The sequence below is a fragment of the Monodon monoceros genome, unplaced genomic scaffold (assembly GCF_005190385.1).
Source record: "Monodon monoceros isolate NGI ecotype Baffin Bay Population unplaced genomic scaffold, NGI_Narwhal_1 Super_Scaffold_9, whole genome shotgun sequence".
NCBI classification, from domain to species: domain Eukaryota; kingdom Metazoa; phylum Chordata; class Mammalia; order Artiodactyla; family Monodontidae; genus Monodon; species Monodon monoceros.
Genome location: NW_021703786.1, coordinates 6,183,490 through 6,254,713, shown reverse-complemented (window position 1 = coordinate 6,254,713; position 71,224 = coordinate 6,183,490). Strand labels below are relative to the sequence as shown.

Sequence of the window (71,224 nt, the reverse complement as noted above, 5' to 3'; positions counted from 1 at the left end):
ATCCCTTGGGGAAAAAAAAATCCAGCACGCTTTCATGATAAATACAATCAACAAACTAGGCATAGAAGGGAACATTCCTCAACCTTTATAAAGAGTTCACACACACCAAAGCAAAACAAACTATTAAAGCCAATAAACAAGTTTAGCAACGTTGCAGGATCAATATACACAAATCACTTGTATTTCTATATACTAGCAGTGAGCAATCCAAAAATGAAATTAAGACAATTCCTTTCACAATAGCATCAAAGAGAATAAAATATTTAGGAGTAAATCTAACCAAAGAAGTGCGAGACTTGTACTCTGAAAACTACAAAATGTTGTGCTGTTGGTGTTATATTTAAGAAACTGTTGCCTAATCCAAGGTCACAAAGATTTATGTTTTCTTCTAAGAGTTCAATAGTTTTAACTCTTATGTTTACATCTTGGATTGATTTTGAGTTAATTGAAAAAATTAAATAAAGCAAATAAATGGAAAGACGTCATGTGTTCACGGATTGGAAGACTTAATACTGTTAAGATGGAAAATTCTCCAAAATGATCTACAGCTTCAATTCAATCTATATCAAAAATCTAACTGCTTTCTTTGCAGAAATGGACAAGTTTATCCTTAAATTCATATGAAATTGCAGGGGACCCCAAATAGCTTAAGCAATCTTGAAAAAGAAGAACAAAAGTGGGGACCTTGTACTTTCCAATGTCAACACTTACTACAAAGCTACAGTAATCCAAACATTGTGATACTCATTAGGATAAGATATATAGATCCATGGAATAAAGTTGAGGATCCAGAAATAAACCCATACATCTCTGTGTGATCAATTGTTTGTGACAGGATGCCAAGACCATTCAATGGCAAAAGAATAGTCTTATCAACAAATGTTGCTGGGAATTGGATATCCACACGCAAAAGAATGATGCTGGATCCCTATCTCACACCATAAACAGAAATTAATTCAAAATCAATCCAAGACCTAAATGTAAGAGTTAAAACTACTGAACTCTTAGAAGAAAACATAAATGTAAATCTTTGTGACCTTGGATTAGGCAACAGTTTCTTAAATATAACACCAACAGCACAAGCCAATAAAAGAAAACACAAATTAAACTTCATCAAAATTAAAAACTTTTCAAGAAAGACAGACACCATATGATTTCACTTATGTGTGAAATCTAAAAAACAAAATGAACAAACATAAAGCAGAAACATACTCAAAGATACAGAGAACAAACTGGTGGTTACCAGAGGGGAAGGGATTGGGCGGATAAGTGAAAATAGATGAGGGAGATTAAGAGGTGCAAAATTCCTGTTATAAAATAAATAAGTCACTGCAATGTAATGTGCAACATAGGGAATATAGTCAATAATATTGTAATAACTTTGTATGATGACAGATGGTAACTAGACTTATCATAGTGATCATTTTTGTAATGTATAAAAATACTGAATCACTATGTTGTATACCTGAAAATAATATAATACTGGAAGTCAATTATACTTCAATAAAAATTTTACACTCGTGTATCAAAGGACATTATTGAGAAAGTAAAAAGACAACACAAAAAATGGGAGAAAATACTCGGGACTTCCCTGGTGGTCCAGTGGTTAGGACTCTGTGCTTCCACTGCAGCGGGCACAGGTTCCATCCCTGGTCAGGCAACTAAGAGCCCGCATGGCTCACGGCCAAAAAATAAAAAATAAATAAAGCTAAATTTTTTTTTTAAATGGGAGAAAATACTTGTAAATCATACATCTGATAAAAGTCTAGTATCTAGAATATATTCATAACTCTTACAACTCAGCAACAAAAAGACAAACAACCCAATTTTTAAGTGAACAAAGGACTTGAATAGCTATTTCTCCAAAGAGCATATACAAATGGCCAATAAACCCATGAAAAGATGCTCAACATCATTAGTCATTAGGGAAATGCAAATCAAAACTAGGGAAATGCAAATCAAAACTACAGTGAGATATCACTTCACACACACTAGAATGGCTATAATCAAAAAGGCAAACAGTAACAAGTGTTGATGAGGATGTGAAGAAATTGGAACCCTCATAATTTGCTTGTGGGAATATAAGATGATGCAACAACTGTGGAAAACTATTTGGCTTTTCCTCAAAAAGTTAAACATAGGGGGCTTCCCTGGTGGTGCAGTGGTTGAGAGTCCGCCTGCCAATGCAGGGGACACGGGTTTGTGCCCCGGTCCGGGAAGATCCCACGTGCCGCAGAGCGGCTGGGCCCGTGAGCCATGGCCGCTGAGCCTGCGCGTCCGGAGCCTGTGCTCTGCAATGGGAGAGGCCACAACAGTGAGAGGCCCGCGTACAGCAAAGAAAAAAAAGAAAACAACAACAACAACAACAAAAAAGTTAAACATAGAATTTCCATATGTCGCAGCAATTCCACTCTTCGGTATATACCCCAAAGAACTGAGAACAGATGTTCAAACAAAAATTTGTACGCAAATGTTCATAGCAGTGCTATTCACAATAGCCAAAATGTGGAAACAAGCCATATGTCCATCACTGATGAATGGATAGTCAAAATGTGATGTATCTATACAGTGGAATATTATTCAGCCATAAAAAGCAATAAGTACTGATTCATGCTACAACATGGATGAAACTTGAAAACTGCTGAGTGAAAGAAGCCAGACAAAACAAGCCACATAGTGTGTGATTCCATTTAGATGAAATTCCAGAATAGGAAAACCTATAGAGACAGAAGGCAGATTACTGTTAGCCAAGGGTCGGGAGAAGGTGAAACGGGGGTGACAGTTTGAGTGGGGGGTATCTTTGGCAGGTAATGACTATGTTCTAGAATTAGATAGTGGCGACGGTTGCACAATATTGCTACCAAGAATCACTGAATTGTACACTTGAAAGTGGTTTAAATGGTGACTTTTATGTTACTTTTTAAAAATATTTATTTATTTAACTGCATCAGGTCTTAGTTGCAGCATGCGGGATCTGGTTCCCTGACCAGGGATCGAACCCAGGCCTCCCACATTGAGAGCACAGAGTCTTAGCCACTGGACCTCTAGGGAAGTCCTTAAATGGTGACTTTTAAATATAGTTTAAAAGAAAAAATGTATGGCAAGTCAAGACGTTTGCTGATGGAATCAGTTTCACCAACAATAAAGGGAATCAAACTCTTCAATCCCTGCATGTACAATTTGACGCCCCTCTTTTTAACCCTGTCATGACTTTGATCACACGCAGCTCTCCACAAGATTGTAAGATTTTTGAGGGTAGGGATGGAGTCTGGATCCCATCTCAGTGCCAAGAAAACACTGAAAACAGTGGGACCTCGAAAACTTAGAGATGCCACAGAGACAGCCGATCAATAATTGACCCGGGGAGGAAATAAGACAACTTTTATTCTTTCTTTTTTTTTTTTTTTGCGGTACGCGGGCCTCTCACTGTTGTGGCCTCTCCCGTTGCGGAGCGCAGGCTCTGGACGCGCAGGCTCAGCTCAGCGGCCATGGCTCACAGGCCCAGCCGCTCCGCGGCATGTGGGATCTTCCCAGACCGGGGCACGAACCCATGTCCCCTGCATCGGCAGGCAGACTCTCAACCACTGTGCCACCAGGGAAGCCCCAAAGGACAACCTTTATTCTTGCCCAAATCTAGTGGTCCCTCTTAGAGTGACAGTACGAACAGAAAAAAAGAAACTCCCGTAAAACATGTGATAGCACAGAAGAACAATCTGAATTTCCTCTTCTTCTTCCCTTCCTCCAAATTCTAAGGCCTCAGGGCTGAAAAAGAAAGCATCTCTTGCAATGAATGCTAAGGTTACCGAAGGGAAATCACGTTGATTATTGAAATGTGAAGATCTATCCACTCAAAGCACCAGGAGCTGTTAAAAGCAGAGTGAGCCATCTCCATGGAAGAATCAGGCAGCCTTTCAGGGATTATGATGGCAGGGCTGGAATGCTTGTTTCAGAGCAAGTAGGAAGAAAGTAAAAGCTAAAACTATACTTTATCACCTGACATTTTCACCCTCCTCTCTGGGCATGGCTAAGCCCCACTCTCAGATTCTCAGGCACTTGACTCATCTTTTTCCTGCACCACAGTGAAGGCACATCTTTGGGCCTGGACTAGAGTTTCAGTCACGTCAAAATCTCCCAGTTGCCCGTTCAGGTTCTTACCTGGGTTCAGTCCTACAGCCTCTGCATTTCTCCAACCATACATGTCCCTAGGTCTTGGCTGAAGCTGTCCTCTCTTCTAACACCACCACTCCAAGTGGCTGACCCTTATTCTTCCGTCAAGACTCAGCTGAGATTTCCTCTCCAGAGGGAAGTGCTTCCTGATCACAGGCGGGATGAGACCACCCCGTCTCCATCCTCACAGCCTCCTGGACCATTCCATCAGAGCCCATCCCTGTTTCCTGCCTTTTCCTCATCAGACTGTGAGTGCCTTGAAGGCAAAGAGCTCTGAGTTGACTGCCGTTATTTAAATCGATAACCAAGTAAACCCTCTAGGGCACATTTCCTCCTCTGTGAAATAATGGGGTTGGACAAGATCATTGATGTGGTCTGAATACAGCCCACAGACCTATTTGGCCAACACAGTATTTATGGCATTTAAGCAAGCCTTTTAAAATTGGGAAAGTTTATATTAAGATCTTGATCTCTGCCTTGTCTTGGAAACTCAGTCAATTTGGCAGCATTGGGCCCCCATTCGTGCATGGAACAGTCAGCTGCCTCTTTAGGTGGGGTGCACGCTGGTCCCTCACCCCTTTAGGCTTCTGAAGGCATTGAGCTTGAGTCCCTGGTCTAGATGCCTTCTGCAGCTCCAAATCTGAGGCTCTACCACTCCCTGATTCCAATTTCTCTTCTTCCTCCTCCATCCAGTCAACATTAGCACTCTTTTTTTTTAATCTTGGTGAGAGCCGATGAATTGAGACATTCAACTTTCCTTGTTTTTTTAAAATAATTAATAATTAATTAATTAATTTTTGGCTGCATTGGGTATTTGTTGCTGCACGAGGGCTTTTCTCTACCTACGGAGGGCGGGGGCTACGCTTTGTTGCGGTGCGCGGGCTTCTCATTGCGGTGGCTTCTCTTGTGGTGGAGCATGGGCTCTAGGCGCGTGGGCTTCAGTAGTTGTGGCTCGTGGGCTCAGTAGTTATGGCTCGTGGGCTCTAGAGCACAGGCTCAGTAGTTGTGGCGCACGGGCTTAGGTGTTCTGTGGCATGTGGGATCTTCCTGGACCAGGGCTTGAACCCGTGTCCCCTGCATTGGCAGGAGGATTCTTAACCACTGTGCCACCAGGGAAGTCCCCTTGTTTTGTTTGATTGTTTGATTGTTTGTTTACTTTCCTTGTACTTTAACACAGTAGTCACAAGCCTCCCCAGTTATTTCCTAAACATTAATCACCAGATACGAGTTAATCATCCTTGGAAACAATGCCAGCCCTCTAAAAAGCACTGTGGCTTTTAGGTTATACAGAGCACCCTCCTCTTTCCCAGCACTGAACTGGGAATAGCAAACTCCAATTTCCAAAGCACAGTTCAAAGGTAATCCAACTGAATACAGAATTCTTAAAAGTACCTCAAATGCTTGAACAAATCCTACCTATATATAACCATTTAAGCAATTTCAAATACATTTCCGTTGCATAATTATGCAAGGGCTTTGGTCATAAAACATGCTGCTGCTAACTTAAGTGAAATCCCCACAAACGTTATTCATAAGAAAAATGCCCAGTTACAAGGATACCTGTCATCACCTCCTCAGTGGATTTCCATCCTGTCATTTCCCACCAACCGCCGGGTCCCAATCAGTCCACACTCAGGTCGTTGGAAAAGCTGCCCAGAACAAGCACCCAGCCCAAACAGGAAACTCAATTAGCATCTAGCTGGGCCCTGAGCAGATTGGCTTGTAATGCTGGGGATTTTCAGTTTGAAAGCAGAAGTCATTATGTTTCTGTATATTAGTGAAAAGGGACCATTATTTCCTCCAGAAACCCGCTATTTCTCCTGTATTCCCTATCGACAGAGTTTAGAGCAGCGGTTCTCAACCCTGGCTGTACATTAGAAACACCCAGGGGGCTTTTTAAAGAATGCCAGAATTCGGACGCCACTGATGACCAATTCAGCCAGACCTTCAGAGAGGGGAGCCAGCTGGCATCAGAATGTGTAAGTGCTCAGGTGATTCCAAGGCATGGCCTTGTTATTGGGATGCAGTGGTTCCCAACATGTGGTCCTTGGATCAACCGCATCAGCATCACTCAGGAACTCATTAGAAATGCAGATTCTGGGACTTCCCTGGTGGCGCAGTGGTTACGAATCCGCCTGCCAATGCAGGGGGACACGGGTTCGAGCCCTGGTCCGGGAAGACCCCACATGCCGCGAAGCAACTAAGCCCATGCGCCACAACGACTGAGCCTGCGCTCTAGAGCCCGCAAGCCACAACTACTGAGCCCATGTGCCACAACTACCGAAGCCCGAGCGCCTAGAGCCCGTGCTCCGCAACACGAGAAGCCACCACAATGAGAAGCCCGCGCACCGCAGCGAAGAGTAGACCCCGCTTGCCACAACTAGAGAAAGCCCGCGCACAGCAACGAAGAGCCAACACAGCCAAAAATAAATAACTATGTTTTTTTTAAAAAAAGAAATGCAGATTCTCGGGCCTCACCCCAGACCTACTGAACCAGAAACTCTGGTGTAAGTCCCAGTCATCTCTAGTTGAACAAGCATTCCAGGTGATTGTAATACATGCTAAGGTTTGAGGACCACTGGTATCATGGGTTCAGGCAGGCTTTGGTTTCCATCCCAAACCCACCACTTACTAACTTTGTGACCTGAGACAAGTGCTTTCCTAGCTGAGGCTCAGTTTTCACATCTCTCCAACTAGAGAAAGCTCGCGTGCAGCAAGGAAGACCCAACCAGCCCAAAATAAAAATAAATAAATTAAAAAAAAAAAAAAAAAAGGAGGCAGCTATTATTTCTAAATCTGGGAGAACCAAGGAAAGGTTTCTCCAGAACCCTTTTAGCAGAAGCTAGAAGCTTGGAGAAGAAGCCCTGTGGAGTTGGGGAAATTCTAAAATTGCAAAATTAGAAATCTCATATTAGCTAATTTACATACTTTATGGCATATTGATCCAAAGTCATCTGCATCCCTAAGCTTTAAACCGGCCCTGAAATTTTAAGAAAACCCTTAAGACTGCAGAACTGTTGCCCCTGCAGCAGAGTCATTTCCAGAGCTTCCTGTGTTATTTATTGGAGCTCAAGGCATCCTTGAGACCTACTGCTCTGTTCTCAGCAGGTACCCCCCAGGAAGTGGGAAAGCCACGTTGAAGATATTGGCCAAGGGGCCTCAGTTCTAAATGAGGCCCGATCAGTTTACCCACGAAGCCCACTTTCAGGTGGGTCCTCACGCCTTCTCCCTGAACAGCATGACTGCCCATTGAGAGAAACAGCCCCTCCTTTGTCCTTCTTGCGTAATGTTCCCAAACTGTCTCCCCAGGTAACTGTCACGTGGATGGAATAAGCAAGAAAAGGGGATTGGGATCCAGAGCCTTGGTGACACAGGGAATGGGACTTCACCATTGCCGCACTTGTCCTGGCCCCAGTGGCCTCCTTACTGTCCCTCAGGCTCACCAGGCACATTCCCGTCCTCGGGCCTCGGGGCTGGTCCTTGCTTCTTCCTGGCTCTTGCCCCACTCCCCCCGACAAGCCCAGAGAGCACCACCCCATCTCCTTCACACTTGGGTTCAATCATCACCTCTCACCGAGTCCACTGTGACCAACCTATTTACAGCTGCAGACCAACCCCCCCAAAACACCCCCCACACACACACACGCACACACACACACACCACACACACGCACACACACGCTCTCCATCTCCCTCCCACCCTCCCTCCCTCACTGCGCTCTTCTTTTCGTTGTCTGTCATCTACCATCTTTTAGCTCAGAGCATCTCAAACATGAGTTGCATCAGAATCATCTGGAGGGCTTGTTAAAACACAGGCTGCTGGGCCCCACCCCCAGAGGGTCTGATTCTACCAAGTCCTCAAGTGATACTGACGCTGCCCGTCCAGGGACCTGGCTTTGGGAACCACTGTGCTGACATACCACTTACCCTGCCGGGATACAGCCCCGTGACAGGTTGGAGTGTATGGTCTTGGGAGTAGGACGGCCCTGAGTCCAAGTACTAAGTCCATCACTTCCCAGGTGTGACCTTGGGCAGATTATGTATGGGCCTTGGTTTGCTCGTTTGTAAATTGAGTATAATCAGGACTGGTGCCGAATCTGCAGGGCCCAGTGCAACATGGAAACACGGAACCCCTTGCTAAAAAGTTATGAAGAATTTCCAGGTGTTGACAGCAGAGCATTAAACTGAGTGCAGGGCTCCTTCTGAGCCCAGGGCCTTGTGTGACTACACTGCTTGCGTGTGTGCCCAAGCCGCTGGGCCTGGGTGTGATAATAAATAGTATCTGGTCCATTGGGTTGTTGTGAAGACCAAACAGGGTAAGACCTTATACAGTGCCTGGCACATAGTAGCTGCGAAAAGAACACGAATTTCCCTCCTTGCATCTTACCTTCCGCTTCCACCCGTCTGTTACCCCTCAGAATAAGCCTTCTTGCCCCACGGCTCCAGCCCTCACCCTCGAGCTTGGTGCTGCTGGGAACTAACAGCAAAGCCCTCCCCTGCCCAGGACTGGGCCTTGCCCTGCCGTGGCTGCTGGCCGCTAGCTCTGCTGCTCCTGGGAAGTGAGGGAGGGACCCCCTTCCAGGGACCCTTTGTTGCCTGGGTCGTTCGAGGGGCAAGTTCTGGGAGGAGCAGGCTGGGCTGCAGGAGTGAGCAAAGGCCAGCCCACAGCTGTGCAGCTGGCCCCGGAGCCGCTCCCCTGGAGTGAACGAGAGATCACAGGTGGGGAGGGCACCGCTGTGCCCCCTGCGAGGCCGTCAACGTCCCACAGAATGACTGAGCCCCGTACAGGGCTGGCGACTTGCCCGTCCTACCCATCCGAGGGAACAAGCAGAGGGACGGTTATTTCTGCACCTGGAAAGCATCACTTTCTACAGCTTTACTGTGCTAGCTTACCTCACAGACTCCGAAATCATCAGACCTGGCAGAAATGACCAGCCCCTCTGTGGGCGCTGCGCTGCAAGGGTGGTGGGAAGGGGTGGAGAAACAGCAAGAACCTGGCCCTCACGCACCACTCCGAATCCTGCGGGCTGTGGACGCCTCCTACCCGACCAGGCCAAGGCAGAGAGCCAGTCGGGGGCCTTGCCCACTTCAGGCCACTGCAGACCAAGGCAGAACGCCGAGCTTCCTGCAATGTACACGTGATGGCGGCTCATGGGGGGGGGTGGCAGGGGGAGTGGGTCCATGCACCCCTGCTTGAAGCAAGTGTCAATTATAAAAACCCAAGAAAAGACAGGGTCACATTTTCCAATGGCCTCACCCTATGTCTCCTATTAGATCTTTTTTTTTAAAGTCACCTCTCCTGGTAAATAAGGTAATTCAATTCACAAAACATCCCTTTGTGCTTCTTCAGAAAGAGCCGTGCCTGTCACAGGAGGTAGTGTTCACACGTACACTACACTACTGTGTGTACGTGCACACGTGTAATTCCCAGTAACAGGGGCTCTGCTGGCCCAGGAGCCATGTGGCCTCCCCACTGTGCCGGGCGGTCTGGGGCAGGTCCTGTGTTGGTTCCTCCCCACTCTGTGACCCCGCATGAGTTCCTCGTCTCTCTGCTCTGCCTTTTTCTCTTTTGTACGTGGAGCAGTCGTGAAGATGGGTGATAATGAACATTAACGAGGTGCCTGACACAGGGTAATAGCTAATTATGCCAAATTTGCAAGGTTGTTGGAATGGTCACACGAAGTAGCAAATGCACCTGGCATGTGGGAGCTGCTCAAAAAATGTCAGCTGAAAGGGGTCAAGGACCCTGCCTTAGAGTCCACGTGGCTTTGCCTGATCCCACAGTGAGAAATGGCAACTCGGGATCACTTCCTCTCCTTTCGACCTCATTGATTGGGAGGACACTTCCCCCACCGCCATCGCTTGGGTGGCTGGAGGATGAGGAAAGGCTGAAGTACAGCAATGTGATGGTTAATTTTATGGCTCAATTTGCCTGGGCTGAGGGAGGCCCAGGTAACTGGTAAAATATTATGTCTGGGTGTGTCTCTGAGGGCGCCTCTGAAGAAGGTTAGCATTTGAATCAGGAGATGGAGTAAAGAAGATCGCCCTCCCCTATCCAGGTGGGTAGCATCCAATTCATCGAGGGCCCTAGTAGAGCAAAAATGCAGAGAAGGAGTGGACCGCTCTCTTTGCTTGAGCCGGGACATCCATCTTCTCCTGCCCTCAGACATCAGCGCTCTTGGTCTCAGGCCTTCAGAGTCAGACTGAACGACACCACCTGCTTCCCTGGGCCTGTGGGACTTCACATGGGCCAATTCCTGTAACAAATGTCCTCTTATACAGACCAATCGGTCTCTGTTTCTGTTATATATCCTACTGTTTCTGTTTCTCTGGAGAACCCTAATACAGGCAATTCCTAAGAAAAAGCAGTGCCTCTGTGGAGTTTTCTTAAAGATATGAACCCAGTGGGGCACCAGGAGGCTGCCCAGGCCTCAAGGAGGTCCTGTGTAAACTTTGACGTCTCTCCAAAATACTCCATTCACAGCGTGACACTGAAAGGAGTAAGGACATGACGTTTACCCTCCATCTCTAAATGTCTGTTCCGTACTCACGTGCTGCTGTGAGAGCGATAATCGGTACAACCACTTGGGAAAACTCTTCGGCCATATCTTTGAAATCTGAACATACACATACCCTGTCCAAGGGAAACGAGTGAATATGGCCACCAAAAACGCGTGCAAGAACGTCATCTTAATCTGTTCAGGCCGCTCTAACAGAAATGCCACAGACTGGGTGGCTCATAAACAACAGAAATTTATTTCTCACAGTTGTGGAGGCTGGGAAGTCTAAGATCAAGGCCCGGGCAGAGATGGCGTCTGGTGAGGACCTGCCTCCTGGCTCATGGACAGCTGTCTTCTTGCTGTGTCCTCACACGGTGGAAGGGGCAAGGGGCCTCTCTGGGGTCTCTTTTATAAGGTCACTAACCCCACGACCTAATCACCTGCCAAAGGCTCCACCTCTATACACCATGACACTGGGGATTAGCTTTCAACATAGAATCTTGGGGGGAAACAAACATTCGGGTCTATAGTAAGTGCTCATAATAGTTTATTTGTGATAGCTCCAAAATGGAAATAACCCAGATGCCCATCTATAAGAGAATGGGTAAATAAATTGTACATATTCATACAATGGAATGCTACATAGCAATAAAAAGAATAAACCACCGCTAAATGCAAAAGCATGGATGATCTCACATGTTACGTTCAGCGAAAGAAGCCAGGCACAAGAGAATATACATTGTATTACTCAACTTACATGAAATTCAAGAACAGGCAAAATCAACCCATGGTGATAGAAGTCATGATGGTGGTTACCTCTTGGGGGATAGTGACTGCAAAGGGGCGTAAGAGAACCTTCCGGGTGCTGTGAATATCCTGACCTGGGTAGGGTTACAGGGATGCATGTAAGAATGTAAAAACGGGCTTCGCTGGTGGCGCAGTGGTTGAGAGTCCGCCTGCCGATGCAGGGGACACGGGTTCGTGCCCCGGTCCGGGAAGATCCCACATGCCGCAGAGCGGCTGGGCCCTTGAGCCATGGCCACTGAGCCTGCGCGTCCGGAGCCTGTGCTCCGCAACGGGAGAGGCCACAACAGTGAGAGGCCCGCGTACCGCAAAAAAAAAAAAAAAAAAAGAATGTAAAAACCACCAAGTTGTATACCTAGGATTAGAGTACTTGACACATACTTTGCTGTATGTGTTATGTCCCAATAAAAACAAAAGAATACTTATATTCCTTTACCAGATTCTATTGTCTGTGTGAGCTGTGAACAAATAAATCCAGTAACTATCTTGGAAAAAGCACACTTAAATTACTTTATGTTATTTTTTGCACTAATGGCCTTAGTTTTAAACATGTTCACATTTGAAATACACTACAAGGTTTGCAAGCCATTTTGGCATGTCTTCATTGGGTAATAAACCGAAGCTTAAAGAAAGGGCCTCTCTGGCCCTCTCTGAACCTCTGGGAGGCCCCGTCCTGAACGCAGCCACAGGACAGGTGAAGACGGGTGGGATCTGTGGGAGGCGGGAGATGGGACAGGGTCTGAGAAAGTGCCCACACTGGGGGCCCTGATGGGGCAGGAGGGTGGCCTTGGGTGCCCAGTCCAGGCTCTAGTCCCAGCTAGGTCTCTTGCTGGCTGAGACATCTCAGCCGAGCTATAAACCACTGTGTCTCAGCCCTTTGGCTGCAATGTGAGGGTAACAGCAAAACTCCTAGAGAAGGTGTCAGGAGAATTAAATCTGCCTCTGGCACCGGGCCTGGCACATTACAAGTGCTCGATAGAGTTTCGTGATTAGTGTTAAGGTGGTCGAGGGAGGATTATTGCAGCTGTAGTCTTGCCTGGACCTGCCTCAGAAATGCCTCTTCTAACGGCAGGAGCCAAAGAAAGAAGATTTAGGATTAACTCTTCCAAAATAGCAAATGTTTTCTCTTTGGCATTAGGTCTAACACCAGCTGCATTGTTACACCCCAGGAGAAATGTGTCCTCATCAAGACACAAGAGGCTGGTTTCAACCCACAGAGGGAACAACAACACAACAAAAGTAGTCTGAAATCCTGAAAAAGCCAATAGCTTCAGGTACACATTATCCAGTCCATCTTTGATTTGGGGGTTCACTGAAGCATGGCTGACGCGTGGTTATCGTGGGTCCTATGTGTCGCTTCTGTAAATAGACTTTTGTTTAAAAAAAAGTTGACTGACTTGGAAAAACTGAAAGAAATACGAGGAGCAGGGAGAAATACTTTTTCTCTCTATCCCTTCCCAGGAAATTGACAGGTCTGAGGAGCCTGGCTGTTCACACATTAATTAACCTCTAGTAGCCTCTGTTTCTGCCCTTGTACGTGGGATGCACACAGTGGAGACTAGGAATTCTGGAGTCAGACTCCAGGGGGTATCTTCACGCCATCACTTTCCAGTTGCTTGGCCTGGGACCAGTCATGGGGCTCCCTGTGCTTCTGCTTCTTCATCTCTCAATGGAAGAAATAATGATACCTGCCTCCTGGGGGTCTGTGAGGATGACAACACATGTATGGTATTCAGAACGGTGCCTGGCGTAGTAAGTACTCAGTAGATGTTAGCTGCCGGTCACAAGCGTAGTGCGCCCAGACACTGTCGTGCAGAATAATGAGGGAGTAGTAGTAGCAACCATCGTTATTGCTATTTAGACCGCCCTAGGACCTCTGGCCTTGTGGCTGCAGGTCCCTTTTGAGGAAGCCTTCAAGAAGGTCACACCAGTGATGGTTCAAGGCCTGGGAGACAACCTCCACCTACCTGAGATCTTCCCAACCTTCTGAGGGCAGCGACCCTGCAGCTCAAAGGCATTTTAACGTCAGAGTGAAAAAAGCTGGCCTTAGTGGGCAGCGAGTCCACATTCCTCATTTATATGTGAGGAACCAAGGCTCAGAGAAGGCAAGCGACCCACCCAAGGTCACACAGCAGAATATGTGACCTGAGCTGGGAAGACGGCTCAGGGCTCATGACTCGCCACAGCCCCGCCCTGCTCTTTCCCTCCCACAGCTCGTTCTGCCAGAGCTTCTGGCACCTCACACAATCCTCCCACCTCACCATCTCCCGGGTGGGCTCTCTATAAGGTTATGGGCTCATCTAATTCTTGGCCACATCCTGCTGAAGACCCATTTTTCTTACTGAATCAAGCCGCCATTAGGTCCTGAAAGCCCCATAAGTCTTCTATGGATGAGCACATCCTTTAATCTATTATTCCACAGTCCTATTTATATATATTTATCCATATGGCTATATAAATAGGGCTTTGAGACATATAGTGGCAGGTTATTGCTGTAGCATAGCTGTTCTCCACAAGTGGAAAACAAAAATGATGTATGGCTGAGGCTCTTTTCCATGTAGAAAGCTCCCATCTGATTTATTAAGAGTTAGGTGGCAGCCACATGCCCTGGAGGTAGAGAATGTATTGCAAAGTTATCTAAGAACAGGACACTCTCGGCTCCAGACACCAAAAGGCAAGGCTGGGGCGTGGCAGGAGCTCAAGGAGGCTTAGAGTACCTGCTCACAGACACCTGCCATGTCCTGGTCTATTAACTAGGAGCCCTTTGGCTGCAAATTTAAGCAAAAAGGGGGAGTTTGGTATAAAGATACTGGGTGTCTCCGGGAGCCCAGAGGGGAATGTGGCTGGGTATCAGGAATGGCTGAGTTTGGAGAGATGAACACCAGTGTGTCTGTCTGTCTGTCTCTCCCTCTCTCTCCCGCTCACATCTCTGCTTCTCTCCATGCCTTGCTTCCAGTCTCCCTGCTCCCTGCAGAGTGACATTCTCCATATAGAAGAAAACACTCCCAAGTTCTCCTCTTACCGCTTCCACAGGCTGACTTTGCATTTTCTCTGACCCCGAGTACAGAAAACCCATGGACTTGAACTCCTGTCCCCTGCTTGGTCCAAGGGCCATAAGCAGGGTCATGAGAGACCAGAGCAGCTACTTCAGGCAACATATGGGCAGACTGGGTGTGAGAAGAAGCAGTTCCCAGATGAAAGTGAAGGGATCTTGGTGAAGAAGTGCCAGTAGACAAAGCCACCAGGTTGCTTGTTCTGTTCATTTGTTCCTTTCGCTGCATAAACTCAGAAAAGGCACTTTAACTCTCTGTGCTCCAGCATCCTTAAGTGTAAAATTGGAATTGTGGTGTGCTCCATAAAGGCAGACATTTGCAACTGTTGCACCTCCAGTGCCCAATCAGAGCCTGGAACACGGTCATGTTCAATAAATCTCTAAATAAATAAATAATATCTAAACCTCCATTTAAATGAATGGATGATAACTCTCTTGTAGGGTTGTTGGGAGGATTGATTGAGATAAAAATAACTAACATTTAGAGAGCACTGACTTGCCAGGAACTGTTCTAAGCATGTAATTTAGTATGTGAAGTGTGCCTGGTGCACGCACCCACACATAAGAATAAACTAGGGTCCCAGGAAGTTAGGCAATCTGGTGAATGGCAAAAGCAGGATTCAGATCGAGGGCTTTCTGAAGCCACAATGCTACCTTCCCCGTCACCGACATCTCTAGTCCAGTAGTTTCCAACCACGGATGGAGAGGTGGAGTGTGTATAAATGCAGGATGTGGAGCACATGTCCATATGTGTATAAAACATGGTGTTGAAGAAATATGTTGATCACAGATACATTTATGACCATTTCAAAATATATTACATGTCACAGTGTTTAATGAAGTACAAATTCATTGTAAGTCATTCATGAACTCACAGTAGCCTAGGATGGTGTTGTATTTTCTCAATCACAGAATACTGTGAGTACATCTGTTTTTTATGGGGAAGGCGGTGGAATTTTAATTTTGAGTGAAAACACTCAGATTAGGAACCTCTGAGCTAGCGCTACCTCCTCATGTCACAGATGAGAGTCAGGCTGGGGTGGGGGCCCAGGAAGTGACTCACCCAAGGCCACACGGTGAGTTAGGACAGGCTCAGGGCTAGAACCCAGTCCTGGGACAATCAAGGTTTCCGGAGGGCAAGGGTGTCACACACTAGCGGGATGGTGCGGGGCACAGTCCCCTTCCTTTCTGACAATTCCAACACAGGTGATGGGGAGTTACAGGGGGCCGTGCTCTGCTCTGGAGGGGAGTGCAACTCTTATAAGCACTTGGAGATGATTTGGCATTTTCCGGTGAAGTTGAGGGTATATACACCGTGTGATTTAGGATTGTACCCTAGAGAAGCTCTAGACACGTGAATAAGGAAATATGCTCAAGACGGTTCACTGGAGCTTTAAAAAATGGAATAAAGTAAATGACCATCAAGAGGAAGACATAAGTTGAAGCATTTGAAGACTTTCTTTCCAGTGGTTAGAAAGAATAATCCAGTTACATCCATTCACAGGAATAAACCTCATGGCTGGAAACAGGACAACCTAGGCTGACGCTGGACCTGTTGTGAGGCCTTAGTCCCTTCTCCGCCCCAGGCCTCAGTTTCTTCATCTGTAAAATGGGAACGTGTGATTAGCCCAGTGGTTTTCAAACTGTGCTTGGCAAAGCCCTAGAGAGGCTTCACAGGTTCTGCAAATTTAGATGCAAATGTCACCTTTCAAAGAGACTTTAAACTATTTTAAAACTGTAGGAAACAGTATGCACACTCCAACGTGCTTTGTACAAATGTTAACCCTTCGCAGACTGGTGGTGCCAGGGCAGCGGGAAGGCTGCTCCACTCCCATTCTACAGAACCCAGAGTGAGCTCCCCGCCTTCCCCGTTTCATCGGAGCACATCCTGAGACCGCAAGGCAGCAGCTGTTAAAATCTGTTGCCATTTTCAACTGCTCAGCTGAGAAAGTTAAGGTTTTGTTTCAATGTTGTGTAACCAAAGCAAAACATAGCAATAATTTCTGTGTTTTAGAAGATGATAATGGTCATCCATAATTTCAGATTTGTACTTTTTGTTAAATTTTATTTACTAATGCAATAAAATTGTTAAAATAACCTTTTTCTTTCGCTAATTTTATATTCACAGGAGACTTATAGTCCCAAGAGTTCCTGAATACCCTCATACAATTTCAGTTTCTCCTACTCTTTGCTATCATACATTACGGTGGTCTATTTGCCAAAACTAAGAAACAAACCTGGGTATATTACTATTAAGTAAACTCTAGATTTTATTTGGATTTCACTGTGTTTTTTCCCCGCTAATGTCCTTTTTCTGTTCTAAGATCCAATCAGTCCAGGATACCACATTACATTTAGTAAAATTTGTATTTTCCTCAATCTCAATGTCCTCATTTAACAAATAAATGGGCTAAATGTAAGCCCGTAGCTTTATACTAATAAAATTTTATCTGTTTTGTGTAATGAAATTCCAGCAAGACTCTCTGGGGGAAGAGAGCAGGGATATACTGTTTTTTAAACAGTTTGCAAACTCCTGGAGGAGCTGATCCTTGAGGTTGGTGTGATCCCAGCAGCCCGGGGGGCACAGTTCCCGCACTGTTGGGTCTACCAGGACTTGCTAAAGAGAGCTAAGTCCCCAGCTCTCAGTGCGGAAGTTTCATGCCCTCCTTAGGTTGAAATTGTCTCTGGCTGTTCATCCTGGAGGGACTGGGATGCTCTTCTCCAATAGAACGAACATGAACCAGGCATTCATTTATTCATTCGTTCTTTTGACAAATGTTTAAGCACCTGCCATGTGCCAGGCAGTCTAGGAGCTGGGGCTACCGATGGGTCAAGTAGATGAATTACTGCCCTCGCAGAGCTTATATTCTAGTGGAGGAGATAATGATAAATGAGAGAGAAGTAAACTATACGACGTGCTAGATGGTGATGCCTAGAGAAAAAACATAGTGGGAAAGGGACATGAAAGGTTGGTGGGAGGTGAAATTTTAGATAAGGAAGGAGCACACGTCCCGGGGAAGAGCATCCTAGCAGAGGGATTGGCAAGTGCAAAGGCCCTGAGGCAGGAACACACCTGTGTGCTTGAGGAACAGCAAGAGGGCCAGTGAGGCTGTGGGGGAGAGACCAGTTAGGAGGCTGGATGGAACCTGAGGGGCTGCCCAGAGCCTTCCAGAAACTATAGCTGGAGACTTTCGGGCAGCCCTGAGGCTCTAGGTCAGCAGCAGGGGCTGAGCACTCATAGTCTGAGCTTTCATACGAGTGTGACCATGTGTGCATCCCTGGGGCAGCAGGAATACACCCTGACAGACAGTGGAGCATCTCAGATGTGTCCCTACGTGGAGCGAACTGGTAGAGTAGGGCTGGCCTGGGTACCGTGCTAGGGCGGCTGCTGGCACCTCTCCTGACCCAGCTCCCTGAGGAGCCACAGACACAAGGAATGGGTGCTAGCCAGCCTCCCACGGCCAGCCTGCCCTCGGATGGGGCCCGTGGGGGAGGATTGAGGCAGGGCACTGTCCAGGCAGGTCTCCCTGTGCTGGCAGCAGGCCCTGAACTTAACAACCCACGGAGAAATGAACCCTGTAGCTCTTGGGGCTCTTGAGAAATTAGGAGAAACTTGGGAAGAGGAACTTTCTGCAATTCGTGGCATGGGTGGGGGGGTGGTTAGAGATATTTTCATGTGAATATTAAACCGAAATGTCCTTCTACACATGGCTAAATCTACAAAGTGTGGTCCATCCATTCAATGGAACTCAGCAGTAAAAAGGAAAGAGCCATTGATATCGGCACCAACATGGATGTGTCTCCACAAAGGATGCTGAGTGAAAGAAGCCAGCCAGAGGGACTTCCCTGGTGGCGCAGTGGTTAAGAATCTACCTGCCAATGCAGGGGACACGGGTTCGAGCCCTGGTCTGGGAAGATTCTCACATGACATGGAGCATCTAAGCCTGTGCGCCACAACTACTGAGCCTGCGCTCTAGAGCCCGCGAGCCACAACTACTGAAGCCCGCGCACCTAGAGCCCATGCTCTGCAACAAGGAGAAGGCACCGCAATGAGAAGCCCGCGCACCGCAACGAAGAGTAGCCCCCGCTCACCGCAACTAGAGAAAGCCCACACGCAGCAACGAAGACCCAACTCAGCCATTAAAAAAGGAAAAGAAAGAAGCCAGCCAGAAAAGAGCACATACTGTACGATTCCACGTATACAAAGTTCCAGAAAACACAAACTAATCTACAGTGACGTAAAGCAGATTGCTGATTGCCTGGGGATGTGAGGGCAGCAGGGAGGGACAGGAGGGATTTCAAAGGGACTGGAGTAAATTGGGGGGGCGATGAATACGTTCATGATCTTGACTGTGGAAATGGGTTCCCAGTTGTGTACATATGTCCGAATTTATCAAGCTGTATGCTTTAAATATGTGCAACTTATTGTATGCCAATTTATACAGCAATAAATTTGAAAAATGTAAATGGAGTAAACACTCCAAGTAAAAGTTAGAGATAGAACGGGAAAAATAAAAGGTGTGACTTTACTTTCCAAGATTTTACTTATACTTTATGTATATATGTACATTTATATATGTTTAAAACATGATTAAATGTTCTATATTTCATGTATAATTTTATACATGATTATATACTATAATGTATACTTCCATGTATTTTATTTGTATTATATAAATATTTGATTTTTATGTATCTTATGAGTTTACACATTTATAAATATATTTAACATACTGTATACAATTTATACATATTGTGTGCTATATAAAATTTTGCATTTATTCATTTTATATATTATGAACGTATATATTTTTAAAATTTATTTATTTATTTTGGGCTGCGTTGGGTCTTCGTTGCTATGAGTGGGCTTCCTCTAGTCGTGGTGAGCGGGGGCTACTCTTCGTTGCGGTGCACAGGCTTCTCATTGCGGTGGCTTCTCTTGTTGTGGGCTCTAGGCACGCAGGCTTCAGTAGTTGTGGCACGTGGGCTCAGTAGTTGTGTCTCATGGGCTCTAGAGCACAGGCTCAGTAGTTGTGGTGCATGGGCTTAGCTGCTCCGCGGCATGTGGGATCTTCCCGGACCAGGGCTCGAACTCGTGTCCCCCACATTGGCAGGCAGATTCTTAACCCCTGTGCCACCAGGGAAGCCCATGAACATATTCTTGTGTGTTTATGTGTGTTTATAAAGAAAAACCCAGGCTCCCTAAGGGGTGATTGATTCAATCGCCTCATTCCATCAGCCAAAGCTCTCTCCAAGATTTCTTCAAATTCCCAACTGTTCGAAGTTCTAGACTTCCAGCCTCTGTCTCCTGGCTGTGGCTTTATCTGCACCCCGGTATTAGTTTATAAACGAGACACACATCTTCTCCCCACACCCCTGCTACTCCCCAAGTAACCTCGAATACAAAGCTGCTGCCTAAAAACTGAATTTTCCGTGAATGCTAGGGAATCACAGCAGCACCTCACAGCAAGCAACTTAAAAGGCCATCTTATTCCTCGGGCCACCCTGACTGGGGTTTTCTCCTCCGCTCCACCGCCCACCGCTCCTCCCTCCCGGCTCCCACTTTCCTCTATGCCCCGCCCTGCTGGGCCACCTCCGCTTCTTCTCTTCCGAGCAGGGCATTCTGCCTGCCCAGAACCTCCTCCCAGACTCTCCAAATGTTCCACAGAACAAAAGACCAACAGAGAGGTAGTTGACAGCTGCTGTTTTCCAGCCTCCTACACATATACATACAGGTTTGTAACTGCACATGCATACGTATTCATGTGTACACACACACAGGCTTACCCCCCAAACACCTACCGAGATGCTAACCCAAAAAGCAGCTCCCGAGGACTGGCCGGCCACCCCACCCCCTGGGTTCCTTTCCCCTCCCCACGCCCACGTCCCAGGGGCCCTCAGAGCTGCTGCCTCACCCCCTCACTCTCTGAAGTGTCTTTCCTTCCTGTCCTAAAGTGCTACTCCGCGTCCCTGCTCTCTCCCTCCGGGGCTTCGTTTCCTGAGTTAAGTAGCAAGCCCGCCAGTACAAAGGCTGAATAAACAGTCGGTAGAAATTAACTTGAATGTTCAGGGAGAAGAACAAAGACTTTCGATATGAGCCGGGGAGGGAATCATAATTGCCAGAGAGAGAGTAGCCGCGGGCTCCGGGCTGCAGGAGACACAGAAGCAGGGGTGTTGACAGTGGTGGAGACAGGCAGGTGCGATGCTGATTTGATAAGTAGAAGGGCGAGAATTCTATTGTAATGGAGATGCTGATGGAAAGGGGAATTGGGACTGAGAAAGGAGAGGGCTTCTGCAGGCAGCCAGCTGAGGATGTGTGCCCGGATGGGGGGGCGGGAGGGGGTCCCAGCCTCACCACCCAGCCCAGCTGGGAAGGAAAGGGCATCTGGCAGCAGGGGCCTGGGCAGCAGGCGTTTTGATGGTGTCATCCCCCTGGAGCCATAATTATGGACAAGGAGGCAACCCACGGTGGATCAAGGGAACAGAGGAGAGGGGACCAGCAGTTGGGCCCTCAATGTGGAGGAAAGGATCCAGGAAAAGGGGGTAGACCCCACCCTGGAAGAACCCACAGAAGCAGATAAAGATGGTCTATTTGAGAGACTTCTTGAAAGAAGCATTCAGCCAATGTTGCCCTCACACCTACCCCATTCAGCAGCTGAAGGGCATAAATAATAAACAAAATATATAATAAGTGCATCCTAGATGTCAGAAACTTTAGGTTAGAGTTCCACAGTTTGAGACGGCACTATTATTATTGACCCTAGTTCACAGATGAGCAAACTGAGGCCCAGAGAGGTTAAGTAACTTCCCTGAGATCACACAGCTCTTAGCCAGTCGCAGCCAAAAAATAAGGAAATAGTCACGGAATTCCCTTTGCAGCATTTCATCCTCTTTTAACTGAGTTTCTGTAGTATCTGCTTGAAGGCAAATGCACTTAATCGTTTATTCTGTCCACAAAATATTTTTGCGGGCCTATGATGCTCTAGGTCCTGTTTCATACGCTAGTTACAGAAAGAGAAGACATGTCCTGCTCTCAAGAGACTCACAAATGCTAGCAGGCGATGTCTCAGTAGAAGGGGGCTCCACGTGGTGACGGCCCGGGCGGCCATGAGGGATGGGTTGGGGGGTACCGTTTCTCACCTGGTGGGGAGAATTCAGAAGTACTTCCTAGAAGAGAGACCTTCAACGTGTTAGAGGAAGAAGGGACAACCAGAAGCAGAGACAGCTTTAGCAGAGGCAAAGAGCAAGAGAACTCGACTTGCCAAAGTTTGGAATGACTGGAGTTGAAGGTTGAGGGGGATGGTGAGTCCGGAGGCTCTGAAAGCCCACAGCATCCTGGAAGCCTCTCTGGACACACCAGGGGTCTCCCCTGAGGGTGGTGAGAATGGCCGGAGCCCCCATCCTGCCTGGAAATGAGGATAAAGAAATCTTCTGGGAGTGTTTCCCTCCCTGAGAGAAATGGAGGCAGCTCCCTAGGACCTGTGGCTGGTCCACTCAGGTTAGTGGGCGAGGATCCGAACATCAAACCGTGACCTTTCAGAGGTACATCACGCCATGCCACCTCCCCAGACGCCCAGGAAGCTGCAGGAGGGACACACAGTGTCCCTGCTGCTAAATTGCTTCATGTTCTATATGTTCTCAGGTCCGAGGACACACCATAAATATTCATAGCTGGAAATACAAGTGAGGCCCCTCCGTGCTCTGGAAGAAACCACCCAGAACACCTGGCTTTTGTCATCCTGCCTTTAAATGCCAGGTGAGAGCGAAGGAAGAACTATACCCTCTAAAACCCGGCTTCATTCATTTGTTTAACAAAAGACATCTCCATGCTCTGTGGCCTCTTAATTTCCATAGATGTTAAAGTGCAGAGAATTAAAGAATCAATGGGCAATTAAGGAGGCACTGGCAGGTTCTGGCTAAGAGCGTTTTATTTATTTATTCAGCCAGCCACACTGATTTTTAAAACGCTAACTTTCCATTTTGTTTCTGACATCAAAAATAAATCAAACTAAACTGTACACGTCATAGCTGAAAAAAATTATTTGCACTATGCATCGCCCCTTTGAAGGTGGAGCCACCTGCAAAAGGAATTTTTGTCTGTCAAAAAAAAAAAAAGGATATGAATTCATTCTGGCACTGGCCTCCCCTTAGGACACAGATAGGACTGAAAAGATAGAATTACGATTTTTTTTTTTTTTTTTTTTAAAAGTCGTTTGGGGGGCTCTCACTGTTGTGGCCTCTCCCGTTGTGGAGCACAGGCTCCGGACGCGCAGGCTCAGCGGCCGTGGCTCACAGGCCCAGCCACTCCGTGGCATGTGGGATCTTCCCAGACCGGGGCACGAACCCGTGTCCCCTGCGTCAGCAGGCGGACTCTCAACCACTGCGCCACCAGGGAAGCCCTAGAAATACGATTTTAATACACTAGTGATTTTTCCACCTAGTCTCAAGGTTCTTTTTGATTTCTGAGCATTCATCTTCCTGGATCATCTTGGGAGGGTTGCAAGATTTTAGTCCATTAACACAGTGGTTGCTTTGGTGAAATTTCAGAACGGGTAGAAAAAATAGCCATAGTGGGGACATAGGCTGGCCAGCCTCTGTGTTTCTGCTCCTGCTCCAGGACCTTTCATCTAAAGTGGGGGTTCCCTAGTGACCCCCCCTTTTCCCCTCCATCCAGCTGACACCATTTGACACGCCTAACCTAAAAAGAAAATTAAAAAATCGCCACCCAGCCTCTTGTTCCTTAACTGCTCCCCTATTTGGACAAGCCCTGTCCAAATATGGACAACGTGGATGTCCCTGCACCAGCGACCTTCACTGTCCCCCTCCCCAGCCTTCCCCCCCGCCCCCCCCCCCCCCCACCCCCCCGCTCACCCCTCTCCAGCAAGTCCTCTACCCACTTCCACTCACATTTACCCAAGCTACCCCAAGGTAGATTCTAGGACAGTGATTCTCAAACTTAAGCGTGCAGAACCACCTAGATGGCACGTTAAAACAGTTTCTGATTCAGTAGATCTGGGGTAGAGCCTGAGAATTTGCATTTCTAATAAATTCTGAGATTGAGACCTTACTTAAAGAACCACTGTTCGAAGACAAATCGGTTGGTAGAGTCAATACTTCCAGAAACTTGTGCTATGGCGCCACCTAGTGATCTAAGACCACAGTGGCAGCAATCTGTGCTGGGCGAATTGCAGACCCTGAAAATTACCCAAGAAATTCTTGGCTTGCGGGGGAGTGCGTAAACCTTTGTTATCTCTACTTTTTTTTTTTTTAGGTAAGCTTTTTATCAAAGTTAAATGATTTCTCTTCATCCTCTGAGCAACCACAGGCAGAACTGAGACTGGAGGGCAAATCTTTTGAAGCCAGAAATTCAACTGTACAGACTTTGGTGTTTGTCCCCCAGATTCTTCTAACCTAAGGCATGACAACTCTGACACACTGGCAGACAGCAAAACAGCCACCCAGGTTACACGATATTTAATTGCTAATTTAATTTAACCCAAAACAGTCCTCAACACTTCCTGGCATCCAGGTTAAAGAAGGAAATAAGTGTTCCACCTTTTCAGTCTGAAGCGAGGGGGCATAACTGTTAAAGAGGAAATCAAATTGCCCCAAGTTGTAGAAGCAGTAGGTCTCAAATTTAAGAGGGCAGGAGTTTAGCTGGGGGATTTATTGAAAATGCAGATCCCCAGGCCCATTCTTAAGAGTTTCTGGTAGGACCCAGCACTTTGCATTTTTAACAGTCACTCCAGGTAAACTCTGAAGCAGATGGCATGAGCCCCTGATTTGAGAAAGACTGTCTGAAAAAGTAACCTCCTGTTACTTTTGGAGGTCAGGTTACAAGATGTTACAAGATGCTCATGTGCTTCCTGGATGATTCCATTCAGATGACGTTCCAGAACAGGTGAAACTAATCTTGAGGTGATAAAAGAATGATGATTACCTGGGGGAGTATTGACTAGAAAACTCCATGAGAGAAACTCCGGGAAATGTTCCTCTTTATCTTCACCAGAGCATGGTTACCCAAGGTGTAAATGTATGCAAAAATGTGTACAATCTACACTCAAGACCTGTGCACTTTACACACAAATATAGAGTATACATTGTACCTCAAAGGTCATAATATATATACACACCTGTATACATATTTACCTCAATGGCCCAGCCTGCAGCCCAGCTCAGTTAAACCTGCATCTCTGAGAACAGGTCCCAGGCATTGGTAGTTTTAGAAGCAGTTCCAATACGCAGCCAGGGCTGGACACAACCCACCCGCCTGGACCCGTGCTTCTCAAACCCTGATGTGCACACGAATTGCCGGGAGTCTTATTAAGATGAAGATGGGGGTCAGTGGGGGGCCTGAGGGTCTCTCCAGGTGCTGCCAGCGCACTGGGCTTGTGGACCACACCTTGCTGCCCCAGTGAGGGCCTTCCTGGTCCACCCAGGGCTCTGGCCTGGTCACCCAACCAGGAACAAGGCCTTCAGCAGGGGGCAGTCTACAAGACACAGAGCTGCCCCTACAGAGAATCCCAAGGAACCTCAAGATTCTGTAATTCTCAATGTCTGAAGACTTCACGATTGCAAGAGGCAGGACATATTGAGTTGGGTTTTTAAATTGGGGGGACAAGTGCACACGTGTTTACAGTGGGGGGTAGCTCAGCCAACTTTCTCCGTAAAGGACTAGGTATTTGGGGCTGTGCAAGCAGCTTCTTCTATCACAGGTTCTCAACTTCGTGGCTGCAGCACAAACGCAGCCCTAGACAACAGGTAAACAATGGCCATCGCCGTGTGAGAGTAAAACTATTTACAAACACAGGCCTGGCTGTGACCGTGTTTACGTCACACTGTCACGCATGTGGCTGAATAGGAACACGAGAACCTCATAATAGTCTCCCCAGAGAGGAAATGTGTGTCTGGGGGACAGGAAAGGAGGCAGCCTTGCATTGTTATCTTCACGTATCTTTGGAATTGTGTACATTCATCGCCTTTAAAGAAACCAAAAACAGAGACAGAACTCGCCCACAGGACGTATTTGCAGACAGCCTGCTGTGAAGCTGCGTCTGCTCTTCTACCAGCCCGTTGTCCAAGTGCCATGAGCCAGACCCACGGGACAAGCCCCATCTCAGCGGGAGGAGGGCCTTGCTTCTCCTCCCCTCCCCCCACTTTCCCTGGCCTCCCCTTCCTTCAGCGGAGCCTGGTGGAGGCCACCTCCTGCCGGGAGCCCCCCCAGCAGCACAGGAAGGTTGGCCTCACTTGTCCTTGTCCACATGGCTCCTCTGGCTCCATAAAGTGAAGCAGAGGTACTGCATGCAGGGAAAAGCAGGCAAGTCTGGAAGGCTTGGGTGCAAGTCCAGCTCTGCTGATTCTGAGGCCCGGGTGCCCACCTCAACCAGTGGTCGCCAGGATCCCATAGGAAGTGAGGGAAGGCAGCTCCACAGCAAAGCGCCATCTGTGCAGACCTCACGGAGCCCACCTCCCAAACAGAGATGCTTCTTAAAGGGCCAGAGTGCGCCCCATCCTTGCAGCCCTCTAAGCAGGATGCTTGGCATACAGCAGGCACTCAATGGAGAGGAAGAGATCGGTGGAAATAGGTAGAGCTCCTGCCCTTCACCAAGTCAGGGGGGCCGGGAGAGATGAGAAACCCATCCCTGGTCGAGGTAGGAGGTGGTCGCCTTCCCCAGCTTCTCACACGCCGTCTGTCGCCACCAGATGTCAGCTGGGCCTATTGCTAGCAACGAACAGCCAAGATCTCTCCTAGATAATCTGCTTTGTAAAAATACAAAATAAGTCAGCCTCATTAAGAGGAATCTCCAGGAAGGCCCTTACAGATCAGTCTAAAATCAAACCTGGCAAGTACCTCTGTGCTCATCTAATTCGGTTAAGGGGACACAGAGGGCAAGGAACTTGCTCCAAGGCCACGGCCAGAGCTCTGAGTCCTCAGAGGAAAGTCTGGGGCCCAGAACGGTTCTGTTGCTCAGGACAAGCTAGGATAGGCCACATGAGACCCCCAGACCTCGTGACTCACGCCAGACATGCTTCGTACATCACACCCTGTCTTGGGTTGGCTGCAGCTCTGTCCTGCACCATCTTCATGCCGGGACCCAGGCACAGGGACTAGTCTCCATTTGGAACTCGGTGGATGCTGGGCCAGAGGGAGAGGCCCAGTGAGTCACACGCTGGCTCTTGAAGCATCTGCCCTGGGACAAAGGCCACCTCGACCCACCTTTTGCTGAGATGCCCGAGTGCCAAGATGTGCAATCCTACTGTGCGCAGGGGGGAGAGCGGGTGGATTTTTTGGCAATAAGATGTCCACTCCAGCAAAGATGCTCAGCCTGACAAACACTGGTGTGTCAGGACAAAAAGACAGGATTCATACATGCAAGGATTCATACCTGTTCAGAAAACAAAAAAACTCAAAAGAAACAACAGATTAAAGTGAATCAAAATAAAGAACTTGGGAAGAGGTATATAAGAAAGAGGTGAGCAAACAGAGCTCCCAATAGGGAGTTGGACCAAAAACTTTCTTGATAACATGACTGAAGTTCAATATCACCATTAAAAGATTCCTGAGATAGAGGCACATGTGAGAAGTTTGTAATCCTGAATTCTAGATGATTTCAACAAAACCCAGGAGACAGAGAGAGAGAGAGAGACAGAGAGACAGAGAGACAGAGAGAGAGAGACAGAGAGAGAGTGTGTGTGTGTGTGTGTGTGTTGTGTGTGTGTGTGCACGTGCACGCACACTTGTAGGAAAGGCAAAAATCTGACATTCTGCTGACTTTCTTCCTGTTCAGGGAGAAAGTGGCTAACTGAAATCCACTGATGACATAGAATCAAGATGTTGAATGCCAACTTACTACAGGGAAAATTTTTGACCAAACAAATAATGAAGAAAGCAAAAGAAGAGCCAGTTAGAAAACATAATAGGAAAATGAACTAAATGGCAAATAATATTGCAACAGTGATCACAATCAACAAGTTATATTGACTTTCCAGATTTCGCCAAAAAAAAAAATTCTAGCAATGTGCTGTTTACAAACCACCTATCTCCTGTAAAGTGATAAGAGAAAAGATGCTTTTGTTTTGAATATAAGTTCAAAACAAAAAGAACCAAACAGGAAGACATTTTATATTGATGAGAAAATACCATTCACGAGTTTTTTTGTTTTTGTTTTTTTTTGGCCGCACCACGTGGCTTGCAGGATCTCGGTTCCCTGACTAGGGATTAAACCCGGGTTACAGCAGTGAAAGCCCAGAATCCTAACCACTGGACCACCTGGGAATTCCCACGAGCTTTTTAAAACTAAGCTTCAACCAACTTATAAAATGAAGCTGTCGAGGAAAAACAGGAAAACATGATAATACCAATATACAATCCTTTAATGTACTTTTCTTAGAAATAGACATATAGGCAAAAAAAAAAGGGGGGTGGTGGTGGTGGAGGGAGACAGCAAAAAAGAAAAAGATTTAAATAATTTACAAGCTGAATCTGATAGATTACATAACACTTTATACCAAACCAACAATATCCGTTATTTTCAAATGTGGTAGAACGTTTTCCATGATCCCCCCCAAAATCATTCTAAAGTTCATCTAGAGAAATAAATGCACAAAAGAATCTAGAACTTTTTTTTTTTTTTTTGCGGTACACGGGCCTCTCACTGCTGTGGCCTCTCCCGTTGCGGAGCACAGGCTCCGGACGCGCAGGCTCAGCGGCCATGGCTCACGGGCCCAGCCGCTCCGCGGCATGTGGGATCCTCCCGGACCGGGGCACGAACCCGTGTCCCCTGCATCGGCAGGCAGACTCTCAACCACTGCACCACCAGGGAAGCCCGAGAACTTTTTGAGTAAGAACATATCCATGAGGCTGTTAGTACTGGTGTGATGGTGACCAATGGAAGAGTCCAGTCCTGAGCTGTACAGACTGGCAGTCTCCAGCCACCTGTAGCTGTGGAGCACCTGAGCCACTGTGAGTCTGAACCCACAGGCTGGAGTGTAAAATACACACGTGAGATTCCAAACTTAGTATAAAAACACTGTAAAATATCTCAATGTTTCTAATGTCCATTACATGTTGAAAAAATGGGTTAAACTATTATTAATTTCATCTGCTTTTTCCTTTTTACTAAGGCTCCTAGAAAATTTAAACTATGTCTACTGGACGGCACTGGTCCTGAAACGGGCCCGGGTTTTCAACTTTCTGTCCACATCCTTTATGTGGACTTGTTCACGGACTCTTAGTCTTACTTTCTGATCATCATAGAGTTAAAAATGTTCACTCTCTGGCCTAGGTGCTGCCAAGTTTCTCCTGGATTTGTTTACATAAAAATAGGCAAAATGATGGATCTCTCCTGCCAGTGTTTTTCCAATTCTCAGTTCCACAGCTTTCCTGTGGGCTGGTCAATTAGCCACTGCGGTGTGTGTTCGGGGAAACGGCACGAGGCATGATCATCCTCATGTTGTTGCAGAGCAGTCGTGGTTGAGAGCCTGGCTTTGAGTCTCAGCTCCACTCCATCCGCAAACTGGTCTAGTCTCAATCTTCTACCTGTGGCATCAGGCCCTGCCTCGCTGGGTTGTCATGAGGACTAATAAGTATTACCTGTAAAAAAGCACGGCGTCTGACAGGAAGTTCTCCAGCTAAACCTTGTTCGATCTTCAGCTTGCAGTGGTTAGGTGCCACCTCTAAGCTGTACAAGGTGCAGCAGTAACCCCAGAACCCAGCCTCCACACTGACACCCCACGAGGTCTGGTCACTCCTCCCGTACCCAGCAGGGCTCCAAGGACCAGAGAGGGGCTACAGTGCACACAAACACCTGCAACGAGAACAGGCTGGATGCTCTAGCTCCTGTGCTCAGCCATCCACCTCTCCCTTACACCCTTCTCCAGCCCCGGCTTCTCCCAAGAGGTCAAGTTCACACTTCAGCTGGCCCCTGGACGGCCCACAGGTAATTCAAAGAACATATCAAAAATGTACTCGCCCGGAGGGTCACCGTCTGGCCGGGTGGAATAAGCACCTCTGTAAAACCTGAAACCCGCTCCTCTGTAAAAGCAACAAGATTACCGGGGCAAAATGGTCAAACTCAACTTTTTCAGAACTCTGGAAATTAATCAAAGGCCCACAGCAATCTAATAAGTGTTCATCCGAAGAGTACATGCCTTTCAGCAACTTCCAACTCACTTTCCCTCCAATATTCCACCCCTGAAGGTTAAAACCCGAGACACCAAGCACAGCCCACCTCCGCGTCCCCACGGCCTCCCCTCCCCCGTCCTGGGGCCTTATCCAAGGACCCTGACCCCGTCATTTGTCAGACCAAGAGCCACCCCAGAGGAAGCTTGTCTCGGCTGCACCACCCTGGCTTTGGTCTCTGCTCCTTCACCTCGCCCATCCTCCTTCCTGCACCAGAATCACGTGGTTCCCACCTTCAAAACCCCTCCATGGCTCGCAAAGATAGAGACCAAACCCACACACCCAGCTTTGTGAACCCTCCTCAAACTAGCTTGAAGGCTCCCATACACCCTTTCCTGCTCCAGTGATGCAAACTGTAGGGAAAAAGCTTAGACCTGAGTATGATCCACCTTGGCCAAAGTCACACCCAACTGCCGCTGGGACTTAGGGCTGTTGGCAGGTAAGACCACATGAGAGCTGGCAGTGGGCCAAGCTCTGTGCAAGCAGAGATATTGGGTTGGCCAAAAAGTTCATTCGGGTCTTCCCGTAACACCTTACAGAAAAAGACCCAAACGAACTTTTTGGCCAACCCAACACTTCCATTTCATTTCATTGCCTTACGAGGCTGGTACCATTATCTGATCCCACAGATGAGGGAAACTGAGGCTCTTATTTTAACCACTTGGTCCCCACAGCTTGGGAGAGTGGCTGCAGCTCTGCAGGAGGATGCCTTCAGTGTGAAGGACCCCGGGGCTATCTCAGCTCTCCAGAGACCCCTGGAGGGGTGGGCAAGCCCAGAGGCACAGAGGCCTGGACCTACCTTTAAGAGGAGGGGCCCCTGGATCAAGACTTAGCTCTGCTCTCACCATGTAAATGTATTTTTTTTTTAATATCATTCTTAGCACTACAGTACCTTAAATAACTTCACAGATCTATTAGGAATGCACAAAGAATTTGGGAAACCAGTGCTTTAAACTCAAGCCTGGCTATTTGAGACCATCACTGGGGAAGCCAGAGGAAGCTTGGCTGCCACCGTGTGGGGCCAAGGCAGGGAAAATACCAGACGGAGATTTCTGGCTAAACTGTCTTCAAAGGAGCCATGGGTCTCCTGGTTTAGTTGGGACCCTACAGCCCATCACACTTACAACCATCCTTCACTCCCCTTTTTCACCATGGAAAAAAATGGACTCAAAGTTGCAAGGTACACAATTCGAGATTTATATAAGCTTATTTAAACTGCACAGTGCTGAATGCAGTCTAAAAAAGAATCAAACACACACCACTGCAAGGTAATTCAATGAGCTGCTTTTTTTTCTTTTCTTTTTTTTTAAACAAATTTGTACAGAAAAAAAAAACAAAAACAAAAACAAAAATCCCCGGGTCACACCTATACCATACAGTCACCCTGTCAGGTATGCAGGATGCGATGGGAGCTGGGACGGGCAGCGGTAGCCGGCACAAGTAACTTCTGCTCACAGACAACATGGGATGTGGAAAAATCGTGGGTTCCCTTTGTTCTCCAGTGTATCTTGTACAAAATAATTACATTTTTTAAACATATTTACAGAGTTTGCACAGATAGAAAATGGTTACAAATTACAACAGGCTTGGCAAGACAACAGTTCCCCCCTCTCCCACTGACCGAGGCTGGAGGTATGATTGCTTTGTATTTACAGATGCATTAAAAAGTCTGCCTTCTTAGAGACCTAGACGGAATTTATAAAAAACGGTTAAATATCATAAATTCATTTGCAAGCTGTACAAGTGATCGATGCCCATCAGTCAGTTCGTGTCTTGCTCCCTGAAGATAAGACTCTGAAGGTAAAAGAAACCCTTCCCCACAAGCAAGCAACACCTCCCCTGGCCTGTCTGCTACAGGGGTTTGGGTTTGGGTAGCGGAGGAAATAGGAATAATGGAGGAACGGAATGGAGCGGGGGCAGGACAACCTAGTTGAGACAGTTTTCCTTCCACTTTTGTTTTAAATAAACAGCTTGCAACCAGGTTAAGCCGACTGGCTTGTTATGCGCCATCCTATGGCTTTGAAAAGAACCCACAGTTCCTTCCTTGTCTCAGAGATGAAACATCTCAACATGACTACAGTACAGAAAGAAAGGACTTTCGGGGGAGGACAAATGTTTGTAATTCTGATGTAAAGTCTTTGCCTTGGGTACCAAGCCCAACTTCAACAGTGCAAAAAAGACTCCAGAAGCGGCGTGGGGAGGGGGTCAGAGGCTTGAGTAATAGCTGTCCACCCACTGAGCAAGTCCTCGCTCCACCAGCGACCGGTTTATCAACACCACCTAGGAGAGAAAGGTCTCTGGAGAGCATGGCCACGGCACCAGGGACCACTCCCCAAGCCAGCGTGGGTTCCCCCCTCACAGCAGGCACCTGAGTCACGGGGTGGAAATTTGATTCATCTTCTGGGCCAACAGGGGATTCACTTACAGGTTCTGTCGGCATGCAAATAGCCTTTCCAATAGGCTGAGGAAATCTAGGCTTTAGTACCAGGAGATGAAGGAGAAAACCCAAATGGACAAGGTCCAGGAAGGCTCACGGACATTCCGTTGTGGGGACTGTCACGTGCACTGCGGGATGTTTAGCAGCATCTCCGGCCTCTACCCACTATGATGACACTAGCATTACTCCCAACTGTGGCCACCAACAGCGTCTCTGGGCGTTCAAAGGGAAAGAAGGACAGAACTCACTTCATCTCCAATCACACTCCAGAGCTGAATCAGAGGAAGGCCGGTTGGACTATACCTAGTCACCTGAAAAAAAGAAAAACAAAAACAAAACCCTCCACACCATGTTTAAAAGCTACCCCATGCACCTCTCCTTAGAGACTGCTGGCCAAGCCGGGGTGAGGCACAGGAAAGCAGGCACCGAAAAGTCAGTTCCCAAGAAGCCCAGAGAGTTAGGCGAGGCCGGGAGGGACTGCAGATGCCAGGGAGGAGGCTCCTGAGACAGACCCTGTCCGGCCTGCCCCCCCCCCCCCCCCCCCCCCCCCCCAGCCACACACCTGAGCCAGCAGTGCTGCGTTGCCTGTCATCTCGCTCATAGCTGCATCCGCCTCAGGTGAGAAGTGGTCATCATCTTTGGAAGGAAAAGCAGCATTTAGACTCTCACTGAGGCGAGGCACTCGTCACTCACACAGCTTGCAGGTGTTTTCCAAGCAGAAGACTTCGCACACTCCCGTGGACTTAAGAACTCCATGGGGCGTAGCCACACCTACGCCAGGTTCAGAGCCCCAAGCCTCCCCGGGGCTCCAAGTGGGTACACTCGGGGTGCCTGCTGCACGCCAACCGCTGGAGGACGGAGGGCCAAAGGGACAGAAACTCTGCCTTCAGCGGAAATACCACCACCACCACCGCCACTTATTTGGGGGCCATGTGGACTGAGCACGCTGTATGTGTTCTCACACCGAATCAAGAACACGCTTTACAGGCGAGAGCACGGAGACACAGGCCAGTGGCCAAAGGTCAACCAGCTCCCAGAGCGATGTAGGTGGAATTCAGATCGAGGCAGCTGGCCACACAGCCCAATTCAGGCAGTGACTCTAAGTGGACAGGGCACGCAGACCACATTCTTTGTCAGGTTATACAGGTCACGTCCTCGTACAAGGACATACCCAAGGCGAGAAGCAGTGAGGACGGGAGGGGCAGGATTAAGGTCTGGGAACGTCTTATGAGCCCCGTTCTGGTAGGTGCCTCTGTTGGAAGCCGGAAGCCTCTCAAAGCTGGAGGCCTGGGCAGAGTCTAGAACAGTGGACCTGAAAGGGTGATCCATGGACCAGCAGTACTGGCATCGCTGCAGAACTCATTAGGAATGCGAGTTCTCAGACTTCCGCCCAGACCTATTCCATCGGAAGAGTGGCAGCAATCTGTGTTTGCTTAAGCCCTGTAGGTGAGAACGAGGGTCTCAAAGAGAAAGACCTACTTTCAACACCTGCCTGCAGCCCCCCAAGCCAGAGGCCCCACCTGTTACCTGACAGAGGCATCACGCTGTCCAGAAGGACCTCTGCTCCCTGGAACGGCAGGGTCACAAAGTCAGACCTAGAAAGGCAAGAAAGGCACAAGCTGAACACGGACTTCACGGCTGACTCACTCTGGGCTGACGTTCGCCTTCTGCTTAGCGCCGTGACCCCCACAACCCAGGGTGAAGCCACACAGAGGTACACATGACAGACAGCAGGCCACAGCGCCCAGCTCGCCCTGCCACAGGCCTGGGCTCAGAGGCGCTGCCTGCATCCCGCTCCCAAAGACAAGCCGCCTCACTTTTGCCTAATGACACTTGGGGGAATTCTTCTACCAGACGGGCCTTTCTAGCTCCGTCTGGCTGAGGCGAGCATGGAGTTTGTTTATATCATACTCTGCTAAAACAGAGTAGGCAGCAGCAGGGAAGAACCAACCCACGTCCCAGGCTCCAGCTCTGCAGAAACCACACCCGACTCACCGGATTTGCCGGAGCACGTCTACTTTCACTCTCTTGTATCCACCGTAGTCAACGTAGCGAATCTCGACTTCATTGGTCTCCTCGTAGGAGGCCACCACTTGGGCTCGCCACCAGGCACCGTCCACGCCAGGGGCAGCGCAGATGACCGTTACTGCAGGGCAGGACGAGAGCATGTGCAAAGGCCTGGCGCAGGGCAGGGCGACAGCAAGCATCCCCCAAGGGAAGGACTTGGCCCGCCTCACATCTGCGCCACCCAAAAAGCTACCCAGACCAAAAAGTGTTCATCCACATCTGTTTACTCTGAGACTTACTGAAGCCAGAGGTAGACACAGATTAATTGGAATAAACCAAGTAAATTCCAAAATTCAGGGAATGGACCAGCAAATCTGCCTTATACTCTTTAAGGGAATGTCCCAGAAAAAAATCGAGAGCCTCCAAGTGCAGATCTCGATGGCTGGTTGCTAGCACCTGCTCTGGCCCAGGACAACTCAGATGGACGGCTCATCAGAAGGCTCCCAGGCCCAAACCCCACTTCTTCTGGCCTTTGCTTCAGGAAGGTACTGAGAGCACTAATGCCCGGGGCAGCCAACCAGGCCAGAGAGCAAGTGCCCCCAAGTGTCACCAACCACACCCTGGCGTAGCAGGGGTGGGGGTCTGTGACACAGCTGGCCACACTGTGTCCTAACCCTTAAAGGCAGCCCCTGACGTAGTCACCTCCTGGCCTCCAGTTTGGTCTTTACTTCTGGGCTGAAGCAACATCAGAGAATCTGACAAAAGTGAAATCCTTATTCCTCTAAAAGAAAACCCATAAAAAATGCTACCGAAATTTCAAAGGTTTTCCTCACGCCTTAAAGCCCTCTGGGGGCTCCAGGTTAGGAGTCCCTGATGGGGTGGGTTAGAGACACGTTTCAACGTTCGATTCCCTCCCGCTAACGAGGGCAACAAAGGTAACAGCTCCTGCGCAGGGACCACCTGGGCAAGTCACTGACTTTCTCACCTGTCCACTAGAGATGACCCAACCCACCACAGGACTTTGTTGCCTTTGGCGATCTTCTGTGGGGCCTGCATCTGCATCAGGTCCTGTGCATGTTTAACACACACAGTAGCCAACTGCAATTCCCAGATCAAGTGGGCATCAGCCCCACTCAACAGGTTAAGTAGCAGAGCTGGATCCAAACCCAGGTGCCAACACTCTACTCTGACCCCTTTCCTCCATCAGCCGATGGAAACGCCGTATTGAGCTAGCCAGGAAACTCAGCCCAGCACACTCCATGCCAACAGCAAGAACCCAGGGATGCTGCGCCCATGAAGGGTCCAAAACAGCCTCCTCTCGGTCAAGACGAAGGGCAGAACAACAGGAGACCCCCCCAAAGCTTCTCCCCAAGCCTGGCCAGAGCCCAGCTTCCCCTCTGACCCCCGGGACAGCACTTACTTTCCACCGGGGTGGGCAAGGTGGGGATTCCAGGCTGAGAGTAGCAGAGGTACATCTGCTGGTCCAGGCTGCGCAGCGCATGGAAGGTAGGGTGTGTGTGCTGCTGCACAAACAGGTGCCCGGCACTGACCTGGCTGACCACGATCACCTCCACAGTGATGCCATCCGGGAGCATGAGCTGCAGAGGAGAGGGGTGGTGAGCACGGCAGCAACTCTTCTCATGTCTGGGATGAGCACTGAGGCCCCAGGGGAAGTCTCTGAACTGGCACATCTTTGAAAAAGGCATGACTACCCAAAGCAACATGGCACCCAGAGGCTGACAGAGGTTCAAGGAAAACTCTTTTAGCCGTGCAGTGTTTGGCTCCACTGTGGCCCTTGCCCTGCAATACCACAAGTAACCACTAGAGGCGGCCTCAGCTCAGCTGGGCAGAGAGGCTCCCAGGAGCCAGCTGTGGATGCAACGTCCCGCCTCCCACTGGCTTGGGCACAACTTCCCTCCCTCGCCTCTTCAAGAGTCTGTAAGACCCAGGGAAGGCAAACAGGAATGAGGTGGCCACTGAGAACAAGAATAAGAGGTAGACCAGCCCTCGGACCCCTCAGCCAGCTCACTGGGACCTGCAGCTGACCCCAGGAGCTCTGGGTTTGACAGCATCTCTCTGCTCTGCCTTTCTACCAGCAAGCAGAGGCCTGAAGTCAGGTCCACTGTCAAGGTCTGCACAGTCCGAGTCATTTGTTCTTCTCAACTCTCCACAGACATCCTCCCAACTCATTCCCACTCTGGGATTTGGAAAGCAGGTTTGCTCGGTGCGAGGTCCCATGTTAAAGACCCTAGAAGAGGCCAAGACTGGTCTCTCAAAAAAAAACAAACAAACAAAAAAAAACTGTCCTTAAGGCACTAGCTTCCCTGATACTAAGGCAACATCCAGGTGCGCTGGACACAGTAGGGCATCTACTCCACCTCCCAGCCAGGTGGCCACAAAAAGAGCCTCTGGCTGAGAGTTCTGTGCCTCCCCCCACCCCGCTCCCGCCCTCTCAGTGCTGCTGGCTGAGAGGCACCTCTCCAGTCCCACCCAGCCACAGAGCACAAGGGGAGGAAGTCTTACCAACCACTCACTTACTTAAAAAAAGAGTGGGTCTGTGGTCGAACCTGGTGGGAAAAACCCTATGATTCAGAAGTGGAGCATGGAGTGGGGTTCAGCCCACTCTCAAATACCCATGGGAAAGGAAAGGGACATTCACCTCTCCCCGCAAAGCACAAGGGTCTTTGGAGGGAGGAAGATACCCTCCCCTAAACAAAATCCAGGGAGGCCATTTGCTTGGAGCTGCACATTCACTCCACCTGTGAAATGCAGTGTTCTCGGCCTTCAGGACCCTACAGCTCTACTCCCGGTGAGACGGGGCTCAACAGGGCTGGGGGCACACAGCAGGGAAGGATGACAGGCCCCAGAGAGCCTGCAGCCCCAGCACGCAGGCCCCCGATGCACCCGCTACCCCTCTGCCAGGGCTTCCGGGGTGGGGGCGGAGGCAGGGATTCTTCTCCTTTATGACCCAGGAACCTCCCGTGAGGCAGGAAGGCGAAGGGGAGCCTTCGCCAGGGCCACCGCTAGACCTGGCTCAACTAGGAGGAAGGAACAACGACACAGTAAGAGCCCGTTCGAGCCCAAAACGATGGGTCCCAACCAGGTATCAGAGGTGATCCAGGACACAGCACCAGCTTTAAGGAGTCCCGAGCCAGCCTGCACACACCCAGTCTGGACAGACTATAATCCTCTCTAGGCAAATGCCCTGAAAACACGAAGGGTGCCCAGGCGGTAGAGCCAGGGGAGAGCGGTCCTTCCGAGCAGCAGGGACCGAGAGGCCTGTGGCTTCCTACCAGCACTCCGGCCCTCAACCCGATCCAGAGAACACAGGCTAGAAGCAGAACTGACCAGTGGAGGGCAGAGGTGAGAGGGCACAGGCATCAGTGTGCTCCCGGCCTTCCTGGCCCACGGTCTTGGGAGTCTCCTGTTTGGGGTAGGCTGGGGGAAAGGGGCACAGGCAGCCCCGGCCCCCAGAGGCATGCTCACCCAGGAAGTCACTGGAAGAGAAGGCAGTGCCAGCGAAGGCAGTGGGGGAGCGTAGATGTTGGTGAGGTTCAGTTCCTTGAACTTCTTCCCAATCAAGCTCAGTGCCTTGTCCACATGATGCTGAGAGCCTGAGTGGGGTGTGGGAAGCAGGACACAGCCACAGGGGTAAGACAGACAGCAGAAGGGCACTCAGGCACACCCCCCACTGCACGGGACTTTTCCTAGAGTTCGGGTACATCTGTAATGTGCCAAAATGCCAGGCCTCGCCTCAGGATGAAAGGCATCTCAAGAAGCTTGCCGCCTGCTGACCTTTCAAACGAGACCTCTACTGTTGTGACTACACTCACGGTAACAGGAGCCTAGCAGACAGGGAGGCCCAGCCTTCATCGACCGTCAACCCAGGACCCCTGGCCTGCCCCTGAGTGCCCACACCTTTCCTGACCAGAAGACCAGACTCGGGGGGGGGGGGGACCCGAGTCTCTTTCAAGCACCAGAAGTGGAAATGAGGGTAAAGGGAAGCCCCACTCCCTTCACCTAGGGTGAGAAGCAGGGCTTTCCACTCAGAGACTTAAGTCCCAAAAGCGGAGCAACCGGGACTCAAATGCTTCAAGTTACTTACACTTCAGGTAAGAAAACCCAACACAGGGCAGCAGCTGCCACTGACCTTCTATGTGGCAGATCTGGACGTTCTGGGTGTACGGAAGGCTTGAGATATAGATCTTGGCACCAGACGTCTGCTTCAGAAAACTCACATACCGTCCCTGCTTGCCTATCAGCCGGCCAACTAGGTGCTTCCAGAGAGAAAGAAAGACGAGAACTTAACGAGGAGTCAACTCCCGGCATCCCCAAGACCTGCCTCTGTTTTACACCAGGTCAGGCTCGAACATAGTATCTGTTGACACGTCAGCACTCACTTGCCAGGCGCCGTTCTAAGCACTTACGTTTACTCAGAGTAAATGTATGAAACAAACAGCATGTGTTTATCACCATTTTACAGTTGAGGGAACAAACCCAGAGGGGTTAAGTAACTGGCCCAAACTCACACGGCTACTGAGCAGCTGAACTAGGCAGTATGGCTCCAGGCCTGGGCAGTTTCCATTTCATCCCCGACAGCGGGGCCCGCATTCAGAAGCTGCAGAGGCAGTATTTTCTCCTCCCAGATCCACGCTATGAGATGTTTCACTAGCACAAAGTTTGATTTACAAGTCGTCCGCCCCTCCAAGTCTGCTCAGGTCCGAAGAAGAGGCTCGATTTGAAAATAAAGGTCTGTGAAAGAGCCCTTGGGCTCCAAACTTAGCCACAATGTTAAGACGAGCCCTGAAACATTCCCCAGCGACCCCACCCCGAGGAGCCGCTAGAGACATGGTCACTCCTCACCCAGAGCTGCCTGGGTGTGCCCTTTGCAACCACTGAAGGAGAAGAGGGCAGGACTGCCATCAGGGTGACCAGGGGAAGAAAGAACTCAGGGAGCCAGAACCGCAGGGCAGAGCAGCCCCCTAGACCCCGAGTTCAAACCAATCCAAGTCTCCACCTCGGTGGGAGGCTAAGAGCCTCAGGAGAATGCAGTCGGCCAATTATTTCTGAGCCCCAGAGACAGACATCAAGATCAAGCTAGTAAGACGTAAGTTAGAAAAGAAGCTAGAAACCACTTAAGCACCCTGGAACTGGGGGACTGGTGAAGTAAACTGACATTCACACAATGCATAATGCAGTTAAAATTACATTTTCAAAGAATAACTCAGAAAGCTAATTGTTAAATATTTAAAAGCATTAATTAGAGCAACATAATCTTAGTTTTGTTTAAAAACCACAGGGTGCAAGATGAGAAGGAAATAAAAGTCTTCCCAGTCACTCTCGGGGGTGGAATTAGAGCCTGATTTTTATTTTCTTCCTACACTGCTATACTTCTCAAGCCCTCTAAGATACAGGTTTATGCTGTGCTCAATCATAAAACACACTTTGCGTTGGAGAGCATGAGAAGAGCAGTGAGGGGACTCCCGGCCGGCCCCTGCCCTCAGTCCGGTCTTGCTGCCATCTCCAAACATATCTGAGTCCCAGGCCCACAAGAAAAGCCCCAGAGGAGGGGAGCAGGCCTGCGAGTGTGAAGAGGATGCTCCTGAAGGCAGCCGGAGGGATTCCACTCTGCAGGAAGTTCTCTGGACCCTGGCAAAGCGGAGCGCTCCCATCCCTTCAGCCTCTGGCTCCCTGGGGGCTTCTTCCGGTTTACGGCCCCTCCCTCAGACCCCTGCCCCCAGCCCGATGACGCTGCGCCTGGGGGCACCGAGAGCTCGCAGCCCTTACCTTAGGCACCTCGATCTCCCAGACGGTGAGGTCGACCTTCTTGGGATGGGAGCCCGCCTGGGCATTTTGGAAACCTTCAGGCTTCCTGAGGCCACAGCAGCTGTCCACCGAATCCATGCTGTTCCCGTCCGAACCTGCAGGGGAGGAAGCAACACGCACAGACACACAGACACCAGCCAGAGCAGTTAATAACATCCAACTTCCAAACTCGCATTCCCGGGAGGCCCCCGCCCCTTGCCCCCTCCCTCAAACTTGGCAGGTGACTGTCAACTCGCAGTCTAGAAGGCTCAGAACAGCCCCCAATGAAAGGAGGCCTGGGGGTGTAGAGACACCTAATTTTAGCCTGTCACTTACAGTCCCACTTGCTTAATTGGCAGCCGCGCCCAGCACAGCTGCTGGAGCAGAGACAAGTGGTGAACTACGAAGAGAGCGACGCTGGCCCAGGAAGGGGGGCCCACGGCGGGGAGGGGGGCCAGCAGGTCCCACGGTCTCAGCAGCTGGAAGAAGGTTCAGGTCCCCATGGAGACCAACCCGTCACAGCTGGTCCGCACCCTTCCAACTATGCAGCCCCTCAGACGAAGGGCCCCTGGTCCCCAAGGCCCCAGGCCTGGGCACACAGGCGGTGGCCTTCAGCCAAGCAGAGCTACAGAGAGTCCTCCATCGCCCTTATCCTGGACAGGGCCCTGCCAGAGAAGGTGACAGAAGGAGGCCCCCCTCCCCTCTGCTTAGGCCTGACTCGTGCCGCCCCTCTGAGTGCTCTTCTGGGCCCAGGGTGGGTCTTCGACCCCCGCTCAAAACCGGAGCGAAAGTTCGGTCCCGGTCCCGAGAGGAGAGAGCGGGGAGCGGGACTGGCTCCGACAGGGGCTGCTCCACTCCCGCGCGGGGTGTGCCAAGGGGCCCATCTCAGAAAACGGGGGCCAGACCAGCTTCAGAGAAGTGGCTCTGGCTTCAATATGGAAGGCCCAACTGCCAGAAGGAGGTCATTCCTCAGAGTCTGCTAACTAGGTTGTCTTCCACACGGCTTCTCCAAACCCTGGACGGACACGGTCCTCTGCCGAGCAATCCACACGCTGCCTGGGTGCCGAGGAGGCAGGCGTTGCTGCCAGCCAAGGACGAGTCACCATGAAGTGACTCCTTCAACCCCGGGGGCTCAGACGGGCTTCGCGCAGGGAACACCACCCCTTCGGAGAGAAGCCTGCTTAGCCGACCTGCTAGGACCAGAGGTGGCTGACGGGGGGCTCGGCTCGTACACGGCCCCCAGCCGCTGCCCGACGGAACAGGACGGGCCTGTCACCCCAGTGACACCTAGAGGCGGCTCCAACCACACCAGGAACTCCGGCAAGGCCGGCTCCACTCAGCTGGGTGGTCCCTGGGCCACTCTAAGCTTTGACTTCCTCGCGCCCAAGGCAGGGCTACTGCGGAGAATCCTGGAAGGCTCGAGCCTGGAGCCGGGCACAGCTAGTGCTCAGTGGGTGGCTCCACCATGCTCCCACCTGCCATGCCCACGCCTCCCCGCTCACCACTCTCTCCCCTGTAGCCTGGACACATCTGAGTAGCTACTACAATCAAACTGGAGTCAGCATGGTGAGGCTGAGGGGCAAGAGGCAAAGGGAAACTCCTTTATTCCTAAAAGATTTGCACCCATTTTAAGATGCTTTAAAATAATTTTAAAGCATGTTAACATCCCTGAAATTGGGTGCACCTTTCAGTCTCTGGCTTCCTACACTCAGGAGCAGCAGCATTTCTTTTTTCTTTGGAGGTACACACAATAGCATCTTACAGGTGACAACCTGTAGCGTGTGACACACCAGGTGCTGCTGAAAGCAGCAATATTCCCAAGAGTCCCGACCTTCCTGGAGCCGCAACGGTAGGGAGTGGCTCCAGGACAAGCAAGCTGGATACCCACAGAGGGAATCCATGGCCTCTTTCCGTGAGATCAATGAAAATACCCCAGGGAAGCTGCAAAACCGGGGACAGGAGCTGCTGACCTGTCTACGCTGGGGTCAGCACTCGAAAAACCCAGTGGACACTTCGTTACCAAAGTGCCCCTTTCCCGGGGGTGGAACTGCAGCTGCACAGAAAGGAAATGGCTGAGGTTCTCTGCGAAGGAATTAGGTGACAGCAACACGCAGGGAGGCGTGAGCCTCCCGCAAGGATTCAAGGCTGTGGCCATTCTCTGGGCACTTACCCCGAAAGAGCTTCTGGAGAAGGAAAGCAGGCGAAGACATGGGAACAAGCACGTGATTAAAAGGAAATAAATCATAAAAAAAAGCTTACCCATCCTTGGTACTCAAGGGAATTAAAGCTGAGGAGGCCTCTCCTTTTTAGAAAAAAAGCTATTATGAGGTTAGCGTTTAAGAGAGAGACACACTCAGGTTAATGGGTGAACCCAATTTTGAGCTGGTTCCTTCGGAAGGACTGGGAAGGGTCCCTGGCTGACGAACCAAGTTACAGTTCCCGTGGCTTTGGGGTTCAGGGCAGCTTAACTTCTCAAGTTACCCACCAGCTCTATGCTGTACCCCGACTTTCTGCAGGCCGGCTGAGACACAGCATTGGAGAGCGTCATTACTTGCACAAGGAGCGGAGGCAGGCCGGCTGCCTTTCCCGATCAAATAAAGGGAGACCCCCTGGTCCTCTGAGGGACACCCCAGGCCCTCCTACCTCCCGAATGATCTGCTTCCGCACCCACGGTCCATCCATCCTCAGCCCCCAGGTCCGACAGCTCCCCTTTCAGCACCCCGTTGCTGAAGGGCACAGTACTTTCTGGCAGCAGCGGGGTGGTAGCCTTGTCCCTGGGGCTGGAAGTGGTCTCTGTACAAGAGTCCTCGAGCCCCGAAGTGCTGACAGAATCTGAGCACTGCCCAGAGGAGGCCACGGAGGGGACACCCTGGCCGTTGCTGGACACGCAGGTGACACAGGCGGCATCTTCCGCCAGGATGCTCGCCTCGTCCAGTGACTCTCCAAGGGAGGCAGCCGGTGGAGGGCAGGGGGCCAGGGAGACGTGGTGCGCGGAGTTCTTTGGCTTCCTGCCCTTCGTGGGGCTGGACAGAGGGCTGGTCAGGCAGCTCACGTACGTCTTTGGTGGGGGCAGATCCTCCGCCAGCAGGTCTGCGGAGGGGAAGGCAGCGTCCACCGGGCCCGTGGCTGCCTCCGCTGTGGCCAGAGCAGGCTCCGCGGCATCCTGGCCCAGGGCAGTTCTCTGGTGGGCCAGGGCACAGCTCTCCTCCTTCGGCCCTCGGAGCTGAGCGGCCGAGGCCTGATGCATCCGACCCGCGATCCTGCCCATCGTGGTGGTCAGCACCTCCTCGGTGGCCTCCAAGATCACTTTGGAGATGATCTGGAAGGCAGCCTGCTCGACCTTCTCGTTTCTGTCCAAGGTCTCTTCCTTGCCCAGCTCCCGGCTGAAGTCTCCGTCCCAGCCTCTGCTCCCCCTGACCCGGGGCGCTGGTGTCTCATCGGGCGTTGCCAGCTCCGAGTGGGCCGACTCCACGAAGCTACTCAGCAACTTCCCCACGGGGTCCTCATCCACCGCCAGCAGGCTGCTCCCCTTCTCTCCCCCTCCTCCCAAGGGAGCCAGGCTGGGGGCTCTGCTGCTCGGCAACTCGGGGCCCTGCTCCCGGGACACGGGACCTTCTTCCGGCACGTTTTCTCCCGTCACCGCGTCACCTGTGCCTTCGGCGCCACCCATCTCCCTGGTCTTCTCCCCAGGGTCCACCTTCTCTGCGGGGGCTGCAGACTGGCCCTGCCGGCGCCACCCTGCCGGCCTGCCCATCACGGTCTCTCGATTACACACCTCAGCTGCTTCGTGGGGGAACGGAACGCCTTTTGGGGACGGCAGGGGACACTCTAGAGGAGCGGACTTGGCTTCGTCACCCGTCAGAGCGAGCTCCACCCTTGCACTGTCCTCTTTGCGTGGTCCTGGTTGAAAGCTCGTGTCCGCGGTGTTGGGAAGGCCGCCCGAGGACTCTGATCGCCGGTAGGCCGGGTGTGCCCGCAGCAGGGCCGGCGGCTCCACGGGGGGCTTGCTGGCGGTGGGGAGCTCCCTCTCAGGCGGATGGGCGGCACCGGGGGGCGGGGCCGCTGCTCCAGGACAGGGGTCCTCCACGGGGAGCGCTTCCTCCGTGGCAGGGCCAGCCCTCAGCTTCACAGCGCTGGCCCCCATCTGTTTGTTGTGGCTGCTGAGGTGCTCTTTTTTACGAGAGAAAAACCACCACCAGCCGAGGAGCGCCAGCACTCCAGGCAGTGCCAAGGGGAAAAGTGAGCGGAACTGGATCGCCATCCTGGAGGCCTGAAGTAATTATACCTGCGAGAACAGGAGAGAGAAGGGGATGCTATGAGAGCCAGGTAAGAGGATCCTGATATGACTGCACAGCAAAGACAAACAGGTTACGGCAGAGCCTTTGCTCCCCCACTTTCCCTGACCCTGGAAGGAGCATTCCTCCCTCTCAGCACACCCAAGACTCTGGGTGATCCTTGGAGGTGGGTGGGCAGGAAGACACACCTCCCCCCACTTCTGCTCCCTCATCCATGCACACTCCCTTGAAACAAGTTGAGCCTTCTCTTGAAACCAAATCCCTTCCTGCATCACTCCTTTTTTTTTTTTTTTGCGGTACGCGGGCCTCTCACTGTTGTGGCCTCTCCCGTTGCGGAGCACAGGCTCCAGATGCACAGGCTCAGCGGCCATGGCTCACGGGCCCAGCCGCTCCGCGGCACGTGGGATCTTCCCGGACCGGGGCACGAACCCGCGTCCCCTGCATCGGCAGGCGGACTCTCAACCACTGCGCCACCAGGGAAGCCCTGGCATCACTTCTTGATGCCAAATTCTCCCTATGTTCCCCCAAGGGACTAGTTATGTTTAGTGCTTTAGTTCTCTAAACTCCCAGAGCACTTATCTATCCAGGTGGTGTTGGAGCATTTTTAAATACCAATGGAATCCACATGTACATGTCCCTCGCGTGCACCCCCAAAATCATGAGTCAATGAAATAGTAGTTACGCAGCAGTAAAGTCAGAACAGAGGATGAGGAAGATTTTTAAAAGGATAGGGGAGGACTTCCCTGGTGGCACAGTGCTTAAGAATCTGCCTGCCAATGCAGGGGACAAAGGTTCGATCCCTGGTCCAGGAAGATCCCACGTGCCGCGGAGCAACTAAGCCCGTGCGCCACAACTACTGAGCCCACATGCTGCAACTACTGAAGCCGGCGCACCTAGAGCCTGTGCTCCGCAACAAAGGAAGCCACTGCAATGAAAAGCCCGCGCACCACAACGAAGAGTAGCCCCCGCTCGCCGCAACTAGAGAAAGCCCACACGCAGCAACGAGGACACAACGCAGCCGCCCCAGAAAAAGGATAGGGGATACTCCAAGGTGAGGGACCAGTAAAACACACAGTGGCGTGGAGATAGGGTCATGTTTGAAAGTCAAGTCGTTTACTGGGCTCGATGAGGGTCCTGCACCCGCTGCAGAGTCTGGACTTTTTCCTATAGACAACAGAGAACCAGCTTTGGTCTGCAAGGCACACACACCTAACTGTGTCTCTAGCTTATTCTGGGAGCAGGACAAAGAGTATTAAGCGAAAGAAAGCTGAAGACCTAGAGTCCGTTAGATCCAGGTAAGCAGAAATAAGAGCCTAGAGGAAGGCAGGAGACAGGGAACTGTTTTCTTCACCTGTAAGATGGGGACACACCTTGTAAAGGATGGCTGGTATAAGATCACTTGAGATACGTGTTAATCCTTGTAAAGCAGGGTTAGCTCTCATTAGAGGTATGCGACAAACTTATTCTAGAATACACACTTGTATCCTCTGCCTCCCATACAGCAAATTTTATTCTGTCTGCAAAAACTGTAAGTCTTCTTAAAACCAAAAATCCTCCACTGATACGGTGAATTACTCCTTAATTTGGTTTGTGCTTCGTTGCAGAGATGAATGTAAATGCTTTAACAACTCTTATTTACTTATATCAATGTTTAATTTACTTATATCAATGTTCTCGGGAAAAACCAGAGCACAGAGGTCCCCAGGTGGTTCTAATGTTCAGCCGAGGCAAAAAGAAGTTCAACCACTGCACACACACACACACACACACACACACACACACAAAAGTCCTGGAGACTTTGCTTCTCAAAGTGCAGTTTATGGACCAGAAGCACTGAGCATCACCTGAGAAACTGCTATAAATACAGTATCTCAGCTCTACCCCAGACCATTTAACAAGACCAGCAAAGGACTCACAAGCAACATGACAGCTTGTGAAGGAATCTAGGAAAAGTGTTCTGCTCCAAAGTGAGGGGGTCGGGGAGGGGTGGGAGGGGTCATCTCCAGAAACTTCTTCATCTGTAAAGATAAACCTTCTTGCTAATATTTGAAGATGAAGCAATGGGATTGGAAAATACAAAGCAGAGTTAAACAATGGCCAGGGCTCAGAAGGCTATATTAGTGCCTTCAGGCACAAAACTTCAATGCTGCTACCTTAGAGCTTCAAATTCAAGCACGGAGCCTCACTACATGCTTTCCCCTGCATTGCTTTATCCTCAGCCGCTGGGTCTGGAGTATGTATCACCACCCTAAAGGTTCACGTAACTCCAGGTCACACAGCCAGGCTGAACTCAGGTTCTACCGCACACTAAATCTAGAACCCACTTTAATGAGTCTGTGCAGACGAGGCATTGCACAGGCCAAGCAAAGGAGAGGTTTGTACCCCTCTTAAAACTTGATGGCCCTATTTTTTGACCCACCTCCTTGAGTAATGGAAATAAGAACAAAAATAAACAAATGGGACCTAATGAAACTTCAAAGCTTTTGCACAGCAAAGGAAACCATAAACAAGACCAAAAGACAACCCTCAGAATGGGAGAAAATATTTGCAAATGAATCAATGGATAAAGCATTAATCTCCAAAATATACAAACAGCTCATGCAGCTCAATATCAAAACAACAAATAACTCAACCAAAAAATGGGCAGAAGACCTAAATAGACGTTTCTCCAAAGAAGACATACAGATGGCCAAGAGGCACATGAAAAGATGCTCAACGTCACTAATTATTAGAGAATGCAAATCAAAACTACAATGAGGTATCACCTCACACCGGTCAGAATGGCCATCATCAAAAAATCTACAAACAATAAATGCCGGAGAGGGTGTGGAGAAAAGGAAACCCTCTTGCACTGCTGGTGGGAATGTAAATTGATACAGCCACTATGGAGAACAGTAGAATAGAAAAACAGAATTACCATATGACCCAGCAATCCCACAAGTGGGCATATACCCTGAGAAAACCATAATTCAAAAAGACACATGCACCCCAATGTTCACTGCAGCACTAATTACAGGTCACGGAAGCAACCTAAATGCCCATCGACAGATGAATGGATAAAGAAGATGTGGTACATATACATACAATGGAATATTACTCAGCCATAAAAAGGAATGAAATTGGGTCATTTGTAGAGACGTGGGTGGACCTAGAGACTGTCATACAGAGTGAAGTAAGTCAGAAAGAGAAAAACAAATATCGTATATTAATGCATATATGTGGAATCTAGAAAAATGGTACAGATGAACCTGTTTGCAAGGCAGAAACTGAGACACAGATGTAGGGAACCAATGTATGGACACCAAGGGAGGAAAGGAGCGGGGTGGCATGAATTCGGAGATTGGGACTGACATATATACACTATTATGTGTAAAACAGATAACTAATGAGAACCTGCTATATATAGCACAGGGAACTTAACTCCTCTTTGCTGTACAGCAGAAACTAACACAACACTCTAAAACAACTATACCCCAATTAAAAAAAAACAAAACACCTTGATGACCCTACCCTATGACCCAAAAATCCCACACCTGGAATCTTTCCTTAAAAAAAAAACCACAGGCAGAGGTCTATATAAGAGTGCTCACTGGGGTACCATTTGAAACAAGACTCAAAGCAATGGCTGCTAAATCTATTGTAGACTCCATGGTCATACCAGTTTTGGAAAATGAAGCTGATTCTCCTGTACTGACATGGAAAAATTGCCATGATACGGAAAATAAAAGCTGTAGACCACTGTGGGTATGTGATGTCTATGTCCACATAATCCCATGGAAAAACTGGGAAGGATCCATGCCAAGCCTTTCAGCTGTGGAAGAGGGGAAGGTGTGTACATTGATCTTGTATCCTACAAACCTTCCCAAACTTGTTTTTTTCCTTATCTGCAAATAGAGATAGTCTTCCCTTTTTCCTTTTGGAAAGAGAGATTTTTAAATTTCTTTAACAGAGATTCTCCAACTTGGCTGCCCATCAGCATCACTTGGGAAGCTTTTAAAATCTCACAGTGGTACCCAGATCAATTACATCAGAATCTGAGGGTGAGACCTAGGCATCGGGTTTTTTTTTTTTTTTCAACCCGGGTGATTCCAATGTGCAGTCAAGTTGGGGAAATCACTGTTCTGTAACAACCTGCACACACCCGCAAAAAGGTGGCGGTAGATTATGGAGATTTGCTTTCTGTTCAATGTCCTTCACATAAAAATAAATAAATAAATAAATAAATAAAATGAAATTTGAGAAGGAAAAGAGGTTATGGGGGACGGGCACACTCAGGATAAGGCCCATTATCAGGAAATCAAGTCCCACCCAACAGATCACGTGCAACAGGAAGTGGGGCTGGGGTCTGAACACAGGTTTTCTTCTCGTCAGTAAAGTTATATTCTAACTCCTTATTATTCTAATCCCATTTCAGCAGGGCTTATAGCTGTGATTCCCATAGTATTCTAGCAATTCTCTGCTCTCAGGTAAAAGATTAAATGGAATGGGATGGAGAGGAAGAAAAAGAATCCTATGTCTTAACTACCCATAGGGGGCAGTCTCCTCACTTTACACACCAAGGACCCAAGGCCACAGACTTACATGGGTGTGTGTGTGTGTGTGTGTGTGTGTATAAGGGGGGAGTTGCTACCAAGACATAAACTGCTTCTCAAAATAGCTGGAAGAAGCCGCCCCCCCTTTGGAACTAAAAGCCGATCACAGGGGTCTGCTCTCCAGCAGGTGTCCCCATCCAACCCCCAGGATCTCAGAAGTTGGCTACACTACAATAAGGCAGAGGCCCAACACAAACCACCAGTCTAGCTTTGGTTCTGCACTCCAGGAGGTCCACACCGCGACCCAGACCACAGCCCACCACGTCCCTGGCCTCCCCTGCCACCTCATCTGTTCCGTTCCCAGCCCTAGTTCAGATTGAATGCACAGAACCAGCCACCTGGGGCCATGACACGTGCTCCCTGCCTGCTGCTCTGTAGCCCAGGGACACCGCTGCCACCTGCCCACCTAACCCTGCCAGCCGAGCTCGGTCCCCAAGAGACTGAGGCTCAAGCCCCCGGATCCACCATCTATAGCCCCACCACCACCCCCTAACAGGCTACTCAGCTAATGACAGCTCAGGAGACACTTTCTGCATTTCCAAGCCAGACAAATACCCCGTTGTTGTGCCAGAAGGGCCTCAGAGAAGGGGGGTGATGCTGCCATCGTGAAGCAGTGTCAGCCACCCCACAGGACACTGAATGTCCCACCTGATCCCAGTGGCCACCACTCACCCCAGGGACTAGAGCTGGGGCACCAGGAGCCGCTGCTTCTACGTGGGGAGCAGCAGTGGCCCCTCTTCTCCATGCCCACAGGGACAGGAACCGCCCGACAGGGAGAGCTCCAGGCGCTTGAGAAAAGAGGTATGAGATCCCCAGAAAGAAGGGGAACACAGGGCTCGTTTACTTTTTCCTAGCAACCAGGGGACTGTGAATAGCCTCAGAAGCCAGCTCCACCGAGAACAGAGCCAGGAGCCGCTGGGATCAGCAGACACCCCACCCAAAGGTGGCGGGTTCAGGAGGCTAGTGGGTTTCACCAAGGGCGCGGCGGCCTGGGGGCACCTCACGGGGAGCCCCACTTCTCACCAGTCAAGGAAAGTCCCTCACTTCCTCGGTCCTTCAACTTCGAAGGGCCCTACCTGAGCCAATTCACTCAGACAGACTTGTGCATCGGTAAGGCGCCGTTTTCCCTGCTTTACCCGGTCTGATAGGCCTGGACAGGTGGTACAGGACGCACCCACCTTCCCTGAATCCTGACGGGGCTGCCTTCACGCGCACACAGCTGCAGCCCTCACGAGGCCCACTGCTACCTTCCTTCTCTGGGCACAGACTCATGTATGAGCTGCTCTCTTGCCCTGGTTTTGTGTGCATGTGTTTTGTTTTTTTTTTTTCTTTTTTAAACCTGAACCTCTGAAGAGGTTTGTAGTGGCATTTAACACTGGAGGTCTAACGGCCTTCACACTCACTCACTAATGAAGATGGCCTCCTCCCCCAGGGCCTCCCACCCCAGGCCCAGGAAAAACCTTGCAGAAGAATGCAGAGCCGGCCCTAGCACTGGTGGGGAGGAGACCTGGCTATTTTGAATCTGGCTGCCTGCTTATTTTTAGCAGGTCCATTTGCTGGGAAATAGATGCAGGCTGGCTGGCTGCCCAGTGGTCACACAGAGCTCAACGCAGGCACGTGCCACAGCCCCACAAGGCTTCAGCATTCACCTGGTCAGTCCAGGTTCTAAAAAGATGTCTTCCTTCTCCCAGAGGAGCAGGCAGCTTCTCAGAACAGCTCACCTCTGGAGAAGTAATGGTCTCACTCCCAAGCGTGATGACCAGTGCAGTCGCTGCAGTCTAGAGCCTTCTGCTAAATAAGAAGGCAGATCTTTGGGAGATTTACTAAACAAGAAAACAAAGAGTGTTGGTGCCACTAAATCCATTTGGCTGTGGTTATTGTGGAAAAAGAGCTGCATGTGATTCATGATGGGGGCGAAAAAAAAATCGATCCTAAAACAAGAGCTTAGGGGACCAAGAGCCGTACAAGTCCAGTGTGGGCTTGGGCCTGGCCAGTGAAGCCAGATCTACTCTGTGATCCGGGTCTTAGTTGCGGCATGCATGCGGGATCCAGTTCCCCGACCCGGGATCGAACCCAGGCCCCCTACAATGGGAGCGCAGAGTCTTACCAGTGGGCCACCAGGGAAGTCCCTACTCTGTGTTCTGAGTGGACTTTTAAACACTCTCCAAGAAATCTGAACATTTCCTCCATTATTCCAGCGTTACATATTCACTTTTGCTGAAGACGGTCCCTGGGTGTTCACCAACAGGGGGCGCAAGACAGCCCATCTCTAGAGTGTCCAGCACATCAAATTCTTGCTAAGGGGCTTCCCCTCTTGAAGGGGGCCTTCCGAGGACAGGGAACAGCTACATGACTCAGAACCTAAAGCCTAGCACTTGCTGCCACTGCATTCAGAGAATAACGGCAGGCTGCTGGCTAGGCCCATGTCGTCCCCCACCTGCCCCCCACCCCAGAGGAAGGCCACATACACAGAGGTCTTTACAAGACTACAAGGGTGTCTCTGGGTTTGTATAGGATGCATTTACCCAATTCCTCATCAGGTTGAGCTTCTGCACATACAAATACGTTTAAGTCACTGCAAGAAAACGCTTCTGGCCACCAGAAGCTCACAGTCCGGAGGGAAGAATCTCTCTGTCTCTCACACACAGATGCACCAAGCTGAGCCTGACTTCAGAAGTGGGCAAAGAGAACACAAGGAGGCTGTCTCAAAGAAGGCCATGATTTCCTTAGGTTGTAATGGTGGGCTAACAGCGTAAATTAAGGTTCTAAACCCAAGATGCCTTGGGGGATGGAGGGGGCAGCAGAGTAGAGCAGGATGAGTCCGGGAGCTGGAGCCGAATAGCTGGCAGGGCCGGACAAATGGCGTTTGACCTCTACTGTCAGGACAACGGGAAGAAGCCATGGCAGCTGTGGCACGGCCAAAGCAGAGCAGGTCGCAAGAGGCAGAGGCCTGAGCCACCCCCGAGGGGGGACTGCAGTCCAGGACTGGTGGCCACTTAAGGCACAGGGGGCCCCTGAGCACTGGAAACGTGACCAGCGTGACTGGGGGACTGAATCTTAAAGTTTATTTGATGTTAATGTAAATCTAAAGAGCCACATACAGCTGGTGGCTACCTAGTGGACAGCGCAGTGCTAGATGGTGTCCCCGAAGACCTGAAGGAAACACAAGAGCTGGATAAAAGCTGCAATGACCAGCACCTATCTTGCTGAGCAGAGTATGGTCCTGCCCCTGGGGGTGGGGGACGATGGTGAGCTGGGCCACTGACCCTCAGCAGCATGGCTGGGGCCCAGGAATCACAGCGCTGGGGCCATGCCTCAGGCGGCTGGTCTCGCCCAGCCCGTGTTCACAGGGTTGTTACCTTCATCCTTAGGGGGCCTGGGTGGGCTGTGACTCATGTTGGCACCCTAAAGATTCCAAATTAGCACACAGTGGGGACTGTCCCCCACACCCTCCATTGTGATGGCCCAGCACAGCGGCCAGGGGAGCTAGACCAACCACACTGCCCGTTCTGGGTGGACCAGCTGTCCCACAAAAGTCACGGAACACTTCCAGTCGGCTTTCCGGGAGACCAGAGGCTTCGCCCAGTAACATCTGGGTGGGAGAACCTGCTCACTGAAGCCTCCTCCAACCAAAGCGGAAACTCGGGGTCCAGTACCTGAGCTCCAGGTAAGAAGAGTCAGAAGCAAAAAAATCCCATCTGGACATGGTCTCAAATTAAGAGCTCTTCCTCCTCCAGCTCAACTGAAAATTAAACTTCCACTTAGGAAAACTCGAGAAATCAGGGACCCACGCAGGGTTAACTGCCCAACCTCTCTCCTCCTCCTCTGACCAAACCCACAGCCATCCAGTCTCACCAGGCTTCAGATGATATGGGCAAATCAGCATCTCCTACAAAGGACTTCCCATTGCTTCCCTTGGGGGTAGGGATGTGGTTCTTAAAAACGTGAACAACTATGTCACATCCATCCTGCCCCTTATCCCTGGCTCCTGGCAACCTTCTTGCTTTACAAGTGAATTCTGACAGGTTTCTGAGGACAGTGATAGAGCAGGGGCCAGGAAACTGTTCCCAGGCACATGGAGTTCCCACCCATGACCACAGAACACAAGACTGCCCAAAAGGTATGCAGGTGTGCTCTGGCAACACGCTCACCTGAAAGCTAATAAGGACGGCATGTGCCTTCAGAAGGAATCAGAAAAGATGCTGCTATGAGGCAAAAGACCCTTCCCACCACCACCTCCGGTGGGAAAAGAGGTAAGACAATGACTTTCCAGATGGCAGACAGTGCAATGTGACCAACTCAGAAATCCCACAAAGGCACATAAGGTAATTTCTACTCAACAAATATTCATCAGTACCAACAGCGTACAAAGCTCGGTGCGACACAGACAGGAATCAACAAACGCACTGCCCTCTTTCAAGACTTTCAATTTCTTTGGGGGCAAAACCCCCCAATGACCTCTTCTCCAGTGGGCCTGGTACTGCCACCCTCTGCCACAGCCCAAAAGTCAGGCAAATGTCCTGGCTGGGCCAGGGGGCGGGGGTAGGAATCAGGCTGCCAGACACCCCAAATTAGGATGTTCTAGTGTCCTGGGGTGAGAGATGAAAGGACGTTAGCCTTAATGGCAGTGCCATGGGAGCCAAGGGGGCTGGGGTGCCCCATTCAGCATGCAGACTTTCATTCTCACCACGACTTGGTACCCAGGTCCAGATCCCCTCTCATTTCAACTACTCCTGAAGTAAAGCCCGGCCTTTTGCTGGTGTGGCAGAAGGGACCTGGGGGCCTGGTTGTCTTTGCCGTCTTTCCACCAACCCTCAGCCTTCAGCTGCACAGCTCCGACCCCTGCCTTCAAAGGGGCTTGTCCTTGGGCACAGATCAGCGTGCTTCTGGTTGGCTGCCCACCCTCGCACACTTTCTCACCAAGACGAGGGAGTAAAACAAGAAAGGAGGGGGCACCAATCCAGGAAGCAACACAAGAGAAGGGGAGAAGGAAGTCCCAGGATGAAGGGGAAGCAGAGCCAGGGAACCGGGGATGCTTCCCAGGAGCGACTCGGAACTGCTGAGTCTGCGGTAAGTTTAAGCACGAGAGGAGCTTCCCGAGAGGAGCTTCCCGGCAATCGACCCGCAGTGGCCAAGGCCCAGGGGAGAGTCAGAGAACTGGTGAGACATACAAAGAAAACTAAGCTAAGGAAACAAAGGAAATTAACTAGGAGAAGAGAAGGGAGGGGGGAGACAAGAAAGGAAATAGGACTGCAGCCATAGCAATATTTAGATCACAACACTGTCATGTGACCAAATGTTGGGTTACCTCTATACTGAGAGGATGAGGGGGGGAAAAGTGTAGGAATGGGCCAAGTCCTTATCTCGCAGAGCAGAAAAAAACAGATAATATTTTTAAAAAGGAAGGAAGGAAAAAAAGGAGTAGTATACTATTTAGAAATACAGTCAGCCCTCCCTATCTATGGATGCAGAACCCGAGGACAGAGAGTGTAAGGGATTTGAGCATCCACAGATTTTGGTTATCTGCGGGGGTCCTGGAACAAACGCCCCGGGAGACCAAGAGTCAACTGTGTAGAGGTAAATGGCAGGGAGGACGGCTGCCTCTAGAAGAGAACAGGACAGGGTGGGGAAGCACTCCAAGCAAAGGGCTGTTCTTTCAAAGCTTAACAGTCAAAAGTCAAATCTGTCTACAAGCAACGCTTTGACAGAAACTTAATACATTCTGAAGTATTAACTACAATGGATGCTCTACTACCATACAACTTTATGTTTCTTGTCAACCATTATAACAAATATGTATTAATGCCAATTCATCTTTTTTTTTTTTTTTTTTTTGCGGTACGCGGGCCTCTCACTGCTCTGGCCTCTCCGTTGCGCAGCACAGGCTCTGGACGCGCAGGCTCAGCGGCCACGGCTCACGGCCCCAGCCGCTCCGCAGCATGTGGGATCTTCCCGGACCGGGGCACGAACCCGTGTCCCCTGCATCGGCAGGCGGACTCTCAACCACTGCGCCACCAGGGAAGCCCCCAATTCATCTATGCACAAACTTATACTGCTTTATTTTCCATAATAACTGATACCAATCTTCCTTCAGAAAACCCCCAACTGCCCCGCTGACATACAGTAACACTCAGAAAGAGAACATGCTTACTGACAGCCAGACCCTTTCAGAGACAAGGCGTATGATCCCCCCACCCCGGTGAGGTCACACCAGCATCAGGCAGCAGAACCCCCCAGGGCTAGCCATTTAATAAAGATTTTAATACCCACAGCGAGCCAGGTTCCACTGGGGTTGGGGGCAGGGAGGTGGGGGAGCCCTCCGGAAGCAAAGGTGGAAGGAGGGGTAGGGAATCACATTTCAGACGAGATAATACCGCAAAGAAGCCGGAACCTGCAGCCTCTCTCAACAGATTCAGACAGCTGAGCCCTCGGCATCCCCTGCACGTAATGAATTAACCATGCTCCTGTGCATCCAGAATGGTACTAGTTGGGAGAGTTGAGAAAGCCAATCGCTTTCTGTGTTGTGTAGATTAAACGAGGAACCCAGGCTGACGAAGCCTGGATAAAGTGTGCCTGGGAGAGGGGGAGCTTTAGACAGAATGGTCAGGGAAGGTCTCTCTGCAGAGGTGGCAGGAGAGTGAACAGCAAGGAGCAGCTCTGCCAAGATCTTGAGAGGACAGGGAAAGGAGAGGGGGAGAAGGTTCCAGCGGGGAGAAGACGTGCCAGCAACCTAAGGCAGGAACAAGCCTGGCTGACTCAAGAGACAGCAAGAAGGGGAGGCAAAGACGAGGCTGGAGGGCCGCTGCCAGAGAAACTGCTCCCCAGCATCGCTGCACAGAAGCCATGCTGAAGGTTAGGAACCTGGAAGACCAGGTTCACCCAACTCCCTCCAGAGAGGGGGACTGACTTGCCCGAAAAGCCAGGGGACTGTAGTTTCTGAAAAAACAGAAGTTGACTGCAGCATCCGCTCCAGGACAGAGTGCCTCTGTGGCTGGTAGCATGGCGGGCACGTACTGTGTGAGCCAACAGAGGTTCGCTCTGAGTTCTCAGCGAATGCATCTGCCAGGAAGCCCTGGGATCCTTAGTCCTGGAAGACCGCAGCTAAGCCCTCTCACCACAGTGCCTCCACACCCTCAAGTGCATCTGTCCCAATAAGGTGGCCCAGCCCCCCTCCGGGGGTGGGGGTGGGGTTGCGGATGGAGGACAGAGACAGACAGACACACACACAGAAGTCCCTGCCACTTCTTTGAATCGGACTTTGCGAAAACAACCTTGTTCTCCAGCCAACGTAAACCATAGGCAACAGAGGACCTTATATGGCTCTAAGCTTTCTTAATCAGAAACAAGAGAGATGGGCTGGAGCTGGCAGCTCCAAGTTAGAGGAAAGATGGGACAAGAAAGGGGGGAGAATGGAGGGCAGCGAGGAACAAAACTTGTTTGTCAAACCCCTTTTTCGTTATCTCTTCAGCCTCAGTGGCTTCCCAGTAAGAATTCCTGCTGAAGGGCACGGGTTTGCCTTCTCTCGTGGTTTTATTTTGGCTTAAGTCAGAGGATGCCAGTTATCAGGCTGCCGCGGATTCATAGTTTTACAGAGTTTTTAGTGGCCTGTCCTCAGGTTGGGTAACTTCCCACGAAGACAGAACTAACGTGATTTCCTGAGAAACCAGCTGCTGGGTCGTCCTTCCCTAGGACAGCGATCCTGACCCAGGAGTGCCCGCTCACTGGGCTGCCTCGGTCACATGCCTGCCTGGCCCAGGAGGCAGGGGTGGGTCCTTGCCACAGGTCCAGATAGAAAAAGCAGCGCAGGGACCTCTTAAGTGACCGCACACACATACACACCCCCCATGACAGTCTCTAGGGTGGCTTTATTCTCCTTCCTCCCCTAATTAGGAGAGGCTGCAGCTCTGGCACCAGGACCTGCCCCGTACACTGAAGCCACATGCACTTGGCCCTCCTAAAGGATACCACCTGCTAAAAATAGCATGATAGCACATGCTTGGCTGGGCGGGCCTCACCAAAGTCAAAGGACAAAGCAAGGAGGTTAGTCTCAGCATGGCCTCTCCTCACTAGAGACAGAGCTCACGCCCATCCCAGTGCAGCTCAGGGCAAGCCACTCCTATCTCTCAGGAGGGGCAGGAAGGGGGAGGGGCAGAAGATCTGTCTTCCCAGCCAAGGCTGGAGGGAAGGGGCGGGGCAGGGCAGCGTGCTGAGAGCTGAGGGCTGGGCTTGAAGGGATCCTGCTGCCTGCTCCAACAGGGAGCAAGCCAAGCTACTCTCAGGCGACGGCCTGTTGAGGCCAGGGGATGGTCTCGAAACCCTGTGTGAGGTCTGACAGGCCACACTATTACTAGCCAGGGAATGAGTGACTTCAAGGCTGCCTTTTCAACCAGGTGACAAAACTAAGCCAGAGTCTTGAGAGCAGTTTTCCAGGCCCTAAGGCATGGTTATGCAGCTCGGAAGGCACTGGATGGTTGCATAATTCTGATAAAACACTTGCCTTAAAGATCCTTAACTTCTGTTTCCTGTAAAATGATAACATCCAAAGAAATGGGATACAAATACCTCCCTCCTAGGGCTGAATGAGGCTGTAATGACCTAACAGTCTGACTCAGTTTGTGGGATTTTATTCTTTTAAAAACCCAGTTTCACTTTCTGGATGAGGATGGAGGGGTAATGGGGCGGTTAACAAGAAACAGCCTCTAAGCAGGGAGCTAGAGATACTGAACCCTGATCTAAGCCCCAAGACAGCCCAGTCCTGGGCCCTAGGATAAGCTTGCCTTCCTTAGGGCCTCTGTTTCCACATACACAAACTAGAAATTCTTTTTTTTTTTAATTAATTAATTTATCTTTGGCTGCATTGGGTCTTCATTGCTGGGCACGGGCTTTCTCTAGTTGCTACTCTTCATTGTGGTGTGTGGGCTTCTCATTGCAGTGGCTTCTCTGGTTGCGGAGCACGGGCTCTAGGCGCGAGGGCTTTAGTAGTTGTGCCTCGTGGGGTCAGTAGTTGTGGCTCGTGGGCTCTCGAGTGCAGGCTCAGTAGTTGTGGCGCACGGGCTTAGCTGCTTCTCAGCATGTGGGATCTTCCCACACCAGGGCTCGAACCCGGTCCCCTGCATTGACAGGCAGATTCGTAACCACTGCGCCACCAGGAAAGTCCACAAACTAGGAATTCTTAACCTCATACGATTGAGAGAGAATAAAAAGGGAATAACGTGCAAAAACCCTGCTAAATTATCAGGTATACGGTAGGTACTCAGTAAGTGTCTGTTATACATCTTCTGCTGTTGGGGTCCAAAAAAAGAGTTCACATTATATGCCAGAGGCCAGTCGAGTAGGGTTCAAACTAAGCACACCCAGGACTAGATGAGGGGCATCTGGAAATAAAGCACACTCCCCAGAGCCGGCTCCACACCAACACTTCGGGATCCCCACTGGGGACCAGCTCTCCCTGAGGCCTTCAGTAAAGCCAGGCCTCCTAACACTGAGATGGACCGGAGGAGCAGAATGAAAATGACGCTTGTCCGCAAGGTGTCTGCGACCTGGTTCAGCAGAGGGCCCACACTGAGACCTGCAGGAAGTCATCAGGTGAGTGAAGGACCAAGCAGCAAGTCTCCTGACGTAACGACCAAGGCCAGTGAGCACTGGCCTTGGAGAAGCAGCGAGGACCTTTACACTGATAAACAGGCTCTCAAGCGAAAACGGCTTTCCAAAGGCTTAGCATCTGGCCCCTTCACTTCACACTCCCATCCCCAGACCCCTCACTACACTCCTTTCTCAAACTGTTTCATAATTGATCACTGCCCTCCAAGCTGGCAGACCGGAACTTGTTCTGAACATGCCATGGAGAGGACTGATAAATAACTTGTCACCAAAGCTGTTGGGTGTGTGGAATATGGAAGACTAAGCCCAAAGACATGATGCTTTACAAGGCGAGACAATGAAGCTTTTAGAGTTGGGCAAAGAACTAAGTCCAGTGCTGTCCAACAGAGCTTTATGCGATGATGAAAATGTTCCAGAACCTGCACTGTCCAGTACTGCAGCCACTGGCCACATGAAGCTACTGAGCACTTGAAATGTGACTACTGCCACCAAGGAACTAATTTTTAAATTTTACTTAATGCTTTAAAAAATTTATATTTAGCTAGCTACACATAACTAGTAGCTACCCTATAGGACAAGGCAGCTCTAGACCCTCAACCCTAAAGACAGACTTAAGAGAATAAAGATATTGTAAAACATAAAAATATTTACTACAGTAGCACCTTAGCGTTAAATGAACTTCAAATGCACCTAAACCAGTGGATTGTCATTTTTTTCTTAGACTTTGGCTTGTACCACCCAGGCATCCCCAGCCCAAACACACCCTGCCTCCCATACACAACCCTGCAGGCAACTCTACCTCCCAGCAGCCCTAAGGGGCTGACTAACTCCAGGGGTTAGTCAGATTGTGCTCTTAGGGGCACAATCTGAATGCCTTTGATGTTGACCAATCTTCTTTCACCAGCTGAAGAAACTAAGACCCTGAGGGCCAACAGACCTGCCTGGAACCCCAGCCAGGTTTCAACCCTGAAAGCAGCACCCAGATCTCAACCTCCCCTCCACCCACAACCCCCAATCCAGGGCTCTTGCTAGCTAAGCCCAGGGTGAAACAAGTCTCATGAGCCCTCAGCACTGCATACGTTTACTTCCAGAACTCTTCTGAGGCCCTGCTTTGTTCCTAAGTACATGGGCCTCAGTGAGGACCGGCTAAGTGAAGGCAGCCAGGCTGTACTACCAGATGGGGACAGAATGTTTACTGTCAACTGCTGCAAACTTATCAAACCTAGCTGCAGAGACATTCAAGATGGCAAGAACTGGACAGAACAAAGACCACTTAGTAGAACCATTTAGGAGGAGGAAAAGGACACCTCGAAAGTTCCTTATAACTGAAAGCCAGTCCTCAGAATGCTGAATGATAACACACATTCCTTTGCTGCAAGAATCTGCTTAGAAAGCAACAGAAAGATTAGGTGAAAAGCCCATGGACTTGATGACTCCTTGTCCTTCTCACAAAAGCCCTCTAGTTTAAGTCCAAACCCACACTTGTCGGTTTCTCTATCCCTCTATTTGTATTTTTTATTAGCCACTGAAACAATCCCGAATGAACTCTAGCTTCACCCTCCTCAACTGCACTCAGAGGTGTCAGGATTAAAGGATTAGGGAGGCGTTTGCTTGTAACTCACCTCCCAGAGTAACTATCAAGGAAGAGGTGTCCCCTAAATTTTAGTTTCCATGCCCCCACCAGCTACTTCTCCAGCTACTCTGTCCTACCCGAAACACTGTCACTGTTTTACACGGCCCAAGTTTAAAACTAGGTACGAGGGCCAGCAGGTTTGCTCGGTGGAAATGCCACACACAATGGGTACTTGATGTTAAATGATCAAAGGTGAAACCTGTGTGAGACATTACACCAGAAAGGGATGTGGAAGAAACAACCTGCCCTAGAAATGAAGGTTTAGGATTAAAATACATCCCACAAAGATCAGCAACTCAAATAGCATGAAATGATTTCAGTGGGATAAGAGGCCCGTAAGGACCCACCACCACCTGCCCAGAGCAGAGGGAAACTCCCTAGAAAGGTAAGCTGAAGGTACTAAGTCACACCCAAAACTTCCCCACAAGAGCACAGCGGTCCAAACTGCAGAGAAGCCCATTCATTCTAGACTCACAGGGAAGATGAGGAAGGAGGAGCCTGGGGAGAATGGGCTGGAAGGCACCAGCTCACCAGGCACATGGGGTGTTGTAGGCTTGAGCCAGGAGGCTGGCTGGCAAAGTGTGGGGAAGCCAATTTGTTTTCCCCCTCCTTCCAACCAAGTCTCCAGGTCAGAGGTTGGGGAGTAGGGTACTTTTATTAAAATTCAAGTCACTTAACAGATTCAAGGGAAACTTAAAGTCAGTCTCAGAGACTCTTTAAGAAAGAGGGGAAAAAAAAAGAAATCAATGCTTGAGCACCCATCATGTACCAGGCACAGTGCCATGCCCCACAAATATTATCTTAATTTGTCTTTAGGATGGGAGAACACTGAAAAGCCTAAAACTAGCCTTCACCCACAAACGATGGTTATGACCTGGCCTGGGTTCAAAGCCCAAGAATAATTTGGGTTACCAGGTAAAGCAAAACAAATTACTTTAAAATATTGATGCTGAGCAACCTTATACTTGGAGACACATCCCCTTGGCACCTGAGCAGCCACTTCCAACAGACACCTTCACTGTCACCCTGCAGTGGCCAAGTCTGAGTGTACTTCCTAGAAACAGCTGGGAGGAGGAAATGATATTCACACAAAGGGCTCCAGCTAGACAGTAGACCAGTCTCACTCATAGGCTGGGAGGGGATCAGTTACCTGCAACTTCTGGGCCATCACCTGACAAAACATATGACAATAGAGCCTATTTAATCCAGGTAGGCACAAAGGCTTCAAAGATTTGCATACCTGTAGGACCTACTCTAGCCTAGGGCCATTCTTCATCCGAGAATATACCCAGGAATTACTACCCAGAACCCACAAAACTAGTTTTGAGGTTCAAGAGGAAAGGTTCAACACAAGTCAGAAAAGCTCCCCCAAAATTACTTCACTTGTTTCCAGTGCTGAGAAAATCTTAAATAATCAGCAGGTGAACCACCTGAACTTCAAGAAAAGAGGAATCTGATAAATGGTCAAGTCACGCTGCCCTCTCTGCATTTCAAAGATGCTCTGTACCTTTAAGAGCAAAGAGGGCGGGTGGTGCTTACTAAGAGCCCAAACTTCTAAAAAGAATTTAAAAAAAAAAAAAAAAAAAAACGAATCCGGGAAGGACTTAGTTACAATACCAGGGTAGCAAAGTAAGGTCACTAGTTGCCAGAATTAATAGCTTCTTGTGAATGGTGTTTCTTGATCAATAATTTCGACAAAGGGGGTGGGGGGCTTGGATAGCAAACCAACCAACAGATATGACTGTACCAAGTGTCCAGCAACCCAGATTTCCCTGCAGGAAATAAATTTAAACACCAAGCAGCCTGAACTCCATAGGGGGAAAGATGGCTAGTTTAACCTAATTGTCCTGCCCACACACCCTACCCGACTTGAGAGGCCTCCTCTCACACCTGGAGTTAAGTGCACCGGGTTTGTGTTAGCAGAGGCCGGGGGGCAAGAAGGCGCCGGCCAACCTCTGCATCTCCGCGGAGAAGGGAGACCGCGAAACGCCCAGGGCTTCCAAGCAGTCCCAGGTCTATTCGGCACCACCCAACACACCAACAGCTCCTATCCGTCTCTCGTGCCTTCCTTGGAGGGGAAATGGGAGGAACCGCACCCAAGGGCACAAAATAGTAAAAGTGGTGAAAGCCTGCCCAAACACACTTTGATCCAGAACCCCGAAACTAGCGTGGTCCCTCCGGCCCGAGGACCAGAGGTGGGTGCAGGCGGAGCCCGACACGTGACCCACAAACCCGCGGGCATTAAGTCAGCGGGCACACGGGACAGGACAGCCTCCGCCTCTCCGACACCCTTTAAGGGGCTGCAAAAGCTAATCCTCTTGAGAGACACCAAGCCTTTCACATCGGGACCCTAACTCGGTTCAAACGGTTTCCCTCCGCCCGCAACAAGGTTCCAATCACGACCTATCTCCTCTCATCCACCCGGCTCTGCAAACCGAGCCCCTTCCCCTGGTTCGCCGCACTGAACTCCCAGGGGCAGAGCGACCAGCTCCAGTCTGCCACCGCCGGCCTCGATGGGGAGCACCCCCGGGCGATATAAAGGGGCCCAGAAGTTGGGTGAGGTTCCTGAAGTGACCAATTCAATTCAGTGGGGAAGGAGTGCCCGCAGGCCTTGGGACACTTCCTCGCCCTTGTGAGCACCTGGCCCTGCCCACAGCCCGCCCGCCGGCGCCTCTCCCGGCTCAGACTGGGTACACACGACCTTTGAAAAGTAAACGCGTGTGGGGTTGGGCGACCTTGGGTGGAACGCACTCAGGTCCGTCTCTCGGGAGAGTGTGTGCGCTCGGGGAAAGTTAAGCCGCAGAGGGGTATCCCGGGCGTCGCGCCCTCGCTTCCCGCCCCCGAGGATGGTGACGCGCGTAGGGGACACCGCGCGGCTGCGGAGCGCGGCCCCAGCCAAGCACAAGCGATTTGTCAGCAAGAACCCGGCGGAGAAGGACGAGGGGGCGCGCAGGCGACGAAAGAGAAAGGGCCTGCTTGACAGCAGGCGACGGGCCGGAACCCCTCTGCACGCCCTCAGCGTCGGGAGCCTCGCACCCCATGAGTCCTGGAGCACGCGACGCACCCTGCACCTGCACCCTAGGATCACCACCACCCCAACGGCGCCGCCCTCGGGGCCCCGGCAGGTGGTCCCCAGTTCAGCCGCTCCCTGCGGCCCCAACTTACCGGCTCCTCGGCGACCGTCGGGATGCAGAGTCCTCGCGCCGCCGCCGCCCCCTGGCCCCTCGGCCCCCGCCTCTGCCCCGCCTCAGCCCCTCTGCCAAGCCGGTCCCGCAGCGGTGCACTCCGGCCGCTCCCCCACGTGCTCGCCCAGACCCGTGGAACACAGAGACATTAAATACTGAGGACGCGCAGAGACGTGCCCGCGGCGCGACGCAAGGCCCCGCCCCCTGCCCTCGTGCCCCCGCGCCTTCCCGGCTCACCTGCGCGTGCGCGCCGCCGGCCTCTCCCGCCAGCGCCTCTGCCAGCTGCGCCAGAGGGGGCGCGGTCTAGAGTGTTCCGCCAACATCCCGCCCCGCCGCCCGCAGCCGGGCCTTGCTCAGGCTCTCGCGAGATGAGCTGTAATCTCGGCTGGGCTCGGGAGAGAGGCCTGGCTGGAGTCTTCGGAACGCCCCTTGCTCCTCCCCCACCTTCGAACCTCGAAGCTCTGGACCCCTCAAGACCTGCGCGAGTTCGCCCGCCTCGGGTGTGGGAGATTTCGAGGGGCCAGTTAGACCGTCTGCCTGCCTCTGTATAGAGAGGCCCCTGGAAAAGGCAAAGGGGCAAGTGATGCGCAGGGCTCCCCTTGCCTCCCTTGCCTATATATACTATATATTATAGATAGAATATAGATCTATATTATATAGATCTATTCACTGTAATTCATCATTACATTGTACGCATGATTTAGTGATATTAATAATTGCACGATAATAACTGCGTAATGGGAGTACGTGGCACCACTCAGATGCGGCACTCTTGCGCATTTTCACAACTTGGTGATGTCAAAGTGAAACAAACTTTCCTCCAAAGGGGGTTGGGTTTTGGAATAATTCCTGCCAAGAGATAGTCATCATGATCTATCAGTGACTCCCTGAGGAAACTTGAGAAAATAAATTGCCCCCAAACAGGTGGACAGGGTGGGGGGTTCCAGCTGGCCAGAGACATAGGGACTTTAAGTGAAAAGAGATCATGCCAAGAACTATTACTTGGGAACATGGTTAATCCTAACTAGTTATCAAATGCAAATTTAAATGATGATGAGATACCTATTGAGTTTAAGTTCATATATGTATATGAATCCCAATTGCATGGTGTGATTAGGGACATGAAGGAAACAATCAGGAAAGAAATAACAAGAGGCCTATTTTAGGTTCTGTGCTTCAAAAAGGCCTAAGGTGAAACTTAAGCTGAAACCTGCTTGATGAGAAGGAGCTGGCCTTGCAAATTGTACTTGAGAATAAGGGTTGGGGAGTATTCCAGCAGAGGCAGCAACACTGCCTGTGTTGCAGGAAACAGCGTTTGGTGAACTAGATTGGTGTGGATGGACTACAGTGAGGTGGGGAGAGTGCTAGAAAAGAAGGTTGGAGACTATAAAGGGAGGAGGGTTTTTTTGGGGGGGCAGGGGGTGTGAGGGAACTGGACCACTTTATAAACCATAGTAAAGCTTAGATTTTCTTCTTCTCTGTTTAGCTCCCAGGCATACTTCTACCCCAGGGCCTTTGCACTTGCTATTCTCTCCAACTGGAATATTCTGCAGAGCTCAACTACCTCATTTCTTTCAAGTCCTTTGCTCAAAGATCACCTACTCAGTCTCAGTGAAACCTTCCTTGGAGTCCCTGTTTAATAACTGTAAAGACACACACACACACACACACACACACACACAATTCCCTGTCCTTCACGCCTTCTTTATTTTTCTTCACAGCATTTACCACTATCTACATACTACATATTTCTTTTATTTCGTGAGTGGAGGCATTGTTGAGGGTATGGCACATCGAGGGCACTCAGTAAAAATATGTTTAGTGAATGAATGGGAAGCCATTAAAGAGGGTTAAGTAGAGAGTGACACAGTATAATTTCTGTTTGGAAATGGGAGCTGTAGCTGCTGTAGAAAGAATGGACTAGAGGAACACTAGCATAGAAGCAGTGAGACCAGTTGGGAGGCTGGTACAGTGGCCCAGGTGAGAAATCATGTTGGCTGAGCCGAGAGTCATGGCAGTGAACATGAAGAGACTGCTTTGGACTCAAGACAGATTTTAGAAGTAGTAGCAACAAGACTCACTCATGTTGTTGGGGGTAAAGAAGAAGGAGCAATGCTTCCTCTGGCCTGAGTTACTGTGTGAAATGGGGTACAGTTTATTGAGACTGGGGAAGATGGGGGCAGAGAATCATTCGTTTCATTTTGGACCCATTAAGTTTGTAATGTTTTCGTAACATCCAAGTGCAAATAGTAATTAAGCTGGATATGCAAGCCTGCAGCTCAGAGGACTTGGGCTCAGAGGAGTGGATGGGAAATACAAGTATGTATTGAAAACCATGTAAAAAGTGGATATTTTAAAGGCAGACAATGCCCTGGTGGTGGTGGAGGTAGGAAATGTCCACAAGGAAGAAACTGAAAAATGATGCCGGGGGGTGAGACCTGGAAAGGTGGCAGGAAAAAATGGGGGCACGGAGGCAGAGGGGAGGAAGAGGAAGAAAGAGGGAGATGGAGCTATGAGTATGGTTATGAGAAGGAGGGACAGAAAGCAGGGGCAAAGAAGACGGAGATGTCGGTCATATCTATGCCTGGGGATGAGGGCAAAGCCTGCCAGGATAAAAGGAATGAGGGGAGAAAAGAGGAGTGGGAGAACGGGAACACTAGGGAAGATACAAGACTCAAGTCCAAGGGGCAAAGGTGAGAACACAGATTAACTGTAATCACAACTAGAAATCAGCCCAGCAGCTGTGGCTGAGGAGGTGACCACAAGGTCAGGGCAGTTCAGAGGTCAAAGAGTGATTCTAGTATGAGATTAGAAGATAGAGGAATGAGAAGGGAGGTGAGGATGGAATGTGAGTCTAAGAACGTGGCCATGAGGAAAATAGGATTCTATTATTAAACTCCAACATGAGCTCATAATGGGCAAAAGCCTGCTTAAGGCAGGGATTTTAAGCTAGGTTGCCCAAGCTTCTGGATGTCCATGAGCTCCCCGAAATTGCACACATAGTTTTATAAGTATGGTATTTTCTGTGGAAATAGGTTATTTTTAATATATTGCTTTTGTCTCATTAGATTAATATAACACCCCGGACAAAGTGAAACAAACCTCTCTTACTCTCCATCCCACTCCCTGTTCCCTTAAACTGCAGAAGCATTTGGTTCTGCCCCAGGACATGTGTGTCTGCAGGGAAGAATAAATGGTCTCCTTCTAGGGAAGTCAATGGACAGAGTTGGGAAGTAACAACACTAAGGGCTAATACTTAATGAGCACCTAACGCGCAGCACCGTTCACAGCACCTTATTCTCACCTCCACAAACCTCAGTCACACAGCAGCAGAGACAAAGTTTTTAACCCAAGAAATCTGGCTCGGAACCCATGGGTTAACCAGTTCACTGTACTAGAGGCGGATCTAGGGATCCAGAGAGCGGTATTATACAGGAACGTGTCTGCTATAGATTGAATTGTCTCCCCCCCCCAAAAAAAGATAATGATGAAGTCCTAACCCCCAGCACCTCTGAATGTGACTTTATTTGGAAATATGGCTGTTGCAAATGTAATTAGTTGAGCTGAGGTCATAACTGGAGTAGATTGGACCCCTAATGCAATATGACTGGTGTCCTTATAAGAAGATGGCCTTGCGAAGACAGGGAAACAGAGAGAACATCATGTGATGACAGCAGGTTGTATTTATGCATCTATAAGCCAAGGAATGCCAAAGATCACCCACAAACCACCAGAAGCAAGTAAGGGCCAAGGAAGGATTCCTCTGCAGGCTTCAGAGGGAACAGAGCCTGCTAACATCTTGATTTTGGACTTAATCCCTCCTATACTGTGAGACAATACATTTCTATTGTTTTAAGCCATCCAGTTGGTGGTACTTTGTCACAGCAGCCCTAAGAAACTGATACAGTGCCCTTCTTTCTTGAACCCACGGGTGCCAGGTGGTACAAGAGAATGTGAAGTCATTCAGCAGTCGATAAAAGGTGGCTGTCCCCTTCCTCCCATCTGGGCCCAAGGTGCAATGTCTTCACAAGGCAGAGGCCTCATCAAAGTGGCTATGATGAAAGGGCCTCAGATAGGCACTACTCAGGCTCTGACACCATCACCACTACATAGTTCTTGGGAATTTTCCAGCTACATATTTAAGATCTTAATTCTGGTTCTGTTCAGTGGGCGTCTGGCAGGGGTACGGTTGGCCATTTCCCAGAGCCCCCTCCACTCTTCCCAGCTTCTTCCAGTTTTGAAGTGGAGCCTGAGAAACTCTGCAAGCTACTCCAGATAGGGTGAAATTCTACCCCAAACCAAGTTAGGTCCTTCAACTATAGCCAAGCTCGTGCATATAGAGAAGCAATTAAATCTTCTATAGGTAGACTGTTACCTACCTCATTTTGTTCCATGAGAGGCATCTCTTTGGGGCCAACTGTTGGGATCCATAAGGCCACACATGCTGGGTGCTGTATGAATGTTTGAATTGCTTGGACTCTATGAGAAAAATTGCAGTGAGCCCTCTCTGGTAAGGTTAATAATCTTTATGAAATATTTTTGTTAGTTTGCATACCTTGCTGTGCACCACTGCAGCTGGGATGGTCTGAAACAGCAAGATCCGGAAGTCTCAAGTAACTGCAGAGAGACCGGAACTTCCCTGGGGATGAGACATTTAGTCAAGGTGACCCACCTCTAGGAGGGATGGGGCAGAGCACATAGCACTATGGGGGCTCAGACCTCTCTCAAATTTTCCATTGCCCCCAGCCTCCACATACCCTCTGCTATTTCTCTGGAACCATTTCCTTGCTCTATCCATTCTAAAACCTGGCAAGTTTCTTAGTCATCTCTGTCTTTTGTTTGATCAGGCATTCAGGTTTCCCATAGACTAGCACATTCTACCCAGGAGTATCACTAGTCCACCCAGTGGCATTGTGCAGATTAGGTAACAAGGGTCCCTTCCCCCAGACAGGCAGCTCTGTGCCAGGCACCATGGTGAGCACAGTGCGATAGCATAGCCTGGATTTCAGTCCCTACTTGCCCTTGGGCCGGATGCCCTTGTGCAGAACTTGACCTGCACAACCCTCCTTGACGTTCCTGTAGTTGGGAGGCAGCCTTCACAGAGCGAGTGCTGTCTACCATGACACAGTCATCCAACCAGACGCCTGCGGGTTTTGGGCACCATACTGAAGTGCCTTCATTCATCTAATTGCTGTCAAAGCCTAAAGCATTGCCTTGCTCAGCACAGGTACACTTGTGACCTCAAGGAACTTTGCCTAGACTCTGTTTCCTCCTCTGTAAAATGAGGATAATAATAAGACCTACTTCATGGGATCGTTGTGACAATTAAATGAGATATTCAGCATAAAATACTTTGCACAGTGCTGAGCCCAAGAATAAAAGCAATGATTGCATTTCAAGTTCTTTCATCAATAAGTCAAGAGCAAGTCGAGGTTCATTCAACAAATATGTATTAACAGCTATTTTGTGCCAGGCATTGTGTAGGGTGTTGTGGTTACCAAGGTGAATACCCCCAATGTGGTAGGGAAGGCAGACGTGGATGTATACAAAGGCTGTGTACAGTGGGATCAGGGCTGTGACAGAGGTCAGTACAGAGGTGGGAGGAGAGGTGGTAAATGTCAACGAGTTTCATTCTGCTTGTGTTAGGGTTAAGGAAGCTTGACTATATCATCGGTACTCCTTCTGCATTTGACATTCACCAAAATAAAATGTATTGCTTTAGTTCTATTGTTGCGTATCAATTCACCCCCAAACTGAAATGTCTTAAAACAACCATTGCGGGCTTCCCTGGTGGCGCAGTGGTTGAGAATCCGCCTGCCAATGCAGGGGACACAGGTTCGAGCCCTGGTCCGGGAAGATCACACATGCTGCGGAGCAACTAAGCCCGTGCGCCACAACTACTGAGCCTGTGCTCTAGAGCCCGTGAGCCACAACTACTGAAGCCCGCGCGCCTAGAGCCCGTGCTCCACAATGAAAGAAGCCACCACAATGAGAAGCCCGTGCACTGCAATAAAGAGTAGCCCCCACTCGCCACAACTAGAGAAAGCCCACGCGCAGCAACGAAGACCCAACACAACCAAAAATAAATAAATTAAAAAAACACACACACAACGATTGCTTGTCAGCTCATCGGGAGGGTTTGTTTCTGCTCCAGATGTTGTTGGCATGGTGACTCAGCTGAGATTGGAGGATCCAAGATGGCGTCACTCACATGTCTGGTGCCTGAGGTGAGATGGCCGGAACAGCTGGGCTGGCCAGGCATCTACCTCTCCCTCCTCGTGGTCTCTCCAGCAAGGAAGTGGAACACGTCTATATAGTGGCTTGAGGTTCCAAGAGGATGAAGGCTGAATCTGCCAGGTGTCTTAAGACCTAGGTCCAGACCTAGGCAGCATCACTTGTGCTGCATTCTATTGGTCAAAATAAGTCACCAGACCAGCCCAGGTTCAAGGGAAGCACCAATAGACTCCACCTCTGGGTGGGAGAAGAGGCAGAGAACTGGAGACATGTTTAACCCACCACATCTGTTATATCATATTCCATTTTACAGCCTATTTATTTAATAAATTTATTTATTTTTGACTGCCCTGGTCTTCGTTGCTGTGCACTGGCTTTCTCTGGTTGCGGTGAGCGGGGGCTACTCTTTGCAGTGCGCGGGCTTCTCATTGCAGTGGCTTCTCTTGTTGCGGAGCATGGGCTCTAGGTGTGTGGGCTTCAGTAGTTGTGGCACGCAGGCTCAGTAGTTGTGGCTCGTGGGCTTGGTTGCTCTGTGGCATGTGGGATCTTCCCGGACTAGGGTTTGAACCCATGTCCCCTGCATTGGCAGGTGGATTCTTAACCACTGTGCCACCAGGGAAGTCCCATTACAGCCGATTTATGACTTAGGAGGTATCTATCAATAATTGGTGAGATTCCGTGGCTGCTTCAGAAATCAGTGGCGTAAAATGCAGTGTGGTATAGCAGTGATAAAACACAGGGTTCAAACCCCCATTTCAGTACTAACTTGCTGTATGACCCTCGGGCAAGTTATCATACCTCTCTTCCCACCCTTTCCTAATCTGTAAAATGAGGGGCAGTAAGATCTAATTTGCCAGGGTTATTTTGAGTGTTAGAGAGAATGCATGGAAAGTGCCGGCGCCTGGTAGATGAGATAGCTGAGCAGTTCTGTAATACTGTTGTTATTAGATTGCCTTTCTTCTTCTTTTCTTTTTTAATTTAATTTTTTGCAGTTATCTTCGGGTCTTTGACCATTTCCTGGGCAAAGAGAAACATTTTATTTTTAATATTTTTTATTTATTTATTTATTTTTGATTGTGTTGTGTCTGTTGCTGCGTGTGGGCTTTCTCTAGTTGCGGCAATCGGGGGCTACTCTTAGTTGCGGTGCGCGGGCTTCTCATCGCGGTGGCTTCTCTTGTCGTGGAGCACAGGCTCTAGGTGCGTGGGCTTCAGTACTTGTGGCACTCGTGCTCAGTAATTGTGGCTCACAGGCTCTAGAGCGCAGACTCAGTAGTTGTGGCGCACGGGCTTAGTTGCTCTGCAGCATGTGGGATCTTCCCGGATGCCGGGACACGAACCCGTGTCCCCTGCATTGGCAGGCAGATTCTTAAGCACTGTGCCACCAGGGAAGCCCTGTCTTTCTTCTTAAGTAAGGTAATAGGACTGGTAATAGAGTGATTTCTTCTACCTGTCAGGGGAACACCTAACAGACCTCTAGTATTGCTTGCCCCTCCCTGAAAACCTCGGCAATTATGCTGTGGAGTTGAGGCATGGCTTTGTGAATTTGTTCAACCTTTTGGAAAGCAATTTAGTAATCGTTAACAAGAGTCGTAAAAAACGTTCATATCCTTTGAGCCAATAACCAGATTTCAAGAAAATTATTCCAAGGGAACTGATTCAAAAGAAAAGCAAAATCCATATACATCAAGTTCTTCATTGCCATTTTCTGTAGAATGGCTAAAAACAGAGAAAC

At 49.9% G+C, this 71,224-nt stretch overlaps 1 protein-coding gene across 8 annotated transcripts; it reads right to left on the bottom strand.

Moving 5' to 3' along the window:
- Positions 1-30,403: 30,403 nt before the first annotated feature.
- On the bottom strand, positions 30,404-67,739 carry AKAP1 (A-kinase anchoring protein 1). Of its 8 annotated transcripts, XR_003792031.1 has the most exons (12): positions 63,239-63,307; positions 42,597-44,238; positions 39,936-40,069; positions 38,299-38,425; positions 37,635-37,762; positions 35,569-35,746; positions 34,137-34,287; positions 33,669-33,736; positions 33,454-33,581; positions 32,704-32,777; positions 32,390-32,452; positions 31,965-31,984 (listed from the first exon to the last, which is right to left on the bottom strand). XR_003792031.1 is itself a non-coding variant. In XM_029212710.1 (11 exons), the coding sequence occupies exons 2-11, from the start codon at positions 44,212-44,214 to the stop codon at positions 31,910-31,912; spliced, it is 2,616 nt and encodes an 871-aa protein (XP_029068543.1). In that variant the 5' UTR covers positions 44,215-44,238; positions 67,638-67,739; the 3' UTR covers positions 30,404-31,909. The 8 variants fall into 8 exon arrangements, 3 of the variants coding, with proteins under 3 accessions (XP_029068543.1, XP_029068544.1, XP_029068542.1); XR_003792029.1 differs by having other exon boundaries at positions 30,404-31,984; positions 32,704-33,581; XM_029212710.1 differs by lacking the exons at positions 33,454-33,581; positions 63,239-63,307 and adding an exon at positions 67,638-67,739 and having other exon boundaries at positions 30,404-31,984.
- Positions 67,740-71,224: the final 3,485 nt, after the last annotated feature.

Coding starts and splice junctions, on each gene's coding strand:
- AKAP1 (XM_029212710.1), bottom strand. CDS start 44,214: ATGGCGATCCAGTTCCGCTCACTTTTCCCCTTGGCACTGCCTGGAGTG. Junction 33,737..34,136: donor GACGTGCTCCGGCAAATCCG/GTGAGTCGGGTG, acceptor TTGCCTTTCTAG/GTCTGACTTTGTGACCCTGC. Junction 32,453..32,703: donor ACGCAGCACTGCTGGCTCAG/GTGTGTGGCTGG, acceptor TCTTTTTTTCAG/GTGACTAGGTATAGTCCAAC.